Raw genomic sequence first — 72,089 nt, 5'->3', positions numbered from 1 at the left:
TATGATTTTTCCGTTATTATGCATGTTCTTCTACTTGTGCTCTGTTATCTCTTCTACTAGTTCCTACAGCATACTTTTACATGTCTATCCTATGTGTTCCTTCGCTATTTTCTTACTAAGCCTCTTGTTTGCCTTTACTGGACCTTTGTTTGACCCTCTTTGTTATGACTCTGAATTTTCCTATACTAGTCTCTCTCTTTTCACATGTCTGTATGCTTTATATATGATAAACTCTTCTTTCAAAAAGGTCTTTTGCCAACGTGTAATTGATTCCAATCTCCTTTACAAGGCTCGATTGATTTGTTACTGATTTTCCAATTGAACTTTTCCTCACCCTTTTTCTGACTAAGTTCATTCGAATAAATTGATGGTTGTTTGATTGATCTACTTGCCTTATTTTTCACAAATCATGTACCATGGGATTTTTGCCTTAAATAATCCCTATGTATTTACCTGTGTTATGTTACTTTGGAAAGGTTTTTAATTATTCTTCTTTCCTTAATTGTCTCATGCCCGTTTGAAATCAAATCACTTAACCTTAGGGAGACCTTCTATGATTGATTGCAAACTATTTTCTTGCCTTTTGCTTACTCGTTTTCTGCACTATAAAAACAAGACACTACACACAACTTTCACAAAAAACACACACTTCAGACTTCAATTGAACACTACACAAGCTCAATACTTTCTCTACCACTATTTTCTCTACTTCTAATACTGAGCACTTTGCTCTTCTTCTCTTTTACTGCCTGAAACATTCTTGAGTTCCTTTTGAACTCTCAAGTGTTTTTGCTGAAGACTTAAGTCTGCTCCTGCTGATTTCTGGTTGTCTTCTTACTCTGTTATTCTGATGTTTATTTACTTTGCAACTGGTATATCACTCTTAATTTAAATAATGCTCCTCCACTATGTGTTTACTTCTTAGTCTATTATGTTCTTCTTTACTATGTTTCTACAACTTTGTGGCTACTTTTCTTATGTGAATTCCCTCTCCTTTTTCCTCTTTGTATGAGAGTATGGTTCTAGCCATGACAGCACTCTGTTATTGATGCCCATGACTTTGAACTGGGTTCTTTGAACCCCTTAACTCAAACAAATTCCCACTTCCCCTTTCCCCTTATGTGTGCTTTTAGCCTAAGACCTTGGTCTGGCAGTGTCCTAATCACTGTCCAGACCTTGGTCTGACCTTCAATAGGTCTTGCTCTCATTTTTTTGGCTAAACAGGCTGGTCAGGGGGTGTGCCAGCCAGCCTTATGGCTGGGTATGACCACCAATATGTTATGACTTCCCCAACCCCTTTTCACACTTACACTCATTCTTAGCAATTAAGTTCTGCCCCCTCTTTCAAGCCATGCTTTGGGACCCTTGAGTTCCCACTGAACTTGGATGCCTGAGGGCTGGCTCTTCCACACTGCACTATTCTTTTAATGGTATCCTGGGTGTAAGCAATGCCGAGAATCCTTGAGATTCCTTGGAACTCTGAAACACTTTGGATAAGAGAAGGCTTTGGAAATCTGGATTCGGAATTGGTTAATCACATATTATTAGACATTAAGATTGAATTAGGTTCCTCGGACGCAGCTGTTGGTCTTTGATGTATTTTTATCTTTTTTTTTGGTCTGTAATAACTTGTACAAACTCGGGGAATCTAGTAAAAGGGTGTGGGAGGGATTTTACTTTCCTGCATCAAAGGGTAGAAACCACGCTTTAGGGTTTTAATTCTTTTTAATGTTTCTGATCCAATCCCATAGAAATCATGCCTATAGGAGACAATATTTAACTTTCTGCAATCTTGCATATAGATATCATGCCTATAGGAATGTGCATGTTCACGATATTAGGCAAATTTTTAGGGTTAATCAAATCAGCATCTATTTACAAGTTTGTTAACATGGTTTAAAACAAATGACTCGTAGAGATCATGTCTATAGGAAGTTTTTAAAATCAAACTTGCCTCACTCGTCTAAAAGCAGTAACGATTTCATTGACTAACGGACAAAAACCAGTGGTTCTCCGAACCATTGAGCCTCTTCTCAGATTAGTGCAACTCTTTCTAAAACCTAATCTTCTGGTAAACTTGCATGCTTTTTGAAACTTACTGCCTTTTCTGGTAGTTTGACGAACGATTTCCAACTCAGTTACATATCACTTTTCTGTATTTTATCATTTTTTATAAATTCTGCAGCTCGAACTCGTTTTCTCCTTAAACAATCCGCCTCTTTTGAAACTTGTTTAAAATTGCTCTTTCTCTGCTAATCTGCAATTCAATGGTCTGTCTTCTAGGAACTATTCTATGTCGTTTTGTTAAGTATGCGGCTTGCCTTTTCTTCAAAACTTTTCTGTCTATTTTCAAAAGAATCAGTAATCCCACCCGTGTTAATTAAGTGCCTTAATCTCTGACAATTGTATCCAAATTGCCTAATGCAGACTTTCTGTCTAAATATATGTGTTGAACCAGTTCGCTCGCCGCTTAATTTTTAACTTAAGACCAAATCAGTATATGTTAAGACATGCTAAACTAAGTGTTGTCTGATTTAAGGGGTTTATTTGAGCCTTGTTTGCTTGTTTACTCATCCCTTTATTTGATATTTGTTTTAAATGTCGAAACTAGAATTTTATCCTTTAAACTCCATAAAGGCCCCATCCCTTTCTTCCCTCTTAGGATTAGAAGTACTAATACCCCGACACTGATAGGTCGGGACGGGTATTAGCATGCAATAAGTAAATGAGACTAAACGCGCTTTAATACCTTAACGGGGTAGGAAAGGTAGAATATGGATATGATAACCGGTGCGCTAATATCACGTGCGACCCCTCTTTTGAGGAGTGATTGCTGGATATTGCATTGATGTGATCCATATTATCAATAAACCTAGAACCCCATTTCCCTTTACTTGTTAATTTTTTTTAGTTTTCTTTTAAGACTAATTTTCTAAACACTCTATTTCTTCAACTCTTAAGCTTGTTTGCTAAGCTATGTGAATCCCTTTGCCTGTTCTCTTACTTGTCTTCTTAAAGTTACAATTGTAGCATGGCCGGGAACCATACTAGTGGATCTTGAGGGGTTCCTAACACCTTCCCCTCGAGATAATTTCTAGCCCTTACCCTAATCTCTGGTCTCTTCATCTCAAACCCTTCTTAAATGTCCTAGTGCACTATAATCATTAGGTGGTGACTCTTCAAATTCCAAACCCAATTCTCGAAAGGGAATAGAGTTGTCCTCCCAATGTCGTATACCCGATTTCTGACCCCACGGTTAGAGGAAAAGGGGGCGTCGACAGTATGGCGACTCTGCTGGGGATTTTCTTTAGGCTTTTACCATTGCATGTTGCTTATGACTTTACTATCTCATTAATTGCTTTATTTACTGTCTTTTATTCTTTCACTACGAAACTGACTTGGCTCTTCATGTATTTTCTTTCCTTTAGTTGCTTTACTTTATTGCTTTATTTCAATGTTGTTGTACTACGTGCCACAATGGTGGCCACAAAGGAGATTGGTGGTGAAATGCAGTTGTCCAAGGTAAAGTGGAAGCAAAGAAGGCGGCTTACCAGTGGTTAGTAGGGATCACTGACGAGGAGGAGAAGAGAGAGAATAGTCAAAGGTATAAGGTAGCTAGGAAGGAGGCGAAGATGGCAGTGACGGAGGCTAAGACGACATCTTTTGCTCGTCTGTATGAGGAACTAAGGAACAAAGGTGGGGAGAAGAAGTTATTCTGACTCGCTAAGGCGAGAGAGAGGACAACTCGGGATCTGGACCAAGTGAGGTGCATAAAAGATGATGATGGCAAAGTTTTGATGGGAGTTGACCAGATTAAGAGGAGGTGGCGAACCTACTTTCATAAACTTCTAAGTGAAGAAAAGGATCAGGATATTATACTTGGGGAATTGAGGAATGCCGACAGTCACCATGAATTAAGTAATTGTAGGGACATTGAGATCGATGAAGTCATGGAGGCAATGCATAAGATGAGAAGGGGCAAAGCTACCGGGCTAGACGAAATTCTGGTTGAATTGTGGAGGTGTGTGGGTAGAGCAGTCTTGGAATGGCTTACTGCATTGTTTAGTGTTATATTCAAGACTAATAGGAAGCCTGAAGAGTGGAGGTGGAGTACAATGGTCCCGTTGTATAAGAACAAAGGTGATGTCCAGAGCTATAACAACTATAGGGGCATCAAATTACTAAGTCATACCATGAAAGTTTGGGAGAGAGTGGTAGAAATGAGAGTGCGAAGGACGATGTCTATTTCAGACAACCAGTTTGGGTTCATGCCGGGGCAATCTACCACAGAAGCTATCCACCTTATTAGGAGGATGGTGGAATAGTACAGGGATAGGAAGAAAGATCTCCACATGGTGTTTATTGATCTGGAGAAAGCGTACGATAGGGTTCCTAGGGAGGTCTTATGGAGCTGCTTAGAGGATAAAGGGGTCCCGGTTGACTATATTAGGGTGATTAAAGACATGTATGCTGGAGCTAAGACTCGGGTTAGGACAGTAGGAGGCGACTCTGAACACTTTCCAGTTATTACGGGGTTGCACCAAGGGTCTGCGCTCAGCCCATTCCTATTTGCCCTGGTGATGGATGCACTGACTCATCATATTCAAGGGGAGGTGCCATGGTGCATGCTATTTGCTGATGACATTATTCTAATTGACGAGACACGAGGCGGCGTCAACGAGAGGCTAGAGATTTGGAGACATGCTCTTGAGTCTAAAGGTTTCAAGTTGAGCAGGACGAAGACGGAATACCTCGAGTGCAAATTTGGAGTTGAGCCGACGGAAGCGGGAGTTGAAGTGAGGCTTGACTCTCAAGTCATTCCCAAGAGGGGTAGTTTCAAGTACCTTGGATCGGTTATTCAGGGGATCGGGGAGATTGACGAGGATGTCACACACCGTATAGGGGTGGGGTGGATGAAGTGGAGGTTAGCGTCGGGAGTCTTGTGTGACAAGAAAGTGCCACCGTTACTAAAAGGTAAGTTTTATAGAGCAGTGGTTAGGCCTGCCATGTTATATGGAACTGAATGTTGGCCGGTAAAGAACTCACACATCCAGAAGATGAAAGTAGCAGAGATGAGGATGTTGAGGTGGATGTGCGGGCATACAAGGATGGATAAGATTAGGAATGAAGATATTCGAGAGAAGGTGGGCGTGGCCCCCATGGAGGACAAGATGCGGGAAGTAAGACTCAGATGGTTCGGGCACATTCAGAGGAGGAGCACTGATGCACCGGTGAGGAGGTGTGAGCGACTGGCTGTAGTGGGCACGCGGAGAGGTAGAGGGCGACCTAAGAAGTATTGGGGAGAGGTGATCAGACAGGACATGGCGCGACTTAGGATTACTGAGGACATGGCCCTTGACAGGGAATTATGGAGGTCGAGCATTAAGGTTGTAGGTTAGGGGAAACTTATGAATATTTCTACAGCACAATAGAGTGAGACTAGCCAGTTAGGAGTTAGACTAAGAATGTCATTGGTAGTCTATTGATGCAGGGCTTTACCTGCTAGTTTTACTATACCAACCATCTATTTCGTATTTCGTATTCTGTATTTCATATCTCTTATATTGTTGTTATTTTATTATGCATTTTTATGGTACTAATATATTGGCTCCTGTTGCTTTTTTTGAGCCGAGGGTCTCCTGGAAACAGCCTCTCTACCCTTTGGGGTAGGGGTAAGGTCTGCGTACATATTACCCTCCCCAGACCCCACTTGTGGGATTATACTGGGTCGTTATTGTTGTATTGTTGTTCAATGTTGTTGTAATTACTACAATAATTGTAATTATTTATCTTATGAACGTGAAAATACATGTCAATTTGTTTCATTCTTGTAAACTACATCTTTAACATCATATTCCACTCGTGCCAAACAAACACCATAGCAACGCTTATAATGAGTGGTTGCGCTCTTCCAATATTATCACCCTTTAATTTCGGCAAAGGCGTATTTGCTGTAAAATCAGTCGATCAGCGGTGCAGTCGACGGTTCCGTGCCTTTCCCTCTTGAGTTGTTCGCTCAAGGGTACCGTCTAATACCCAATAGAAACCTTACTCTGTCTAACTGTGCATGCATCATGGTCAAACCTAGCCGAGTCAGTTATGTTGTCCACATAATGACTCATTAAGATAGCCTTGTCCAAAGTCCATCTGGTTTCCCTGAAACCCAAATAGACACCTACATGTTCTGTGCATTTATTTGGAGAACTAAATGCTTTTTATGCTAATTATTGGTTTAAATAGTCGAGTCTGGCGGGGTAAGGGTCTAACACTCTGTTTTGCAGAAAATGAGGCACGAAGTCCCCAGATTTGGCATGGTAACCAACATTCATCCAAGGCTGCTGAATTGGTGGGAAGATCTTCACTCCAGTAATCAGACACTTGTCCGCAAATACTTAGGGAATCTGCCTTCTCTTCTAGAAATCCAGCCTGACAACAAAATCATAGAGGCTGCAACTCTGTTCTGGGATAGTGACAGGTCCGTATTCCGCTTCGGGAACCTTGAAATGACTCCTTTGCTCGAAGAAATAGGAGGCTTAGCTGGTATTCCTTGGGAGACTCCGGATTTGCTTATGCTAGAGAATCGCAAGGGTAGGGGTTTCCTTAAGATAATGGGACTGAAGAAGAACCCAGACTTGACCTGTTTGAAAGACTCCTACATCCCATTCGACTATCAGTACGAGAGGTACAGCCATAGCAAGTCATACCGCACCTACTCAGATGAATTTGCCCTCACCTCACTGGGGCATATTCACAAAAGGGTCTTCGTATTCATGTTTTGTTTCCTGGGGATGATAGTGTTCCCTATGAAGAAGGCTAGGATCCACACCAGATTGGCCATGGTAACCAAGACTCTGATGGAAGGAATCGGCGGACAACCTTTCAGCATAGTGCCCATGATTGTTGCTGAGATATACCGGGCTCTGGACAACTGTCAGCGAAAGGCTAGTCATTTTGAGGGATGCAATTTATTACTTCAGCTCTGTCTCATGGAGCACCTCCAGAAAGGAGAATACCGACAAGAGATCTTATGCAGAGACTGCGATGATCACATTGCCTTCCACCAGCCAAGGCGTATGAATCATATGCCTAACACGTTCGCTCAGCCATAGGACGTTGGAAGATGGGTGGAGCTATTTGAGAATCTAAAAGAAGACCAGGTACAGTGGATGGTCGAATGGTTCCCTACGGAAGAATTCATTGTTCGATCCCGAGATGCACCATTTCTCATACTCATTGGTCTAAGAGAAACGTATCCTTATGTTCCCCTGCGAGCCATGAGGCAGGCTGGAAGAAATCAAATCATACCAAGGGTCGACAAAATGAGTCACTGTAGGGCTGATTTCCAGGACGATGATAGCCCTCACAAATGCCAAGCTCAACACATGTGGCATTGCAAGCTCGTTTTGGGGAAAGAATCTATTGAGCCCGACAGGTATCACGCTGGTTGCGTGCCGCATTATACGGGTTGGTTGGAAGATAATCACAATGGTATGGGTCAGCCCGGGTTCATTCACGGACACAGAATCATCGACGAGAAAGCTGAAGCACGGGTTAAGTACAATCAACTGCGCAAGAGGATTCGAGAGTGTGAAAGTGAGCATCGAGAAATACAAGAAGCCCATCAGAAGTTGATCGAGGAATGGAAGGATATGGCTGTCAGCGCCAACAAGCGACTAGGGTATTTGGAGCGGGGACGAGTGGAGCTAGAAGGAAAGTTCCTCAAGAGGATTTAAGATTGTCGAAACGCTGAAGGGAATGCAGGTGGACATTTGGACCAAGTTTATCTATTACTAGGACTGCGCGAGCTGGTGAAGCTGTTCGAGGGGGATAAAGATACCGAATCTGGGGAAGGTCCGTCGGGACCAAGTAGTTAGGAGTCTTTTATTTTGCTTCTAATGATGTAATAAGGCCGATGGCCACTAGTGACATTTTATTTTCCGTTATTTAGCGTCGCTTTGGAGTCATCTTATTTTTTATCAATAAAATGAGGCATTTAGCATTATAAGTTCTCCAAGTTAATTTGTCGTTAGGCCTACCTCAGGCACAACTAGGCACCCAAATTAGGACGCGATTTATATTCTTGCACAATGTGTTTAAATATTGCAACATTTTCTTCTCATAACCCGCACTAACTTGTTACCTTTTTTGTTTTTCTTTATTTTTATTCCCCTCCCCAAAGGTTAGTTCGTGCATTCTGGCACCATCATCATACAGTACGAGATCCAAGGGCCCTCCACCTCCTCCTCCTCCAAGTCCTATCCGGAACAAGAGCAAAGGTAGAATGGGAGATTCAAGCACCAGAAAGGAAATTCAAAGAATTGACATTCCTCAGGGTACCCCGGTTGCTAAGGAAACTGTTGCCCAACTTGAGCAGAAACTATTGAAGTTCCGAGAAGAACTGGATCAAGTTCAGAACTTGGCAAATTTGTCATTCTATCTCACCGCTCCTGATGTCAACTTTCCAAATGCTCAAAATCCCGCACCTCCAAAGAACACCCCACAACCACAGATGCAACCCACTCAACACTGCAACACATGCCACACTCCAAACAACACTCCACTGCTCATTTCTGAACCACTGAACACCACAAACAACCACCTCCACAACACTCCCATCTACGTAGATACCATACCCCACTATACTCAACCAATATAAAGTGCACCTGAGTCTGATGACAAGGACTCTCTTATCAGAAACTTGGCAGTAGAACTCAAGAAGCTGACCAGCCGGGTCCAGGGCATGGAAAGAAACAAAGGCATAGAGGGGCTGAATTATGAGGACCTCTGCATTCAGCCAGATGTTGAACTTCCTGAGGGATACAAACCTCCCAAGTCCGAAATGTTCGATGGCACGGGAGATCCCAGAGTCCATTTGAGGACATATTATGATAAGCTGGTCGGAGTCGGAAGGAATGAGAAAATCCGTATGAAACTCTTCATGAGAAGCCTGAAGGAGGATGCTTTATCCTAGTACATCAGTCAGGACCCCAAGAAATGGACGAGCTGGGTAGGTATGGCATCGGATTTCATAGATAGGTTCCGATTCAATACAGAGAATGCACCGGATGTATTCTACATCCAAAATCTGAAGAAGAAGCCTACCGAGACATTCCGCGAGTATGCTACCCGTTGGAGATCAGAGGCTACTAAGGTCAGGCCGACCTTAGAAGAGGAATAGATGAACAGATTCTTCGTCCGGGCTCAAGACCCATAATATTATGAGAGGTTGATGTTGATCGAGGGCCGAAAATTCTCCGATATCATCAATCTGGGAGAAAGAATTGAAGAAGGCATTAAGAATGGTATGGTTACTAATCTTGAAGCATCGCAAGCCACCAACAAGGCTTTACAGTCTGGTGGCACATCCAAGAAGAAGGATGTCAATGTCGTGATGGTCGCACAGGGAGCCAAATCACTACTAAAATACCACACCTACCCGTCGCCTCCACCTACACCCGCACCCTCTTACCAAAATCCACCACCCGTTTACCAATCATCTCCACCTCCCGCATATCAATCCACTTTACCTAGATACTCTCAACCTACACCTGTTTACCAAACCTATAATACCCAACCCTCTCACTACCAATCACCTCCCACTCGCCAAAATTTCCCTAGACCCAGACCAAATTTTGACCGCAGACCTCCCAAACAATATACAGCCATCGCTGAGCCAATTGATCAACTGTATGAGAAACTTAAAGCTGCTGGTTACGTCTCCCCTATCCCTGCCATAACTCTAGAAAATCCTTCCTAGTGGATCAACCCTAATAAGACTTGTGGGTACCATTCCGGCATGAAAGGTCACACCATTGATGAATGACGCTCGTTGAAGGACAAGATTCAAACTCTGATCGACAATAAGGTTATCATAGCAAAGGAGCCTACTTCTAATGTCCGTAACAACCCTCTGCCTAATCACAGAGGTGGGGACATTCACATGATCGAGATCGAAGATGACTGGGACCCCAAGGGATCGATAGGATTGATTGCTGAGGATGATGAGCCAAAGAAACCGATAGTCACACTTAACCCGATTGTTGTACAGAACCAGCCCTCCAGGGGCGATGAAGTGGACATGTCTATACCTCTTGAATTTGAAGCACCTTCTTCTGCGAAGGTGGCCGGGCCAATTGAGGTTGAGTTTGGGGTTCCAAAAGCACCTGTACCCTTTGAAGTTGTTGTGTTACCACCGAAAGTACCCATGCCTGTAGCAATGTCAGACGTAACACTGTTCCACTCAAATGCCATACCATGGGATTATACAGCTGAAGTAAGGAGGAAAGGAAAGACCAAGACGGGAGAAGCAATTGTTGCGCAGGGTATGACCAGAACAGGCAGGGTTTACACTCCAGAGCACCTAGCTGAGTCCAGTAAGCAAGCCTCGGGACGGACTACTGAAACTGGTCTCGATGATCTTTGGAGGAAAATACAAGCTAAGGAGTATTCGGTCGTGGAACAGTTGAACAAAACACCAGCACAGATCTCCATCCTAGCTCTCCTACAGATCTTTGACGCACACAAAAATGCCTTGATGAAGATATTGAGCAAAGCTTATGTGCCCAGCAACATAACTGGGGGCGAAATGGAAAATATGGTAGGACAAATACTGGAAAGCCACAAAATCACCTTCCACGAAGATGAACTGCCACCGGAAGGACTGAGTCACAACATGGCCCTACACATCACCGTGCAATGCGAGGATTATTTCATCACTAGAGTCTTGATCGATGGAGGCTCCAGCCTCAACATCTGTCCATTGATAACTCTCAGAACATTGGGAAAGAGCTTGCACGAGATCAAAGATGGGGCCATCAACGTCAAAGCCTTCGATGGGTTCCAAAGGTCCACTATCGGAGAGATCAGCCTATGCTTGCAAATGGGTCCAACCTGGTTCGACGTCGACTTTCAAGTGATAGATGTCCCAGCATCCTACAATTTGCTATTGGGATGATGGTGGATCCATGCCGCTGGAGCTGTAGCATCGACCCTACATCAGGCAGTGAAGTTCGAATGGAATCACCAAGAGGTGATCATTCATGGCGATGGTAGCAACCACATATATAGTCGCCAGACCATCCCGATGATTGGAGGCAGAAGGAGAATAGGCGGAGAAACATACCACCACATTGAAAGAATCAACGCTGTAGACAAAGATAAATGGTGGGATAACAAGATTGAAAGTATCCCGAATTGGTGTGGATACGAACCTGGAAAGGGACTCGGCAGAAACCTCCAGGGAATCGCCAAACCCATCAAGCTGAAGAAACATGGCACTACATTTGGTTTGGGGTATGAGTACACTTGGGAGGAGTTCAATCATTGGTCGCCACCATGGCGCGGTCCCTACCACCCACTGGATCACCCGATACCTCACCTGGAGCAGACTTTCCAGCTGGCAGATGCTATATATGGGTCGGAGGAAGATGAAGCATTGGCAGTCGTGAAGAATCTGTTCCTAGAGGATGATGATATGGATTGTAGTGTTATTTTCGAGGAGGAAGGGGAGGAAGGCCTTTCTATACAAGTTGTGAACCGAGGAGAGTGCCTCAGCAATTGGTCAATCAGAACCACCAGGGCCCGGAAAGCTTCGGGGTAGCAAGGCTAAACAAAAGCACCATGCATCACATTTTACTTTTACTAGCTGATTTTTTTTCTGCATTGTCTTTAATTCTGAAAAGAGCTATGATATTCAAAACAATTATGAATCTAACCGAAGCATTTCAGTTTATTATATATCTCACTCTTATTATTTCCCTATCATTCACTTTATTTTACACAGCATTACTATTACTTGCCCTGATGATGAACCAATGATTGTGACTTGTAACGAGACAACGCAACAAACGGATAAGGACTCCGAAGAGGATGATATACCAGAAGGGGTCGTTAGAGGAGTTGAGAATTTTGAAAATAGGCCTAAGTCTAATTTGGATGAAACTGAGGTCGTTAATCTGGGAGATACAGAGAATATCAAAGAAACGCGCATCAGTGTTCACTTGTCACCATCAGAAAAGAAAGAGTACACGGAGTTCCTAAAGGAATATGAAGACATATTTGCCTGGTCATATGATGATATGACTGGTCTCAGCACATCCATTGTAGCTCACAAACTGCCAACAGATCCAACATGCCCGCCGGTAAAGCAGAAGCTCAGGAAATTCAAACCCGACATGAGTTTGAAAATCAAAGAAGAGGTTACCAAGCAAGTCAAAGCCAAGGTTCTCAGGGTAGTAGAGTATCCGACATGGTTAGACAACATCGTGCCAGTGCCAAAAAAGGATGGGAAAGTTAGAGTTTGTGTTGACTAACGGGATCTTAATCGGGCCAGCCCCAAAGACGACTTCCCCTTGCCTAACATACACATTCTTATCGACAACTGCGCCAAGCATGAGTTGCAGTCTTTTGTTGATTGTTTCGCTGGGTATCATCAAATATGGATGGATGAGGAAGATGTAGAGAAAACGGCTTTCATCACGCCGTGGGGAATGTATTGTTACAAAATGATGTCATTCGGTTTGAAGAACGCTGGTGCCACCTACATGAGAGCCATGACTACCATCTTTCATGACATGATACACAAGGAGATCGAGGTATATATGGATGATGTCATCATCACATCCAAGAAAGCCAGGTATCACATGGCAGATCTAAGAAAGTTCTTCAACAAACTAAGGAGGTACAATCTGAAACTGAATCCTGCCAAGTGTGCATTCGGGGTTCCTGCTGGAAAATTATTGGGTTTCATCGTGAGTCGTCGAGGAATAGAATTGGATACATCAAAGGTCAAAGCTATCCAAGAATTACCGCCGCCAAAGAACAAGAAGGACGCGATGAGTTTTCTGGGAAGACTCAACTATATCAGCCGGTTCATAGCTCAATCCACGGTCATTTGTGAACCTATCTTCAAAATGTTGAAGAAGGACGCTGCTACCAAATGGATTGATGACTGTCAGAAAGCTTTTGACAGAATCAAGGAATACCTATCAACGCCGCCGGTCTTGGTTCCACCCGAGCCAGGAAGACCCCTATTGCTTTACCTTACGGTATCGGATAGAGCATTCGGTTGTATTTTAGGACAACATGATGAAACAGGGAGAAAGGAGCAAGACATCTACTATCTCAGTAAGAAGTTCACACCGTACGAGGCCCGGTATTCTCTTTTAGAACGCACTTATTGGGCTCTGACTTGGGTCGCGCAGAAGTTGAGGCATTACTTATGTGCTTACACTACTTATCTCATATCCAGAATGGACCCTCTGAAGTATATCTTCCAGAAGCCCATGCCCACTGGTAAGCTCGCCAAGTGGCAGATCCTACTAAGTGAATTCGACATTGTTTACGTAACCCAGAAAGCAATCAAAGGGCAAGCCTTGGCGGACCATCTTGCCGAGAATCCCATAGACGGAGAATACGAGCCCCTAAAAACGTATTTTCCCGATGAAGAGGTATCTTTCAGAATCCTATGATGGTTGGAGGTTGTTTTTCGACGGAGCTGCAAATTTCAAAGGAGTTGGCATAGGAGCAGTCCTGGTATCAGAAATCGGTCAGCATTACCCGGTATCCGCCAAGCTCAGGTTCCCATGCACCAACAACATGGCCGAATATGAAGCCTGCATTCTAGGGATTAAACTGGCCATTGATATGAACATTCAGGAGTTACTAGTAATCGGAGACTCGGACCTACTCATACATCAGGTTCGAGAAGAATGGGCAACCAAGAAATCCCAAGATACTCCCTTATCTGCATCACATACAGGAATTGAGAAAGAGGTTCAGAAAGACGGAATTCCAGCATGTTCCCAGGGTACAGAATGAGTTCGCCGATGCACTTGCCACTTTGTCATCTATGATTCAGCATCCAGATACAAATTTCATTGACCCCATCCAGGTCAATATTCATGACCAACCAGCTTATTGTGCTCATGTTGAGGAAGAAGCCGACGGGAAACCATGGTTCCACGACATCAAAGAGTATTTGACCACAGGAGAATATCCAGAGCTTGCCAATGCTACCCAGAAACGCATGCTTCGGAGACTATCCAATAATTTCTTTCACAGCGGAGGAATCCTGTATAGGAGGACTCCTGATTTGGGTTTACTAAGGTGTTTCAATGCAAGGGAAACAACCAAGTTATTGGAGGAAGTACATTCAGGGACCTGCGGACCGCACATGAATGGTTTTGTTTTAGCAAAGAAGATACTCCGAGCAGGATATTTCTGGATGACTATGGTAACAGACTGCATCCAGTATGTCCGAAAGTGCCATCACTGTCAGATACATGCAGATATGATAAAAGTGCCTCCAAACGAGCTTAATACAACAAGCTCACCATGGTTGTTCGCCGCTTGGGGAATGGATGTTATCGGTCCAATCGAGCCTACCGCGTCAAACGGGCACAAGTTCGTCTTGGTAGCAATTGATTATTTTACTAAATGGGTTGAAGCAGCATCATACAAAGCAGTTACCAAGAAGGTGGTAGCAGATTTCGTCCGTGACTGTATTGTTTGTCGGTTCGGAATTCCAGAGTCAATCATCACCGATAACGGTTCCAATTTTAATAGCGACCTGATGAAAACAATGTGTGAGACTTTCAAGATCAGACACAAGAACTCTACGGCTTATAGACCGCAGATGAATGGAGACGTAGAAGTGGCCAACAAAAACATCAAGAAGATACTAAGGAAGATGATCGAGATGCACAAACAATGGCATGAGAAGTTGTCATTCGCCTTATTAGGTTATCGTACCACAGTCCGCACATAAACCGGGGCAACTCCCTACATGCTGGTTTATGGTACAGAGGCGGTCATTCCCGCTGAGGTAGAAATTCCATCATTAAGGATCATACAAGAAGCCGAGTTAGATGACGCAGAATGGGTAAAAGGTCGCTACGAACAGTTAGCCCTCATAGATGGAAAGAGGATGAATGCAGTCTATCACGGTCAGTTATACCAAAACAGAATGTCCAGAGCCTTCAACAAGAGAGTTAAACCAAGGAAGTTTACACCAGGACAGCTGGTGTTGAAGATGATATTTCCACATCAAGACGAAGCCAAAGGGAAATTCTCTCCCAATTGGCAGGGTCCATACATGGTTCACCGAGTCCTAACCGGAGGAGCCCTTATTCTTGCAGAAATGGACGGAGAAGTCTGGCCGAAGCCGATCAACTCAGAAGCAGTAAAGAGATACTACATTTGATCGTATGCTTTTCTTTATGATGTAATTTGAACTACGCCTGACCTGATTCCCGTTTAAGAGGGGATACGTAGGCAGCCCTATGGGTTTGGTCACATTTTAATAAAAATTCCATTTTCCCCACTAGTGGAACTGGGGCAGAATTTTGAGGAGGATCCTCAAAATTCCGAAGTCAGTTTGTCGGTTTTCGCATCAACATCAAACCAGTAAACTGGGACCGAATTTTGAGGAGGACCCTCAAAATTCTGGAATCGATTCGCTTTCAGTTATTCAGCACAGCCGTCAGCAGCGCCGGCCCAGTGAACTGGGGCAGAATTTTGAGGAGGACCCTCAAAATTTCGGAGCAAGCAAGGTTGCCGTGTCTTGAACCACGTTGCAGTTGTTGGTTCATCCAAAATAAAATCATTTTTTTTTTCAAAATATATATACTTACATTACATTTACTGAATCATGCATAAACATCATTTGCATCACTGTCGTTTAGCAATGCTACCCCAATGATACATAACGTCAGGAGCCAAGGGATACGAACTAACCTTCCCCCTCTAGAGAACTCACGATTTTTCTTTGGATGCAGGAACTCAGATCGCAATGCAAAACGCATTCACTCTTCAAAGTCGAAACCCTCGAAAGAATCACTCAACTCACAAAGGTCTACTATCTACACCCAACATTCCATAGCAGTCATGATATCGCAACCGCCTATCAGCTAAGAAAATTACTACTATTTGCTCATTTACATTCCTGCACTGTATAAGGCTACTTTCTGTCTTTCGAGACTAAGCTCTGTCTCCATCTGCATTCTTGCATAAGGCTACTTATCTGCCTTTTAAGACTAAGCTCTATCTCTATCCGCATTTTGCATAAGGCTACTCTCTGCCTTTCGAGGTTAAGCTCTACCTCCATATTGCATAAGGCTATCTATCTGCCTTCCGAGACTAAGCTCTGTCTCCATCCGCATTTTGCATAAGGCTACTCTCTGCCTTCCGAGGTTAAGCTCTACCTCCATATTGCATAAGGCTTCTTTCTACCTTTCGAGACTAAGCTCTATCTCCATCTGCATTTTGTATAAGGTTACTCTCTGCCTTTCGAGGTTAAGCTCTACCTCCATATTGCATAAGGCTATCTATCTGCCTTCCGAGACTAAGCTCTGTCTCCATCCGCATTTTGCATAAGGCTACTCTCTGCCTTCCGAGGTTAAGCTCTACCTCCATATTGCATAAGGCTATCTATCTGCCTTTCGATACTAAGCTGTCTCCATCTGTATTTTTGCATAAGGCTATTCTCTGCCTTTCGATGTTAAGCTCTACCTCAATATTGCATAAGGCTATCTATCTGCCTTCCGAGACTAAGCTCTGTCTCCATCTATATTTTGCATAAGGCTATTCTCTGCCTTTCGAGGTTAAGCTCTACCTCCATATTGCATAAGGCTATCTATCTGCCTTTCGAGACTAAGCTCTGTCTCCATCCTGCATGGCTGAAATATCGCCACTTTATTTAAATTCTCGCTTCGGCTGAAATATCGCCACCTGCATTCAAATTCACGCCTTGGCTGAAAAATCGCCACTCTTTGCATTCATTAGGCTGAAAGATTGTCACCTTCTCATGGGCTGAAAAATCGCCAACTTATTCAAAGGCGTCATAGTTCGGAGGCACCATCTGCATAGCCCGAGAACACCATTTCATGGCCTGCGAATCTTTATTTTATGCTCTTCATGGCCCAGGACATCATAGTTTGAGGACGTCATCCTAACCGTCCAAAGACAGCATTCATGGTCCAACGGGAATTTGCATCATGTTTAAATTACGCACAATATGTGCATCGGCTCATCTACAGGTACACCGGCTAGCGAACGGTCGTCTCAGCAGAAGCAATCCCGCTCCGGTTTTCCTCAACCTATCTGATTCCAAATGCCTTTTCAAACTTAACCATTGTGTCCGTCTTTTCGAATCTCCATCGACACATTCCGTCAATGGTTCCCGAACTACATGTGGCCTGATTCCTGTAAGACCAGGGATATGTAGGCGGCTCAAAAACCAGATCTCGATTAAAATTCTTTTCAATTGCCGCTTCCGGTCAAAATTGGTCATCTTATCTTTACCCGACAACTCTTTCATCCTCCTCGGGTAAAGAGGGGCAGCTGTTGATACCCAATTTTTCCCAATATATTTTCAAAATGACATATATGTGCATATATAAGCACCCCAAAGAGTTTTGGCATTTTTTAACGATTTTAAACCAATTTATGGCCTATTTTTACACCATAAAATCCCATAATTATTCCCAAAGCTTGCCATTTTGGAGAATAATTTATTTCATTCTCATATTTACATCAAAATATAGTCGGCATGATTTTTGCATATTTTTACAAATTCATTTGGTATTTTTAAAACTAAATTGCATATAATTTCAATACTAGCCTCTTTAATATTTAATAGCATTTTATAATTACAAAATTGATCCCAATATTTTTGAATTAATATTTATATATTATTAGTTTACTCAATGCCTTCAATTTGGTTTTAAAACATCTTTTACTATTTTTATAAAATCAAAAGGGAAAACTGGCTATTGCAATCATGGCCTCAATTTCTTTCAATTATAGCATATCTTGACCCCCCAATTGACCTCAAATCAGGCCCCAAATCAGCGACCCAATTTGATTTTTTTACCCGTCTTGTCTTACCCGCCCGTTTGTATCTTCAGATCCTGGCCGTTGATCATTCTGATCAACAGCCCACATCCCTCCTTTCCTTTTTTATTTCAAACGACCTAACCCTATCTCTCATTTATCTTCAATCGCCGCCCTCAAACACTCCCTTTCTCTCAAACGCTCTCTAACACTCAAAACCCTAATCGCCTCCCTCGTCTTCTCCGACCAATTCTCGCCGGAGTCCATGGCTTCTCAGGCCATGGACGACCTATGCTCACCTCCCTTCACCCCCAAATCATGGTTGTTCGAGATTTCGAGGTTCGACCTCAACGAGTCCTGTTCAGATCCTCCGCCGATTTGTGTTCCTGTGGCTTCTCCGGCTCCGTTCCGACGTGTTCGAGCCTCAAGAGCCTAGATAAGGCTCAGATCTACTCCAGGCCAGATCCTTTCCAAGCCTTCTCGTTTCTAGGGTTTTTGAGAAACCCTAAAAGCTGTTCGAGGTTCTTTCTTTCTTTAGTTTTCTTAGATCTGTGATAGATATGATGTTATACTCGAAGTTTCAAAGCTTTTCCCCAAATTTCTCTTTTCAAAATTAGTCTGTTCAATTTAGGGGTTTTCAAAATCTTAAAAACGATTTCCGTTTCTTATTTTTTATTCTGTCTTTGTGTGAATCTGTTTGTTTATGCCATGTTTCATGAGTTCTCGCTTATGTTTTGTATCCTTTCCTCGCATGTCTTCTCTTATGTTCTTATGATTTTTCCGTTATTATGCATGTTCTTCTACTTGTGCTCTGTTATCTCTTCTACTAGTTCCTACAGCATACTTTTACATGTCTATCCTATGTGTTCCTTCGCTATTTTCTTACTAAGCCTCTTGTTTGCCTTTACTGGACCTTTGTTTGACCCTCTTTGTTATGACTCTGAATTTTCCTATACTAGTCTCTCTCTTTTCACATGTCTGTATGCTTTATATATGATAAACTCTTCTTTCAAAAAGGTCTTTTGCCAACGTGTAATTGATTCCAATCTCCTTTACAAGGCTCGATTGATTTGTTACTGATTTTCCAATTGAACTTTTCCTCACCCTTTTTCTGACTAAGTTCATTCGAATAAATTGCTGGCTATTTGATTGATCTACTTGCCTTATTTTTCACAAATCATGTATCATGGGACTTTTGCCTTAAATAATCCCTATGTATTTACCTGTGTTATGTTACTTTGGAAAGATTTTTAATTATTCTTCTTTCCTTAATTGTCTCATGCCCGTTTGAAATCAAATCCCTTAACCTTAGGGAGACCTTCTATGATTGATTGCAAATTATTTTCTTGCCTTTTGCTTACTCGTTTTCTGCACTATTAAAACAAGACACTACACACAATTTCACAAGATACACACACTTCAGACTTCAATTGAACACTACACAAGCTCAATACTTTCTCTACTGCTGTTTTCTCTACTTCTAATACTGAGCACTTTGCTCTTCTTCTCTTTACTGCCTGAAACATTCTTGAGTTCCTTTTGAACTCTCAAGTGTTTTTGCTGAAGACTTAAGTCTGCTCCTGCTGATTTCTGGCTGTCTGCTTACTCTGTTATTCTGCTGTTTATTTACTTTGCAACTGGTATGTCACTCTTAGTTTAAATAATGCTCCTCCACTATGTGTTTACTTCTTAGTCTGTTATGTTCTTCTTTACTATGTTTCTGCAACTTTGTGGCTACTTTTCTTATGTGAATTCCCTCTCCTTTTTCCTCTTTGTATGAGAGTATGGTTCTAGCCATGACAGCACTTTGTTATTGCTGCCCATGACTTTGAATTGGGTTCTTTGAACCCCTTAACTCAAACCAATTCCCACTTCCCCTTTCCCCTTATGTGTGCTTTGAGCCTAAGACCTTGGTCTGGCAGTGTCCTAATCACTGTCCAGACCTTGGTCTGACCTTCAATAGGTCTTGCTCTCATTTGTTTGGCTAAACAAGTTGGTTAGAGGGTGTTCCAGCCAGCCTTATGGCTGGGTATGACCACCAATCTGTTATGACTTCCCCAACCCCTTTTCACACTTACACTCATTCTTAGCAATTAAGTTTTGCCCCCCTCTTGCAAGCCATGCTTTGGGACCCTTGAGTTCCCACTGAACTTGGATGCCTGAGGGCTGGCTCTTCCATACTGCACTATTCTTTGAATGGTATCCTGGGTGTAAGCAATGCCGAGAATCCTTGAGATTCCTTGGAACTCTGAAACACTTTGGATAAGAGAAGGCTTTGGAAATCTGGATTCGGAATTGGTTAATCACATATTATTAGACAATAAGATTGAATTAGGTTCCTCGGACGCAGCTGTTGGTCTTTGATGTATTTTTATCTTTTCTTTTGGTCTGTAATAACTTGTACAAACTCGGGGAATCTAGTAAAAGGGTGCGGGAGGGATTTTACTTTCCTGCATCAAAGGGTAGAAACCACGCTTTAGGGTTTTAATTCTTTTTAATGTTTTTGATCCAATCCCATAGAAATCATGCCTATAGGAGACAATATTTAACTTTCTGCAATCTTGCATATAGAAATAATGCCTATAGGAATGTGCATGTTCACGATATTAGGCAAATTTTTAGGGTTAATCAAATCAGCATCTATTTACAAGTTTGTTAACATGGTTTAAAACAAATGACTCATAGAGATCATGTCTATAGGAAGTTTTTAAAATCAAACTTGTCTCACTCGTCTAAAAGCAGTAATGATTTCATTGACTAACGGACAAAAACCAGTGGTTCTTCGAACCATTGAGCCTCTTCTCAGATTAGTACAACTCTTTCTAAAACCTAATCTTCTGGTAAACTTGCATGCTTTCTGAAACTTACTGCCTTTTCTGGTAGTTTGATGAACGATTTCCAACTCAGTTACATATCACTTTTCTGTATTTTATCATTTTTTTATAAATTCTGCAGCTCGAACTCGTTTTCTCCTTAAACAATCCGCCTCTTTTGAAACTTGTTTAAAATTGCTCTTTCTCTGCTAATCTGCAATTCAATGGTCTGTCTTCTGGGAACTATTCTACGTCGTTTTGTTAAGTCTGCGGCTTGCCTTTTCTTCAAAACTTTTCTGTCTATTTTCAAAAGAATCAGTAATCCCACTCGTGTTAATTAAGTGCCTTAATCTCTGACAATTGTATCCGAATTGCCTAATGCAAACTTTCTGTCTAAATATATGTGTTGAATCAGTCCGCTCGCCGCTTAATTTTTAACTTAAGACCAAATCAGCATATGCTAAGACATGCTAAACTAAGTGTTGTCTGATTTAAGGGGTTTATTTGAGCCTTGTTTGCTTGTTTACTCATCCCTTTATTTGATATTTGTTTTGAATGTCGAAACTAGAATTTTATCCTTTAAACTCCATAAAGGCCCCATCCCTTTCTTCCCTCTTAGGATTAGAAGTCCTAATACCTCGGGACTGATAGGTCGGGACGGGTATTAGCATGCAAAAAGTAAACGAGACTAAACGCGCTTTAATACCTTAACGGGGTAGGAAGGGTAGAATATGGATATGATGGCTGGTGCGCTAATATCACGTGCGACCCCTCTTTTGAGGAGTGATTGCTGGATATTGCATTGATGTGATCCATATTATCAATAAACCTAGGACCCCCTTTCCCTTTACTTGTTAATTTTTTTTAGATCTCTTTTTCATGAATTTCTGCCTTCTCTACTTATCTTTGAAAATTTTCAACTTGGTCGCAATCTTATGTGCGAATCCTTATTTGAGCCTTGATTGTTTACTTGTAAAGTCACAATTGCAACATGGCCGGGAACCACACTAGTGGATCTTGAGGGGTGCCTAACACCTTCCCCTCGGGATAATTTCTAGCCCTTACCCTAATCTCTGGTCTCTTCATCTCAAACCCTTCTTAAAGTGTCCTAATGCACTATAATCATTAGGTGGCGACTCTTCAACTTCCAAACCCAATTCTCGAAAGGGAATAGAGTTGTCCTCCCAATGTCGTATACCCGATTTCTGACCCCACGGTTAGAGGAAAAGGGGGTGTCGATAGTTTGCTAATTGACAAAAATTTAAAAAGGAACCAAAGGTGGCTATTCTTGCAAAATAAGCCTTCCAGCGTCCTTTTGGGGACGTTTTGGCCATTTAGACAAGAACGACATTACCTAACTTATTTATGACAAAACAATAACATTTTTGTTCTTTTTTGGGGGTTATTTTTTTACAAAATGGAGTTGGATCCGGTGGGGGTTGCCTACGTATCCCACATCTGGTGAGAATCAAACTTGCGTAGTTCGGGCAGTTTTTGACATAATAAAAACAATACCAAAAAAATTTCTTGAAGAAAAAATTCCTTTTCTTTTTTTTTCAAAAATTTGGCAGAGTTTTAATACTTTTTGGATACCGGGTTTTTCAAAGACAGGTAATTATCTCTCTCAGCCCTCAAATTGATTTTTCTCTTTCCAACTTTTCTCCATTATTCATAAGCCGATCAACATGCAATCCGTAGAAAATGAATGCACAAGTAGCAAGTAGAATGCATCGGGATAGTCTTTTCATTTCGGGTACACCTATCCTAGACAGACCCAACCCCTATGTTGAGTCTCCAAAGTCAAATGCACGTGATGCAAACAAGCGTTCCTACTAGGGATCCGGCATGAGGATTCGTTATACTAGGTTTTAAAAACCTGGGTGTATTGTTCTAGACCTGGCTTACCCGAGCGGACAGCTCGAGCTGAGGGGGGGCAGCATACCGGGAATACAGAAGCTTCACCGGCTTTGCAACTTGTCCGAACCTCGTTCTAAAATTGGAATATGACTCTAACAAAAAAGAAGTTACACGAAGTGTAAACTTCCCATATGATTTAGAAGACTCAGAGAGAAGAGGGTTTCGTAGCAATTTATATACAGTCCAAACAATACCAAAGCGATAAAAAGCGGCAATTAGCACATTAGGCTCAACATGTAAAAATCAGATAAAAACAAGCCAACTATAATAGTTATTCTAAGCTCGAATTCTTGAACCCTAAACCAAAGTTCTGGGTTTGGATCCCCAACAGAGTCGCCAGAGCTGTCACACCTCCTTTTTACCACCCGAGAGGGGATATAAGGGAGTTTTTCCAATTAAAGTGACATTATTCGAAATGAGATTATTTAATTTATCAGAGTTGCCACTTGGAACAGTTTATTTGGTGTCCCAAGTCACCGGTTTATTTTAAAATTCCAAATCGAGAAAATTTGACTTTATTTTAAAGTCTGCGAACCAGAAATTCTAGATAAGGAACTCTGTTAACCCGGGAGAAGGTGTTAGGCATTCTCGGGTTTCGTGGTTCGAGCATGGTCGCTTAAACTATTAAAATTGGCCTAATTATCTGATTATTTACATGTTTAACCTATTGTGCATTTTTAGCTTTATAACCGCTTTTAATTAATTTACAACGCTTTTAGGAAGATTCAACGTTATTTAAAATACGTCTAAAAGCACGCTACATGAAATGCACCCGTGGTTCGCAACACGTTCTATTTAACATTGTTGAGAAATTGAAATTGGGTCATATGAAATGTACACCCGGATTTAGTAATGAAAAATCACAACTACGTCACGGGAACTGTACCCGTAGCTATGATGAATTATTTAAATAACGCGCCTAAAGCAACTACTAAGGTTCAAATTAATAACAACATTTACGAGGGCCATGAGAGTTTAATTGATGGCACGCCTCAATTTTACAAGGTTTGAATTAATTTTATGAGGGCCATGGGTTATTTAATGAAAATGGCACACCTCAAATTTTCTATAAGAGTTAATTCGTTTTATGAGGGCCATGGGTTATTAATGAAAAATGGCACGCCTCAAACTACTTTAACTAAAAGAAGTTTACATTTTAATTAAATAAGACTGAAAATACTTATATTTGGGTCCTAACTTGAAATTCGAACTAATGGTATCTTAACTATGGATAAACTTAGAGTGAGGAGATATACCTTTAATTGTTTGCTGGAAAAAAAAGGTCCTGGGCCAGCAAAGGCCCATTACGTGACTAATCCAGCTTTGCAAGCTGTTTTTGAACCCACAATTTGGCAATGTAGAAAAGAACCTCAATTTTCTTTGCCCATGCCGGAACTTCAGTCAATTTTACCCACATTGGGCTCATACCAGGCCGGCCTCAGTTAACGTCTAGGCATATCTACCTTTGTGTTCTAAACTTACCCAAACTGCACGAGAAATTGCAAGGAAAACGATTCACTTTAATCAGAAACAAAATAAACAAAAATATGCAATCTAAATTCGAAGATTCATTTTTACCAACCTGATTCTAATTTTAAAGAAAATTCATCAACTGATTTTCTAATGTAGAAAGAAAAGCATTCGCGATTTAGGATGGAACGGAGGCTTATAAGTCTGACTCAATGTTTTGGGCCTATGGACTAGGCCCAAATCATTTAAGGTTAGTCTTACACTTGAGCTGCAGATTCAACCCTTTTCTTTTATCAAATGAACAGCCTTTTAGTTCTAAGTGGGCTCAAAACCCAGTTCCTCTACACCACTATTATTTTTTAAAACATATGATTAAATTCCTAAATACAGTTAATTTGAATCCAAAACATGAAATTAAAACCTAACCGTTATTGCTTCAAATAAAATAACGAGCTTTCAAATTACATTAATACATATTAAATACATAAACTAAACTTCACTACAAGCTAATCTATTACAGGTTTAGGATAGTTGACATCCTGAAGAATACCTCCTCTTTTGGATATGGTTTGTCCATTAGAGCTTGGTCCTCTCTTATGTTAGAATGGTATAAACTCCAATTTTCATCTTTTGAACCTGCTGATTTGGCCAACTAGTGGCCAAATTTGCAGGTAGCATCTCAAAACCAAACAGACAAAGAAAGAAGATGAATGGATTTAAGTAAAGAGAATGCCATTAGATGAAATAAAGAAGGAAAAACATGACTAAAACTTCATAATCAGTATTAATAACCAAGAAATTTGACTATAAGCCAAAGCTACTTTTGCAAGATGAAGCCACAAAGGTACTCATGTATTGACTGAATTATTCATGCTAAGTTACTGATAATAGGTGAATTGGACTATAATTAGGCCCTAAAGAACCACCTTCTTGTATAGTTTTTATGGTAAAAAGTGATAACAAAATGCTCTGATTAGTGCTTTTCATGCTTTGCAGGCTATATACAATAAAAGAAGTCTATGGAGTACTTTTGAGATCAATTACGGAGAAAAAGAGGCCAATCTTACAATATCCGCTTAGTGCACCACACGAAGGCAGCAAAACCAGAACTGGAGATGGACTGTCGCGGTCCCGGCGTAACCGCGGTCGGACCGCGGCAAAAGGCTGTTGCCGATTCTAAGAGGCTAGTTGGCCACGGTCCTGGCATAGCCGTGGTAGGACCGCGATAGGAAGCGTAAAATTGAGGGACTAAAGTGCAAAACACGGGATTTTTAGCCCAAAACCCTATATTAAACAATAGAACTCGCCCAAGGGAGGCATGTAATGTTTTAGAAAGTACTTTGGCAAGAGAAACAAGTGTGAGAGATCACCCAAAACATCATATTTTCTTCTTCTCTTTATTTTTCTTGCAATTTTGATCATGAATATTTTCATAGTTTATGTTAATGGAAACGTAAAAGAAAGAACACAAGATTTAACGTGGTTCGGAGCAAAATAATCCTACGTCCACCAGAGAACAGTTACCTTTTTAATATTAACAAAGGAAGGGGAGAGTTCCCAATTACACTTAAGAGAATTTCTCTCTTAACTCTCTACTCACTACAATGTATTGTATTATTTTTGGGATGGTTTCTACAAATGAAGGAGTGCATCTATTTATAGAGGTAAAGACCTCCTCTTGATGTCATTGGTGACATCAAACTACCTCCTCTTGATGTCATGGGTGACATCAAAGGAGGAAGCTTCCTCCTAGCATCCACACCAACTCTTTCCACCAACTCTTCCAATTGGCATGCCATTGTTGACTAAACATAAACCAACACCTTCAATCTCTACCTTGGTTTGCATTTCGAGCGTGCGTGTGAACAACTCTGGCCAAAACTTCTAAGCTTACTGGGCAACCCCGTTGTAAGAAACAAGAAGAATCAAACCATTGTTGAACATACCACCTCCACCTAACAACTGTTCTCTTCGGAGTTGCATCAGTTGATGCACACCCCCGCCAAGTCCTTGCAGTGTGCAAACTTAGCGAGTGGGACTATCTTGGTCAACATATCTGCAGCATTATCGTCTGTGATAACCTTCACGGCCTTGATAGTTCCCTCTTCAACAATATCTCGAATAAAATGATATCTGACATCAATGTGTTTAGTGCGCTCATGAAATCTCTGATTTTTTATTAGATGAATAGCACTCTGACTATCACATCTAAAAGTTGATTCCAGCTGAACCAAACTCAATTCCACTACTAAACCTTTCAACCAGATAGCTTCCTTCACCGCCTCCGCTGCTGCCATGTATTCTGCTTCTGTCGTAGACAAAGCGGCAATCGACTACAGAGTCGACTTCCAACTAACGGCACTGCCAACAAGGGTAAAGATGTATCCAGTTGTGGACCTTCTTTTGTCAAGATCTCCTGCATAGTCAGAATCTACATAACCGAGAATTGAAATACCTCCACCATTTTTTCGAAAGATCAGACCAACACCAGAAGCTCCTTTGAGATATATCAATATCCACTTGACAACTTCCCAATGCCTCTTTCCTAGGCTGGACATGTATCTACTTACCACACTTACATATTGAGCAATATCTGGACGTGTGCATACCATAGCATATATAATGCTACCAACTGCACTGGCATAAGGAATCTTTGACATATGCTCCACCTCATCCTCGGACTGAGGCATTTGTAACTCTGAAAGTTTAAAATGAGGAGCTAATGGTGTACTTACAGGCTTGCACGTATGCATATTGAATCTCTTGAGAACCCTTTCAATATACCTCTTCTGAGAAAGATGTACAACACCGTCTTCTCTTGAAATCTCCATACCAAGGATTTTCTTTGCAGCTCCTAAATCCTTCATGTCAAATTCCTTACTCAACAGTTTCTTCAAAGCATTTATCTCTGTAATGTTGTTAGCAGCAATAAGCATATCATCAACATACAACAGTAAATAAATCATTGAGTTACCAGACATCTTCTTGTGATACACACAACTATCAAATGCACTCCTTGAGAATTCATGTGTAGTCATGAATGCATCAAACCTCTTGTACCACTGTCTAGGGGATTGCTTCAAACCATACAAAGACTTCTTTAGTTGGCATACGTGATCTTCTTTTCCCTCAGCTAGGAAACCTTCAGGTTGATCCATATAGATTGTCTCTTCTAGATCACCGTGTAAGAAAGCAGTTTTGACATCAAGCTGTTGAAGCTCCAAGTCAAATTGTGCAACCAATGCTAGTAGCACGCGAATTGAGCTATGCTTCACGACCGGAGAGAAAATCTCATTGTAGTCAATTCCCTCCTTTTGGCTGAAACCTTTTGCAACCAATCTCGCCTTGAACCTAGCATCTTCCACTTCAGGAATTCCCTCTTTCTTTCGGTAGACCCACTTGCATCCAACTGTCCTCTTCCCCTTTTGTCTTTTCACTAAGACCCATGTCTGATTCTTGTGAAGAGACTCCATCTCTTCAGTCATGGCTAACCGCCATTGTACAACATCCTTGCAAGAAGTTGCTTCAATATACGAGGAGGGCTCCAGATCCTTAATCTCTTCTTGTGCAGCTACGAACGCATATGCAATCAAGTTTTCTTGATCTATAAGGCGTTCCGGTTCTCGTATTTTCCTCTTCTCCCTCCCCTTTGCAATTGTGTTTGGTTCATTGACAATAAGTTCTTCAAGGTATACATCTTCTGACTCATCTTTAACCTGAGTCTCTTGATCCTTTTCCTTGGCAAGCTCTACCAGAAGCTCCACCTGCTCGTCGTTCTTGTTTTCTGAAAACTCCACAAAAACTTTACGGGGATCAAGTATAGAGGATTCATCGAAGGTGACATCTCTACTAACTATAAATTTGAGTAAAGACAAACACCAAAGTTTGTACCCTTTTACTCCATCCACATACCCTACGAATATGGCCTTCTTAGCCCTTGGTTCAAGCTTTCCTTCATTAACGTGATAATAAGCTGGACACCCAAATACTCGTAAGTATGAATAGTTAGAGGGTTCACCTGACCATACCTCATTCGGAGTCTTAAAGTCAATTGCCGATGCTGGAGATCGATTGACAATATGAGCAGCAGTGTGAACTGCTTCAGCCCAAAATACTTTGGACATTTTGGCTTGTAGGAGCATACAACGAGCCTTTTCAAGAAGAGTTCTGTTCATTCTCTCGGCAACTCCATTCTGCTGTGGGGTATGCCTGACAGTCCTATGTCTTGAGATCCCATGAACCTTGCAGAATTCATTAAACTCTTCATTGCAAAACTCCAAGCCATTGTCTGTGCGAAGATACTTGATTTTCCGCTCCATTTGATTTTCAACCAAAATCTTCCACTCTTTAAATGCTTCAAAAGCATCACTTTTTGCCTTCAAAAAATACACCCAAACCTTTCGTGAGAAATCATCAATAAAAATGAGAAGATACCTCTTTCCGCCCTTCGATGGAAGTTTAGAAGGACCCCATAAATCTGAATGGATGTAGTCTAGCACTCCTCTTGTCTTGTGTTTGCCAGTGCTGAAGCTGACCTTCTTCTGCTTCCCTAGAACGCAGTGCTCACAGAAGTCAAGCGTGCTGATCTTCTCACCTTCCAAAAGTTTACGATTGCTCAACATCTCCAGTCCACGTGCGCTCATATGACCCAGTCTCATGTGCCATAGTCTTGCCTTGTCATCATTAGATAACTGCACTGTAGATGCATTTGCAGAGCCAACAATGGTGCTTCCGGCCAATGTGTAAAGGCCATTCTCCAGCTTGCCTTTCAGCATGACTAAAGAACCTTTAGTCACCTTTATAGTTCCTGCTTCGCTCATGTACCTGTAGCCTTGTTCATCCAGAGTACTCAGGGAGATCAAATTCTTCTTCAGATCAGGAACATGACGGACTTGTGTAATAGTCCTCACGACTCCATCATGGCAGCGAACCCGAACTGAGCCAATGCCAACTATTGCACAAGTTGCATTATTGCCCATTACTACGGTTCCTCCACTTTTCTCATAGCTGCTAAACCAGTCTTTTCGGAACGTCATATGCAGAGTGCAAGCAGAGTCTAACACCCATTTGTTTCCATAACTACTATTATTATTACACGATGTTGTTAGTACATAATCATTATCAAAATCATGTACCAGTTCAATTGTGGATGCACTCGCCTTTTCCTTGGACTTTGACATTGGGCAGTCTCGTTCAAAGTGCCCCTTCTTGCCACAACCCCAACACTCTATATTCTTCTTGTTCACACGAGACTTTGATCTGTGCTTTGATTTGCTCTTTCCCTATTGGCTAGTCCGGCCTTTCACAAAGAGCCCACTTGCCTGGTCATCTTTATCTCCTTCAATGTGCCTCCGCACATCACTAGAGTTAAGTGCCTACCGCACTTGCTCAAGCTTAATAGGCTCCTTGCTATACATCATTGAATTCTCAATATCAAGATATCCTGAAGTCAATAAAAATAGCAAAGCACATGCAAACGTCTCATCCTCCTTTTTAATTCCTGCAATCTGTAAGTCCATGACAAGTTTATTGAACGCATCTAAATGATCTTGTAACGAAGTACTTGACCCCATCTTAAATGTGTGAAGACACCGTTGTAACAACATCCTTGTTGTCATTGATCGGTCTTGGTATAGCCCTTCTAGTTTTTCCCATAATTGTTTGGTCGTCTCTTCGGTACCCGTACTCACTTCACAAAGCATGTTAGGTGCAAGGGATAGTTGGATTGCACTCAATACATCCCTTTCAATCTTCTCCTTGTCGGGAGTTGATATATCCTTAGGATACTTTCCGTCAATAGCATGGATTGAACCTTCCTCCGCAGTAACGCCATCATCTGGATCTTCCAGATATTGAAGTTGTTGCGTCCACTGAATCTATCAATTTCAAACTTCATGGAACTCATCTTTGCTTGTTCTTCCTCCTTGGATCGTTAAAGAATCATGTTGCTCTGATACCAATTGTTAGCGGAAACGTAAAAGAAAGAACACAAGATTTAACGTGGTTCGGATCAAAATAATCCTACGTCCACCAGAGAACAGTTGCCTTTTTAATATTAACAAAGGAAGGGGAGAGTTCCCAATTACACTTAAGAGAATTTCTCTCTTAACTCTCTACTCACTACAATGTGTTGTATTATTTTTGGGATGGTTTCTACAAATGAAGGAGTGCATCTATTTATAGAGGTAAAGACCTCCTCTTGATGTCATTGGTGACATCAAACTACCTCCTCTTGATGTCATGGGTGACATCAAAGGAGGAAGCTTCCTCCTAGCATCCATACCAACTCTTTCCACCAACTCTTCCAATTGGCATGCCATTGTTGACTAAACATAAACCAACACCTTCATTTTATTTACCCATTGTCATGAGTAGCTAAATACTTTGTCTAGGGTTTTGATGGAACCTATTTAAGGATGAACTTCTTGATTATGTTAATATAGTTTGCTAGTTTAATCCCTATTTGTTCAACTACGTGTTTGTTGTAGTTAATTGATAAGATCCTCAATTAGTTGTGCCTATTTAGTATGCATAACTCGGGAGAGAGTGCATATTTAGATAATTGTTGAACAACATCACTCCCAAAGTATAAGAGGGATCTATAACTGCGGGTTTAAAGGCGTGATTAGGGATAACGAAGTCTTGGGTGTAATCTAAAGTGAACTGTAATAAACAAAGTCAGCTAGCGTATCTCGGGAGAGTGCGTCTAGTAAATTATCGTAATTACTCGGGGGAGATTCACGGTAAAAAAAGTGTTCATGATTGATAGAGATGTGTTGGTAAATCTATATGAAACATAAACAGAAGGGATTCCGTCAATAGGGGAAATCACTACCTTAGAACCTTCTCATTATTGTTCACAACTTAAGCTTATTTAATTTACAACTGTTTATTCACTTTCAATCTTAGTTATTAAATATACCATCAACTGTTATTCACAACGTTTGGGGAAGTTGATTCTAAAGAATTTAGTAAGGCCAACGAAAGTAATTAATAGGTTAATTCTCTGTGGATTCGACTCTGGGCATAAATACTCAGGTTATATTTGCAACATCCGCATTGTCCTTTTATAAGGCATAGTTGGGTGTGATCAAATTTTGGCACCGTTGCCGGGGATTTAACGGTGTTATCAATTACAATTGAAAGAAGTGCATGCCTAGAAACTCATCGAGATCTGGTGAAGTATTTGAAGCATTATCAGATCCCGAGAAAGTTTTCAAGGCCTTGAATCGGGCTAATCGGAAAAACAAACAACAACCAACAACTGTACAATTCGAAACCGTCATGGGGGATCACGAGGAAAACCCAGCGGTACCAATAGTTCCAGAGGCTGCTCTCTATGACCGGGCACAACCCACAGCTAAAAATCTGTCCACAGCCATTGTAGTTCCGCAGATACAGGCTGAGTCATTCCAAATTACGAATAACATGCTGCACTTGTTGCAGAACAAGGGACTATTTTCGGGGTCGCAAGTCGAAGATCCTCAGTAGCACTTGAAGAACTTCCTCTCTATCTGCAAAACCCAAAGGCAGCCCAACGTAACTCCTGAAGCAATCAAGCTGTTATTGTTTCCATTCTCAGTGACTATAAGCCAAAGCTACTTTTGCAAGATGAAGCCACAAAGGTACTCATGTATTGACTGAATTATTCATGCTAAGTTACTAAAAGAAAACTCATATAATAACAGTCAACCAGATGACACCACAGGTTTTACACATGATTTGCAAATCAGGCTGTATATCATTTCAACAAAGAATCTTTACATGGAGAAAGATGAAACCAAGTACCTTGAATAACACAGCAGCAAAAACTCAGCAAATTCAAAACTGGTTGAAACCTTAAATGATAATGGAGCAGCAGCAGAGGAGAAGCAACAACAAAAAACCCCGGATTTTCAAACCCACAACCAACAACTTGAAACCAGAAACAACCAACTAAATGATCCAAGAAACTCCCTATTTCAAACCATTCCCAACTTGTAAAGAATCAGAAAAAAAAATGAGGAGTTTTGGAGTTTTCAAGATTTCTAAAAAATATGATGTGTTTTAATAGATTGCAGAATATTAAAGCTGAATCTGTGTGAAAAATTCTCCTCCTTTTTCAGAGTGAATGAGCCTATCTATAGGCTGCCTTGGGGAGGGTATCTTTTAGGCATATTCCTTATCCTAGGGAATAATAATACTGTCCTTTTTAACAACCCTTGGTACAACTGTCCTATATTTCAACATCTTTTTTTATAATAGCTAGGACAGTTGTACATTTCTAGAAACTTCTGATTTTCAGCTTAAGTAGAAACCTCTTTTTACCGTTTAGGTTACTACTTATTTCAGCTTTTATCCTAAGTTTCTAAATTGAATTAAGTCCTTGAAGTTTCAAATGTTTTTCAGATTAGGACAAACAAAACAAAACCTAGACAAAATGAGAAATTCGAATCAAAAGACCCAAACAAACAGAAATTCCCAGTTAAATAAGCCTAAGAATGGAGTCTAAATCTAATACACTTAATCAATAAATAAAATGAATTAAACTACAAAGAAGAACTAGAATTCAGACTATCAGTTTTTAAATTTAAACCATTAGGGCAACAATCGACCTAGATATCTTGTTGATTCAAAATAAAACTGATAACCAAATGACCTCATAGAAGCAAATCAGTGTAAGCATCAACAAACCCTAAACTAAAAATTATGCAATTTGAGTACTAAATGCAAACATTCTTTAATCAAGAATATCTAAACAACTAAGCATTTTCTGGAAAAAAAAAAGAAAAGGAACAAAAATCTAGAGTTAAACATAAACATGGGACTAATGAACATGAGGAAAGCAAAACAGAGCAACAATTCACAAAAACCTAAATAAGCCTAAACTTAAACAAATTGAACATGCTTTAATTACTTTTAATAAAACAGATACCAGAAATCAACTAACAGTCACAAGAGGAAGAAGAGAAGAAATCTAAACATGCGTCTAAATAAGAAAACCTGAACATGCAAAGAAAGGAAACAACAAATAAAAACAAAAGTGAAAAGAATTACCTAAACTTCGTTTATTCTTTTAGAAAACCAGGCCAGCTCAAATTTGACCAAACTTCTTCAAAGCAATCGTGAACCCGAACTAACATTAATCGACTGTTCTCACAAAGAACAATCGACTAATGAAGGTTTGGGGTTCAAACAACCGAACAGAAACCAAAATCAGAAAAGGGAGAAATAGCTAGGGTTTAAGGAATCTTAGATTCAAGATTCGAAAGAATGAACGAGGCCTTTTGGGAAATTGAGAGTGGGGTAGTGGTGAGGGGAGGTTGAGGACTGTGAGGTGTGAATTTGGGGCTTTTTGGGAGAATTAGGGTTTTTGACTTGAACCTTAGATCCGAGATTCGAGCCATTCGGTGGGGGTTTGGAAAAAAATGATTGGGGTTTAGGATAAGAAGGGGACGAGGATTCTATGGTGTTAATTTGGGGAGCTTTGGGACGGTTAGGTTTTTGGTCCGGACTTTAGATTTAAGATTCGAAAAGCTCGAGCATGATTCGAAGGGAGAGGGTTGGAGATATGAATTGAGGAGGTAAAGGGGGTTTCAGGGTATTATTTTGGGGAAGATTGGACCACCGGAACTACCGTGAGGCAATTTCTGGCGGTGGTTTGCGGTGGAGGCGGCGTGGGGATACGAGGTGGCTAGGGTTTATTAATTGAGAGCAAAAAGATGAAGTGAGGAAAGGGGTCTGATGGGGGGTCCGATCTTCGGGCAGTCTTATACTAAGCGAACTGTGAGTTCTGAGCCGTTGGATGATTAAAAGTCAACGGCTGTGATCGAGTGTTACCAAAACGGGGTCGTTTGGCTTCAGGTGGGTCTGGACTGGGTGGATTAATTGTTTGGGCTTCGGTTGTGCTCGTGAATTGGGCTAGCTTGTTCTAGACTTGGTTGTGAAATAAACCCAATAACACTCTTTTTTCAAATCTCTCTTTATTTTCCTTTTCCATTCTTTTTCTTTTCTTTTTTTCAATTAAAAATCCTAAATTATCTAAAAATGTGAAATTAAAATATTTAACTAATTATAAACATCATTTATTTCTAAATTAAAAGAGAAAATATCAGTAAATTAAAAATTAAAGACAAAAAATGTAAAAATAAGCTCTTTTTTGTGATTTTTAAATTTCTATAAAACAAATAATTACTGATTGATTCTAAAAATGTAAAACAAATCCTAAATGCAAATGCATGATATTTTTGGTATTTTTTCATGATTTAAATAAATTAAACATGCACAGAAAAATGCAAATAATTAAGAAAATTCTACAAAAATTCCTAAAATGGCAAATGATTAACCAAAGATCTATTTTCTTGGGATTTTATAGGAGTATTTCGTATGGGGCAAAAATCACATGCTCTCACATATAATATAGATCGTCTCCTTCCTTCCCCCAAAACAGAATCGTAATATCTCCCCCCCCCCCTCCTCCATTTTTAATCAAAAAAGAAATTGAGTGGAGCACACTCGTACAACAAAAAATAAATATTCTCGGTCTCACGTGCTAGCTAAGGCGTTATCTCCGACATTGTTGCTTGTTTCGGCTCCAAATCACAAAATTTTCAACTTTCTAAAAACCTTATATCGAGGTATTCTGACTTAGTTTTGTTAAAACTTGTATAAAAAAACATATTAGTTGTTTTTTATGTGCTCTATGTTATTTTGTGATTGTTTTGCGATTTAACTAATTTGTTATTTTTTATCCAGACTATAGTATTATTGTGATAAAAAAATTCGTAAAATAGAGAAATTGTTATTAGTTGTTTAAAAAAATGTTAATTAGTTACTTTTTACTGTGGTATATGTATTTTCGTGATTATTTTGTGATTAAATTAATTTTTTGTTTTTATCCGATTTAGATTATATATTTGCTAAAAGACTAGTAAACTAAAAAAAATTGTACCTTAGTTCCCTGTAGTGGTATCTTGTGGCCTAATGTAGTGCTCGTATTTGTAATGTAGTGACCTTTTAACGTAGTAAAACGTAGTGGCTTTTAGCGTAGTATCCTTGTAGTTATAGAAATTAATCATTTAAGTATCTCTTATTCCCAAAAATACGTCAAAAAGCTAATAATTCAAACACAAACTATCTCCAATTATAGTCAACAAACGTAAGAACATAAGAATGCATGATTCATTGGTGCTACTGGGCTTCAAATATTGTGTCCGGAACCAAATGAATATTTAATAATTAAATCTTGTATAGTTATGAAAATTAATTATTTAATTTTAGTATAGTAAAAAATAAGTCAGTAACAAATAAACAAACATATAAAATAATAAAACTAACATATCAAATAATAAAACTAACATATGCAATCATAAACTAACATATACAATAACAAACCTGTTGAGTGATAAATCGGGAAAATTTTCTCATCATGAACATAAGAATTCAGGATACATTGGTTCTACTAGGCCTCAAATATTGTGTCCGAAACCAAAATATGAATATTTAATAATTAAATATTGTATAGTTACGAAAATTAATTATTTAATTTTATTATAGTGCAAAATAGGTGAATAACTAACAAACATATAAAATAATAAAACTAACATATAAAATAATAAAACTAACATATTAAAGTAACATCTAAAATATAAAATTATAATATTGAAAATGTATCAACCTAATTAACAATATAGTAAAAATATCGAAAAAAAATTTAATATTAAAGGTATGTATTGCAATATATTTAAGCAATGGAAAAGAAAAATAATGTAATTAATTTTATTCAATTTACAGTAGTCGTCATGGAGGTTCCACCTTTGCATCCCGGACCTACCTCCCTAAAGCTACTATTGCTACAGGCCGAGCATAGGTATTCCTACATATGGGAGAAGCAGTTATTGGCCCAGACTTTCCGTGCTATGAGAGTAAACGATATGTGGGACTTTCACCCACCAGCTCTATCCCCATATACTCAGACGCCTGCAGGATACAAGTTTCTATAGGATTATTGAGATCGGGCGGCTGCAGCTGGATTGGGTGTTGATCACGGATTTGATAGAGCGGTGGCGACCATAGATGCACATATTCCATTTGTCCATTGGCGAGGCCACTATCACGCTGCAGGACGTGAAGGTTCGGTATGGGTTGCCGGTTTATGGACTTCATGTTGCTTTGCCGCATGCCATGAGAGATTATACGGGAGATCAGTATTTGGAGACATTGCAGCGGCTCACCGATTTCCAACCAGAGGATGAGGGTGCATTGGTTGGGGCTAGTCGTCTTGCGTTGATGCTCGTCTGACTACATCTTGAGGCCATGCATGCTGACATTACTCATGATACACCGGATCTTAATATTAACCGGTACATGAAGTTGTTGTTGTTGCTGCTTATGTTTGGAGGCGTATTGTTCCCGAACACTTCGGGAAACCTAGTCAGCTTGAGATTTCTTCATCATCTCGAGCAGCTAGATGATTTACATCAGTACAATTGGGGTACTGTTGTTCTTGGTTACTTGTACAGACAGATGTGCCAGGCATGCATGGGCACCCAGCGAGACGTTGTAGGATTTATGCTATTTCTGCAGGTGAAAACATAGTCAAATACTCTCTTCATTATAACATACATCATAAAAATATACCTTAAATTTTACGTCCAAATTGTATATTAGGTTTGGGCCTGGGAGCGGTTCCTACAGTTTCAGCCACCTCTACCACCCATAGCTCAGGATGCACCACCTCCACCATTTCTCCCTTTAGCTAGGAGGTGGGTTGATAGGCGGGGATACGGATGTGAGTACGAGGCTCGATATAATCTCCCCTATTACAGGGATTTATTGGATTTGCTGGAGGCCGCGCAGGTAATTCTATACTTAAGTTTTACTTGGCCTGAATTTATATGTGTTGCATATACTAACAGTTCCTATTTTTACGTAATAGTTCATTTGGAGGCCAGACAGCGACGAGCTAATAGCTGGTTTGCCCGATTATTGCTCGACCGGGCGACTTATCTGGAGCTCTTCTGTCCCGTTGATGTGTCTCGATATTGTCGAGCATCATGCCACCGAGCAAGTCCTTCGACAGTTTGGTCGACCGCAGCTTGTACCTCTACCGTTTCGTAATTAATATTTTACAAGTTGTGGAGGTTATTGGCCTACATCTGTTCCACTAGTTGGGACTGCAGATGCAGCAGCATGCCGGCAAGAGAGCGACCGCTTTGCATGAGTATGGCCGACAGGTTATAGATTTGGCTGTGTGAACATTGCAGCGAGCCCGGGATGATGAGCGCTTAGGACACGATGCTGATTATATGGCGCAAGAGCAATACCATCGTGGGCCAGCAGTGCAGTATGAACTTGGTCAACATGGCAGGGGTGTGCCACGAGGTAGGGGTGTCCCACGAGGTAGTGGGGGTCAGTGAGGAGGTGGTCCCCAACAAGGGGGCGTTGAGGCACCTATTGAGGATGTTGGAGTTGATCAGCCGAGTGACCACCCTGATCCTAGTGATATCCTGTCATATAGCCTGGGGCTTACTCCAGGGACTTCGCAGGTGACCCCGTCAGCTCCATTGTCAATCACGGGAATGGCATTTACCTCTCATGATTGGGATGCGTATTTTTCTGACCCTCCAGAGGCATCGACGATTGTTGATGCTCGTCTGGTACAAGTGTGGATAGTGGGCGCCGACTTAGTTATGGCTCACCACCGTGGGATGTTGAGGATCTTCCACAGGATTTGGTTTGTTTGTATTACTATTACTTATATTTGTGTTTATCTCATTGATTAGTCATAAATATCTAAAGCATATTTTTTTAAGCAATCATCCTCGCCCGTCGCGGAGGCCACTAGGTGCGACACTGACATGCCTGAGACGGATTATTATATTCAGGAGTCCGTTGAGACCATGGTAAGACATTTTAATTTTTTTAGCTAACATGTGCATTACTAATATATATTTCATATACTAAAATATCTCATTAATCTGTAGGTTACTGCTGCACCGACGGCCACTTCTACCGAGCATGTCAGCCTTACTAACGATCATGTTGCAGCTCATCCTCCGATAAAGAGGCGACGTGATGAGGATGATCCTAATAGTATAGTCGGGCGGGATGGAATGCACCTGAGGCCAGCGGCTTCTTTAAAGCATAAAGGTTGTGGGATACATTGTTTTTTTTTGTTTTTATGTACATATGACAATCAGTAAATAATAGCAACTTTATCTATGGTTTAGCATTATATGCGCATTATGTTTTTATTTCTCGGTTTCTTTGTTATTTTAATAGTAAAACTGCGCAAAACAAATGTAGCAACTTAACATAATTTAAATTCGATACAACTAATGAAAATACATGACACAGAAAATATAAAGATAAAATACCACACTCAACACATACATGTGTTTGTTTAGTCACTACCACCCATTATTCTCTGCTCCAACCACTTAATTTCTCTTCCATTTTATTTTTTTCTTCTTCCGCCTCTTTTAGTTTCTCCTGCAATGCTGCAATTTGTTGTTGCATTTCAGAGATCTGGCGTTGGTATTCAGCGTTCATATTCCAAACATAGTGCAAAATTGATTTGTAGTATTTCTGGTTAATGGGTTCATCATACCGTTCCTCAAACATACAATGATTTCCGTTATTACCTCCAAACCTGTATAGACGCATCCAGTATCTGCGCCCAACATTACCATTAGACCAACATGCCTTCATAATCAAATGTTTGCCACAATAGCAACTTGGTTGGTCATTGCGTCCAGACATTTGTTAATGCAAGAAATATGAAATATCAAAAAAATTGTTTTAAAGGTTGTTTTTTAAAATGGGTTTATATTAGATTGTTGTACTGAAGTATTAATGTTAAATATTAAAAAGATTTAACAGCAATGGAAACATAATTTTATTTCATACATTCTGCAAGATAAACAAGTACATACACTTATTACAACCACATTACGGAAACAAAACACTACGTGTATCCTTGATTGTTGGACACATTAGATGAACTTCCACCAGAAGATGGATTACCGCCGCTGCCCAAACCAGCTGAAGGACATTTATGACGGTTGTCTCCTATTTGCGAGCATATGCCACAATTACGCGCATAAACGGTATCACCAACATCCATTTGGTTCCGTACACACATTCTTTTTTGCACTTTTAGCTTACGTAAATACTCCTTGTTATACATCATTTTAAATGGTTCTGATGGCCAATAATGCTCGGCACCCACTGGCTGCAGCTGTCCACTATAGGTGTTTAAGTACGCAGCAACACTATATTTCTTATCAACATAGCTGGTTATCGTGAAACATGTATGGTGAAAGCACTTCATGGCATGTGAGCACGGCATATGGTAGATGGACCATTTCCCACAAGAATACAACCTTCTGTCTTCATTTATGGTGTGTGTATTATTCCTCCAATTTTGATGGATAGCAGTGCAAACTTCAAAAATATTTTGCTCGTTACAATATTGTAAATATGAATGCCAATGTGCTCGCCTCCTGTATTTCTCAAATCTTTTTATTGGTATTGGCATAAATTCAACACTCTTATCCATCAATGACGATGCACCCCTAGCCCTTTCAACAAACCTCTCTACCATCTGTTTAAATGACATCATGGCAGTGACAGGCAATCCACGTGCAAACTTCAATAACCCGTTGAAAGACTCTTGACACATTTGTAGTTAGGGTTCCCCATTGTTTGCCACTATCCGCATGCAATGTCCACTTGTCAAGCTCATGTCGCATCAACCAATGATAGGCTATTTCGGCTTCCTGCCTGATCGATTCCATGCGCCTCCTGAATTTGCACTCCTGGTGATCAGTTGCAGCCAACCATATTAAATCATGCAAGTCCTTGTTGGGATGTGCCTTCTAGAAATTGGCCTTCAGGTGACTCACATAGTAAAGGTGGTATGAGTACGGTTCCTTCCATTCAGGCAAATGTTGTACAGAACTTAAAATACGCCATGCCGATCAGATAATAGACAAATACCTGAATGTTGTCTGACAACGTGCTCTTTCAAGTGGTTCAAAAATAGCGTCCACACCTCTTGACTTTCATTGGCACAAATAGCAAAAGCTAGGGGAAATATACATTTATTACCATTTACTGCAACCGCGATCAACAACTTAATATCATACTTTTCATAGACATGAGTGTCGTCTATGAATATTACTGCCCGACAATGCACAAAACCATTAATTGCTGCTTTGAAGGCCTAGAACACATATCTGAATATATGTTCTAGTATTTCAGGACTCCGCTCAAGCTTCCATTGAACAACAGCCTGGGGGTTAAAGTGTTGCAATGTGGCCATGTACCTGGGTAGAGATGCAAATGACTTATCCCAGTCACCGTAAACAATTTCTAATGCACGTTTGCGCCCGAAAAATGCCTTTCTTTTGGTAACGGTACACCCATATTCCTGGTGGATAGATGTAATACACTCTTTGATCTTGTACCTTATGAAGTCTTCAATGTGTGGAATCAAGACAAGAAAAATCAAGTCAACATCCAAGTTAAAGTGATTCCCACTGAATGTGTCTATTTCACAATTGTGGGTGCCAATGTATTTACCCACAACCCATATATTTTTTTTCTTCTTCCTCGCACGCAGTATCCAATTACAACACGCAAACCATCTACGGCAAACAACCTTGTATACATTCGAAGATGACTCCCATACCATCATCTCACAACACTCTTTTACACTGTATATTTTTACTGCCCTGATTAGGCGTGCTTTATCAGGAAAAAGCATGACATTTGACAGCTCCGTTGGTCTAGATTCATCCCATATTGTTGTCCGAATTTTGTCAATATCCCTTGTGAGGGCATCCACATCCGGCATACTTGGCAAATGATCAAGGTAGGGAATATGCCTTGAATGAAACGGCATGTGAGACTCGCACACTCTTGGTCTAACGGGAGGTAGAGCATGCTCCCTCGTCAAATCAAGTTCAACATCCTCTTCCTCTTCATCATCACCCTCGTTAAGGAAGGGTGTGTCATCTCTAGATTCATCTGCATTGTTGTCATAATCACTATTCCTTCCTGACTCTGTGCATCTGCCAGATCTCGATTAAATACGTCGTCTTCGGGCAATTGAGTGAGGACATGACCATCAAGTTGCTCGTTTTCACTGCACAACCAAAAAAATAATGAATTACTGAAATTGGTCCATAATACATAAACTTTATATATTCACTTACATATCATAATGTGTTGATATCCCATGACTCCCCGATGGACCACCATGATCCAACATACCAAAACTAGGCATATTCCAACTGGTCATTGGTTTATAACTTGTAAAATTCATATCTGGTCGGTACCCCCTGTGAAATATATGAGTGTTAATACAAATACAATACACAAAAATATACATCGTAACACAAAGGAAAATTGAAGTTTACCCCTCGGCTTGTGGATTATGTATATTAGGGGAGAAATTATTTCCTCGCTCCTCATTCGCCCGTGGAAATAAGTTTAGATCCGGCCAAACTCTTTCATCCGGAACCTGTTCGGCTAAACTGGTCCAAAATAACCACCAAATGATTGAGGGATTTTCCTACTTTGCGCAACCTCATTATTGCGAATGTCTTCAGCCTTGACGTACATTTCCAACAGTTTTATCACAATAAATTCCCAGTATTCATCTGGAGTCCTCAAAAAATCTCTCAGAGTTTCATCGTCTTCGATGTTAAACTCAGCATAACAAGCAACCCCTTGCGGAGTCACTGAATACGGATATCTTCCAATTATTTTATGATTCACCGAACGTTTTCTCACACTCATTTTTTACATAACAACGATACAAATGTATCGTACTCCATTGTAAGTGGCAACTTAACATGAGACTGTGGAGATAAACTATAGCTTACTGAGTTATTCGCCACCACAACCTCACCCCCCCCCCCGGTCAATATAATGAAACCCTAATTCTTCGCTCTTCAGACATTATGACAAAATGCAAAACAACTTAACAAAGAAAAATTTCACAAGACTTGAGAATATTTCTGAATGGATTTTTACAAAATCCTTAATGTCCTTAAATAAGGCAAAAACCAGTCCGAGGGGAATTATTTGAGGTTTAGCGTCTTAGCTTAAGACGCTATATCCAGTTGAATTATTGTTATGTCAGTTAAGCCCAGAAGACTTATTTGTGGACCCACATAATATATATATTGTCTTAGTGAAAAATGCTCTCTCTCTCTCTCTCTCTCTCTCTCTCTCTATATATATATATATATATATATATATATATATATATAGCATCTTTTTAAAAGAAGCTATACTTAACTGGCCAACGGCCGTTAAGGTATAGCGTCTTTCAAAAAGACGCTATATATATTTTGGTCATTATGTTTCTCTTCTACATGTTTTTGTTCTTTGAATCCAAAAGAACCATATTTTGGTTCCGGACTCGTCGTTTTGCATGTATCGTTAGGCAGACGTTATTTGCTACATACTCTAAAACGGTCACCTCAACGTTTTACTACCTTTGGAAATTCCAACGCCGTTGTGCTTTTTACGTTGAAGACTTGAAGTGGTCTGTTCACGTAGCAATCAGTCATTCAGTGTCAGACCGCCCCAGGAAGAAGAAAAAAAGATGCAAGTGGCAATGATTTCTCAGCAATGAAATTAGAGATCAGTCCTAAAACTTTCTTAATGTGGTCAATTGAGTATCTGACTGAAAACAAAATCATTCTCTTAGTAATCGAAAGTGTGCCATTGACCCTTCATAGAGAGAAAATAAAGCAATGGAGACTTCCACTCCTCAGTTTTCTTTATCAAAATATATTTATCCACATCCAAAATGCCGCTGACATGATAGGATATTTTTTATGCTTTCTTGTGGACTTTGCTTGAAGCTTGGGAAATCTTTCGATTTGAGCAGAAACAACTTCTCGATTCCATACAAGGATTCCATACAGAAAGGGGTAGGAAGTACAAGCTCTTAATCGGCTGCCCTTACAGAAATACAAGCTCTTAATATCCACCTTTCTTTGAACTAAGTTTCTTATACAATTTCGAAAGCTGAGTGCTCTCTTGGACACCATTACTTTATATTCCCCAACAAGTAGTAGCACTAAACAGCAACTTCTTTTCACTCTCTTCTGAATCAACTTTAAGATCTACATAATAGTCCATCATCCTGAATCACAGAATTAAGAGACAAGCTGAAACTAACATAACTAGGTATATAACAACGCAAAAGCATTAATGCAGAGCCATACAACACCAATGGCGGACTCCCCAGTTTACTGAATTTCTTATAACTGGTAGAAAGCAAGCTCACAACCACAGGAGCAATGCTGTAAGGGCAACTGCTATACATTCATCAACACCACAGTGAACCTAAAGTGACCTAGTTGCAGGAAAAAAACAGACAGCCAATTACTAATGTTCCAATCAACTCTTAACAAATCAGTCTATATACGACTTGAGCAATAAACCCATCAGGGACTTTCAGTAACTTCATGGACTGAAACCACCAATGAGACCGAACTTTATTCTGCCTACCACAGTACCACCACACCAATAAATGGCGAGTGAGCATTAACCCATTCACAATGGAAGCAACAAGCAGAACCAAGAGAGAGACTCTTATCAGAAAAGTCATTGCACACTAGCCCCTTCTACAGGGTTTCAAGGTTCATAATCTGTAACCTGATTTACAAAAACTAAGTTGATCATAGTTGTCCATACGTTTGTAGCGTAAGATCAGATTCTCTAAGATCTAACATCTTGGACCTACACCTACTGCTAAAGATCAGTGCATCCCATGCAGCACAACTTCTGTATATACAAAGAACATAAAATAATACACACATGCTCAGTTTTGCTCCTTATATGGAGTCCATATCAATTTGCTGACATCGACATCCAAGCCACCCCGCCCAGCAGCTTTCAGATGACGATCCAAGACTTTTGGATCTGCACAGATAACATGCTGTCCCTTACGATATTGGATCAACTCTAAGCCCTGAAGGGTGGACAAAATATCTTCTGCCTTGATGGCTGTCATGTCACTAAGTTCCTACCAGAGGCAAAGCAGAACAGTCAAAGCCATAATAGATTGATATCCATCATCACAGAGATCAATGGAGGCCTAGATAGACCAACCTTCTTCTGCAAGTTAAATGGAAGTCCAAAAAGGCAAATATAAATGTAAAACAGAAGAAAAAAAAATTGATTTTCTGAAACAAACCTTGATAGATATATTGCCCTTGTGCTTTTTCAGTATATCCAGAAGCACACGCGTCCAGTAACCCCTATAGCTTAACATTCCTAAATCGGAAAGGGGTCTTTCTGGTGTCCCCACTTTACCTTCTTTCTTTGAAAGTTCATATGCTGCACAAGGTTTACTCATTAGCTCATTTATTCGAAGGACAGGTAAGGATAAAAATAATGGAAGGAGTTTTCTAATATGAAGATCAATTAGAATTTTGGTTAATAATTTGCATCACATAGACCCTGGCTCTCACAAAAACGATAAATTCATACTTAATAGATAAGTGAACCAGAGAAAATTATGAATATCTCCTCAAAGCAAAAGCACAAAGTCACTACGGGAATGGACAGTCCACAAAATCATTACCTTATGTACAACACTCTTGTGCTTGAAAGCGCACACAAAAAATAACGGTCAATCACTCAATGTCGTTGTTTAGCTGTGAGATACTCCAAGAAAAACAATGAGGAAGGGGGCCAAGGTGGGGGCTATAGTTATTCTTGTGGTCATTGTTTAGTGCAAGTTCACACACCCCCACATATAAATACGCGTGTATAACTTTCAAAACAAATAAATAAATAATATGTGTACACACACACAGTGTGTGTGAGAGAGAGAGGAGGAGGGGGAGAATATACACTCTTTTTTATGAGTAATATACACACATTATATTAAAGGTAAAAGTCATTGTATGGCTCTTTTTATCTGATCGGTAAATACGCCAAATAGAAAGGTCCCCTGTAGGCTACAACTTATACAAGTGAATGTTTCTCTAACCTCATTCTGAAAGATACTAAAAAAACTTGCTGAAACTGGTGAAAACGAGTTGTGAAGTTCAAGAGCTTACAGAATGCAATTAGGAATTTCCCGTAGCCTTTTCTCTGATAAGGAGGAAGTGTCAGAATGCAGGCTAAGTTATAAGATTCTTCTGAATGCTTTTCCTGCAGCATGAAGAAAGTAATCATTAACATAGCTCTTTGGGGAACCCAATAACATAGGAGATTGACCAAATATCAAGTCTAGGTCAAATATCAAACTCATTTCTGTTCCTCATACCAAAGTTTTTTCCCCTTGAATAAGGATAATAAGGGGTCGTTTGGTACAATGGTAGGATAAACAAGGATATCCCATGGGATTAGCTATCCCACCTTCTATATGGGATAGCTAATCCCACCATTTGTGTAAAACTTATCCAGGAATTAGCTAATACCTATAACCAAACATAGGATAAATACAATCCCAAATTTTATCCCGGGATTATTATCCTTATTCCTTGTACCAAACGACCCCCTAAAGGTATAATGAGGACAAGGTACAAACTGACTGGACAGATCAAGAACACCGGCCTAGAATGTCTAAAGTTTGGCTAGAAAAAATTGGTAGTTGAGCAAATATATATCACTTACTAGAGCTTAGTGTGTTTGAGCAGGTTTTGGAAGAAAACTATTTTTTGGGGAGAAGTAGCACTTGGGTATTTGTTTCCAACAGGCCCATAAGAAACCCTATTTGGCAAAGTATATGTTGGCGGGCACGACCAAAACATGAAAAGTCAAATTAGGATTGTAGATTTTAGGCTGCAAAATATTCGAGGAATTAGATGGTGAGCTTCAAATGTGATTTAAAGCCACTTCATCAAAAAAAAAAGTGATTAAAACCTTGCAAACATGTTTCAAAAGGCCTCGCAAGGTTGATGTACACCAGCAAACGTTCCAAATCCAAAACATGTATATGCTTTAGTTTGATCCAACCTCTATTCTTCAATGTCCTAGAGTTCTTGAATTTTTTTTTCTTTGCTAACCGAGAAATCCCGCATGGCCAGTAGCACACTATTCGAAATCTGGGTATTAGGCTTGCCCCTCTAAAGTTCTTGAATATTGAGAACATCAAATAAGATCTATCTACAGATTCTCTCTTTCCAGGACTCCATATCCAGATTTTAGATCTATCTAAAGTTCTTGAATATCCAGATTTTTGCAATGCAACTTAAAAGCAATACTAGTTAACTACTAATTGTTCTCTCCCTTTTTTAACTTTTTAAAAATAGATAAAATCTTAAGAAATATGATAAGGTCTTTTTTAAGCAACAAAAATATTTTGTTTCATGGGCCATTTAGAGCAGCCCGGTTCACTAAGCTCCCGCTATGCGGGGGTTCCGGGGAAGAGGTTGTTTCCACGACTTGAACCCAGGCCACATGACAGCAACTTTACCCGTTAGAGCAACCCTCTAAAAAGTAGAAAATGTGGTCAAAGTTTAAACACACTTCGATAGCATATTTTGCTTCAGCTACATCAAGATGCAACATTTTTTAACATTCAGATACAAAATTGACTGCCTCGATAACATGGTTTGGAAATGCTCTGGCAAGAAGCTTACAAGTGCTTCCCAAATGCTTGTCAGATCATAAGTTACTCCAAACATATATGCAGGTAGGATCTCACTCTGTCAAACTGCCCTTGCTACTATCCTAGTTAACAATTTCAACCCTACTAGGAAATGGCAGTGAGTGCTAACAAATCAAAGTAACTTTTCGTAGTTGCAGAATGATGTGAGAATTCTACAGATTCACAAGAGCTGCATAATCTCCCTAAGTTGAAGACTCGTAGCAACTGAAGGTAAAACTTCCCCACTACTACATAATGATGACTACGCAAACTCACAATCCCTAAATATGCAACACAGTGAGAGAACGGAAGAAACCCATAAACTTTTTCACAAAAAATACCGATATAGATATGGCAGCGGCAGTTTTACCTTTGAAAAATAACCAACCATATGGCAACCTCGATCATCACATTCACAGAGCACGTAAAAGAGGAACAGGTCAACATCATAATATAGAGTTTTATGATCAAGAAACAATTTGGCCAAGTAGCATAGATTTTGCCCATAAACCTTGTTCTTTTTGCCATCAACCTGAAGCAAATGTCCAACAAACGAGAACATTATAAGATACCGTAAGCATATCTCTGTAAGGCTTTCCTCTAAGTCCGTCAAGGACAAACAAAAGAAAGAAAACTGGTACTAAGATCAACTAACACACCTCAAACATTGACAGTGTACCACTTCTATAGATCTCATCGCCTGGGGGATGCTTAAGATCACATTTTCTCTACATAAAGAATGAGAATAAGTCAGAAAAAAGGAATACCGATGTATCAAAAGGTAAAAGGCGTGGATATTTGATATCTACTGCTCTGAAAAAACTTTTTTTTCCTACTTCCAATTGATTTAATCCCAAAATTAGGTCTAACTTCCCTAAAGGGAAACCGTTTCTCTGCATTCTTCAATATCATTCCAAATATTTTATTATCAAGCGAAAAGGTCCAAATTGCCCCTGAACGGTGAGAAATGGAGCAATTTTGCCCTCCGTTAATAGTTGGGGTCAAATATACCCCTACTGTTACCAAATGGACTTAAAATTCTTATTGACTAAGAGTCAACTATTAAAAAAATAATTACTCTCATCGAATCAGAATTTACCACGTGTCCAAGCTTACAATTAAACCAACATTAAAAATTCTCTCTTCCTCCTCATCTTCTCACACCATCACTCCTCTCTACAAGCGACAATGGTCGGAAATTTTCACGGCAATTTTGAGCTCATATTAGAACTATAATCTATACCTCAATTGGTTATTTTAGCGAACTAGCTCACAATTCTCCCTGATTCTTAGACAGCATTTTCTATTTATTGTGGATGTGTAAATCATCAGTTCTTTGTTGGAAAAGTAATGTGATTTTAGGACATCATTAATGAATCCTTGTAGACAAGGAAAGCTAATGACTTTCTTATCTATCCAAGACACCAATTGGTTTTCTTATGCTGCTTCTGACAGTGTTAGTTTCCCCTACTATGAAAGCTTTCTCCATTATCACAAGTCCCACGCATAAATTACATATCAAATAAATCTTTATCGAAATCTCTGAAGAAATATACTTTGATCCTTATAGCTTAGTAGTCACTCGAATAATCATCTTCATCTCATATCTCACGGTTGTTGCATCTTGTAATGTGGCATTCTTTTCTTTCTTGAATCTACAACTTCATGTTCATTCTCATGTGAATTTCATGATCCTTAAACCTCATTATTTGTTTATTGATTTTTAATGGAGGTTTAATTGTGGGTTCAGGAGGGATAGGATAAAGATGGGGAGGCCACCTGCGAAATTTCCCGCAAAAGTTCCGGTGATTGTTGCTGCAGAGTGGTGGTGTGAGAAGATGAGGAGGAAGAGAGGGTTTATAATGTTTAGGGTTGGTTTAATTTTAAGCTTGGACACGTGGTAAATTCTGATTCGATGAGAGAGTAATTATTTTTGAATAGTTGATTGTTAGTCAATAAGGGTATATCTGAGCCCATTTGGTAACAGTAAGGGTACATTTAACCCCAACTATTAACGAAGGACAAAATTGCTCAATTTCTCATAGTTTAGGGGCAATATCTTGGACCTTTTCCATATTATCAAAAAAGGTATGCAAGTCCACACGTTTATTCTTTAAAATGTTCAAAAAATTTCAAGAATCTAGCTTTAACTCCACGTTACACCCACTTCTGCTAGGAACTGGATAGGTAAGAAGAAAACACAATTCTTACTCTTACCTTAGTACTCGTAGTCAAACTAAGTGGGACAGGAAAATTACGACAAATGGAGAGAGATAAGAATAGCACTTTCAGAAAACCTTTTGGGTGCTTAATTTGAAGGTGTAAGACGCCCAGAAGGTAGTAGGATAATGAACAACAACGACAACAGCATGCTTCAGGTGAAAGGGGTAACAACATGCCGAAAGGAAAAACGGAAGTTCTCACCCTTAAAAGAACAACCATCCCGTCATTTTTTTATAACAACCATCCTATCAATTGATCTTCTTTTAGTTAGGCGAACATCATGTAGCATAGCATGGTGGGGGGAAACTAGACCTTTTGATAGGGAATTATACACAACTGAGGTTAACTCCCCAACAATTGTAGTGTTCAACTCCCATGTAGATAAGGCGCAACCAAAATGTTAAAACTTTATTGAACAACTGTATACTTCTAACTAATCTAGTTGTATCTGTAGGTTGGCAATCCAAGATGGGAATCAAACAAATACAAGGAATCTCCCCAAAGTAATAGATATTTGCCACTAACTACTTGAGAAAATTAATTAAATTGAGATGACATCCTAGATTTGCTCAAAAGCTTCAACAAAGAAAGGCATAATAGCCATACAGATCCAGGAACGAAGAGATACTGGCTACTTCCTACTTAAGTAAAGGACTAATATATACCACATAGACCTAAAAATTGAGCATAGTAATTAGGCCTGCAAAAACAATTTTAGCATTTTAAGTTGTAAGCACAGAAGTTAATTATTGTAGCCATACTGAATCAGTGCCAAATGTGAAATATCTCAATGTAAATTTCGCCTCTCCTTTCCATAACAAGAAAAGCAAGAAAAATTTGGGAAAAGGCTCACCATGTGCCTCTGAAGCTGTTCTTTGCGCTTCATAAAATTGAGACAGAACTCGCAAAAGAACAGCTTCGAACAGTCATTGTATTCTGGAGGAAATGGGGAGAAGTACCACGTTTCAATCTCATATCTTCCAAGTTCTATTGTTGCAATGTTCTTAACTTTCGTGAACTCTTCATGCTCCCGCAAACTGGCAGCATCAAGCTCCTCATGACCCTACAAATGAAACAAATATTTTTGGCAAGATCAATAAATCACCCCCACAACAAGTACTCCTCCGTCCCAAACAGTTGGGGTCCGCTAAATGAATCTTCACTTCCCATTTAAGCTCAACTCATGTCATCACACACTCACACACACACGTGTGTGTATATATATATATATATATATATATATATATACAACGATAACGATGATAATAATAATAATAATAATAATAATAATAATAATAATAATAATAATATAATAGTAATATAATAATAATAATAATAGAAATAGAAATAGAAGTTCTGTAACAAGTCTAAAACCTATTCCCAATTAGTACATATCACCTATATGGGTCTTTTCTTCCATTGTGCCATATCTTTAGATAAATCATCCGGAACTAAGAAATGTTTTACTTTGATATGTCAAATAACAAAGAAAAATAATTAAAACGAAACTAGAGAATCTATAGGAGGATCTTAAGAAACAAATTTCAAAAAGAGAGAGAACAAAAACCCAGAAACATCAATAAAGAAAAAAATAATAATAAGTAAATAGCTAAAAGAGCCCAATATAGTTCTGGCGGTTAAGCTCGCTAAACTACTACCTCCACTCCATCAAAAGATATTGTCCCCTGATACTACTATATTTAAACTTACTTAGAGTTCACGTTTCTCATCACAAAGGGTGTGTTTAAATGAGCATGGAAAATACTAAGGCAAGGGAGAGCAGGAAAAGTCAATAGCTATATTGCGCGGACTCTCCAAAATGTAGTCGCACCCGTGTCGGATCCTTCAAAAATGCACTACTTTTGGAGGATCCGACACGTATCCGGCCACATTTTCGGAGAGTCCGAGCAACATAGGTCAATAGTAACTCCAATTAAGGTAAGAAAAGAAAAAAGTAGCCAAGGTGGTTTTTCATCAGTTAGTCCTCTGAAATCAATCCACTCCAAGATTAAACAGCTCCCTAGTTCATATTAAGGAAGAGAACTCATACTTCGAAGCAAAAAGCAAAAAGCGCAGAAAAGCACCAAAGTTTGTTGGGACTTTCAGCGCAAAGAGGAATTAAAGGGCGGGATTTAGCAAAAAAGCGCTAATGAAGAAAAAATAAAATAACTTAATGCAAGATATGTGATTACAAACACAAAACAAATTGTCTTTTCAAGGATGGTACGGTTAACACAAACAACAACAATTATTTAGACAAAAGAACAGAAAAAACTATTATTAAACCATTTGCATGGATTTCCTAATCAAACTGTATGCATGAACTAGAAATCATCTCATTCAAGTTCAAAAACTTATAAATTTCTGACTTAGATGAAAGATATAGCTTTAAATTTTTAGTGGCTAGCTTTCTTATACTGCATTTATTTCTACATTTATAAATTGTTATTCCTAATCCTAGAAAATTCAGTCATAATATTTTCTTAGCAATTAATGTATTGCTTTATCAACTATTTTTACAATTTAGTGCTGCGCTCTTAGAGAGCGATGATGGGTGAAGAGGAGCATGCCTTAGCACCTTGACGCCTACAATAAAGCACCAACTAAACGAGGTGCCTGGGGTCGTGGGCTTGACCAAGCTTCAGTGCTTAGCCGAGCAAAAAACGGCAAGACTTTACAATTTATGAAATTCAAGACATTTACTAGAGCACAGCGTGACAAAGAACTCCTTTGCTATCTTTGTCTCTATTGAAACTCTCACCATCCCACCCGGACCTAACGCAAAATCACAAATATTTCACATGCACAGTTCATTGGCACTCTTTCAGAAACTTTCAAGAGAATCTGGCTGGGATAGCTTTAAGCACTTCGGATAACAGGCAACTAGAACTAGAAATGCTGGGTACATCAAATAAAGGAACTAATTTTGACTGAATAAAAGAAGGATGATGCCAACATAATATTGTAAACCATGAAAACATCAAAGAGAAAAATAATATCCACAGTTAGGGTGTAGTTAAAAGTATAACCCTCTAAAAGGATATAAAGAATACAAAAAGTACCTCGACATGAGTCTCGTCTATCTTACGTTTCTGGTGGCGTGTCATTTTCAAACTTGTCACCTGAAAACTTCAGTTGTGAGACCTTAAAGCACCAGACAAAGGTACTGGATAGTTTATTTTTTTAAAAGCAAAAAACATGAAGGGCAAGGTCATTATAATCAAAACAAAGAAAACCAAATGCAGCAAGTATTGTAGGTGGAACTTGAATCTGACATCTACAGGTTGTACTCCTAAACCTCACCCGCCCAGCCATCCACTTGGGACACAAAAAGAAAACCTTCCAAAAGGGATGAGAAGGAGAAAGTTGTAAATTCTTCTGAAGAAGAAAAAGCCTATCTATGAGACAACAGAGACCATTGGTCACGTTGCATGCAGTAGAGTGATCATAGCTCTCAACCTATTATCCTCAATCCCCACCCAAAAAGAGAGACAGAATCTTAATTTTCTCTCGGATCTACATAAGGGTTTCTCCTTTGTCTTAGCATGAAAAATCCCACCTCCCAATAGGAGAGGTGCAACAAGTCTCATAAGTACCCCAAATGGAAAATTACAAGCAGATAAATATAGCAAGTATTACCTTGTCCTCGACCTTCTCATCCACAACAGTCTCTACTGAATTAAGATCAAGCTGTTCAAGTTTAACCCACTCATCAAGTCTCCGATTGACTGTCCAAGATCAGAAAACAAAATAAAGGCGTAAAAGATGCAATTATTTTCATCGGTTCAGCAAGTATTATTAGAAGATGAAAATTTTATTTCACTAAAGTAAAATAGTAATGAAAGACATTCTTTGTAATTAGTAAGATCAACATAATTGAAACTGTGGGCAATGAAATAGTTCATGCTTGCTGATATAGAGAAAAAGAAAGTGCAGGAAAGTTAACAGTTGCACATTTTCTGTGCTTTTGTTAAGCAAGAAAATTGTGGAAAGAGACTCTCCAAATTAAGCGATGGAGGAAGGGTGGAATTATGAAGGGATGTGGTTTCTTGAAACTTTAAAACTTTCCTTTCCTTTCAAATGAATACATAATACAAAACGAATTTCATTTTCTTTTGTTTTATCACTATTTTCCCAAGAAAAATATGTTCTAGCAACTTTGTTGACATCCGAATGAAGCCTAAAGGCTCAACCGACAATGAATCACGAATTTCCCCCAAACCCATTACTAATCACTGAAATAATTTAGGTAAGAATATTCATTGCCTTAGCTGCTCAAAATTAACACAAAATTAAGAGGAAAAACGAGTAGCTTGAAAATTACTTACATTATAAGTTGTAAAGAGTTCTTTCGGCTCAACCAACTATGTAACAAGAATGCCAATTATAAACCCGTAAATTGTGGTAATAACTTAGGACAGACAACTGATAATACTCCATCCTAAATGAACTATGGATTTCCGTACGCTGGTCAAAGCATTTAATTTTCAAATCAATTTTTTAAAGTGAATCTTCCAGTACGAGGGTCAATCATTTATTTTCAAGTCAATTTTGTAAATAGAATTCTCCATCTTTCAATTTACATAATATGAAATCGTACTATCAACCACATTTCTTAAAGTTTTAAGAAATACGTAGAAAATAGTTGAACAGTTCACCGTCGAAGGAACTACAGTTAGCCATAAATGGCAATTATTCAACTAATATAAGAAAACTAGGAAAAAGATATCCAAACCCTAGCTGCTCCAAATCATCGCAAATAGAATTAGAAGGAAAACGTAAGATTGGCTTTAAAACTTTAACTCACATTCGGTGTTTTGTTACCACCTGTACATTGTATTCAAATAATTTAAGGGGGGAAAAAGCTCCAAACCCTAGCTGCTCCAAATTGATGCAAATAAAGTAAGAAGAAAACCATAAATTTGAAAATGTTCACTCACATTCAGTGTAATGAACATAGTATTCGTAGTCATTAGCACCGCCACAGGGCAATTTACGGCGTTCAATGACCTTAACGGGATGATACTTGCCGTCTCTCCAGCGGCACATGACACGTGTCCCCACCTCCAGCGGCAGGACACCACTTCCTTTCCTCTTCCTAAACGGCTCGTTTTCTGCCGTAGCTCCGGTGGATTCCACCGCCGGCGGATGGACGGAACCGTTCCCGGCGTGATGCCCATTGGCGGTGCTGTTTGGGGTTGGGATTGGGTCTGAACCGCTCTCTGCCCTCGTTGACGTGTCTATCGATCCCATTTCCGTTTTTCCCTCCGTTGAAGTTTTTTTCCTTTTTCACACAAAATGGTGCTGTTTATATGTGGTCCGTCTACTATGCACGTGGCGAGCACGTGAGATGGGGTGCCACAATTGTCTCCGGTCTTTTTTTCCTTTCTTTCTTCTCGTTTTGTTTTCCTTTGCTCACTTTTTTGTTCTTTTCTTTGGAGATTTGCATATGTACTTAGTTTTGGGGTCATTATTTGAGTTATACCCATATTTAGGGATGGCAAACGGCGGGTTGGGTCAGATATAAGCGGGTCAAAACAGGTAATTTAAAAACGAATAATTATCCGATTTGACCCGTATTTGAGACGGATAAAAAACGGGTTATCCGACGGATAATATGGATATGTGTTTACCCTCAAAATCGGATAACAATTAAATTTATAAGTGATTTTAAGGATATGTCGATTAATCTGACACGAATCTATGAATTGAATTGTAATTAAAGCGAACAATGATAAAATAAATTCAAACCGTGCGACTTGAACAGTTATAGCCTTGAAAAAACGAGTTTCACTTGACTGGATGCAATTCAAACAATATCAGGTACAGAAGAACAGTAGCTTACAGAAAGAGAATAATGTTATATTGCTTTGGGATGCGTGTAACAATTTGTTTTACAAAATAATCAGACCCCCTTTATATAGTAGGGAAGTCCTACTTTAGGTACAATTCTATAAAAGGTAAAAAAATCTCATGATTTGCTAATTAGCTGGCGTCTCATTGATATGTGCCGAGATTTCCGCCGTGATACCCAACCGGTTACGGATATTTTGCCTTCCGTTATTAGGTTTGGCAATGCTTCCTCGAGCTCATTCGGGATCATGGTTGATTATGGGGTCACGGACTCAATGTTCTCGAGGACGAACACTCTGACCTCGTATATTGGTTTGATGGACCCGGGGTCGATCTTCAACTCATCGCGTTTCAATCTCGATCTGTCGTGTAATAGACGAGCCTGATTTGGACTGTAGACAGATAGTCCCCTCGTTTTTCGGAGAGTAAACGACGAGAAACGATATGAGCCCCCGATTTTCGCCTCGATACTCTGCTTCAGAAATGACAAAATGAACGAAACGTCTCCTCAGTCACGTCTTACGGGCATTAAATTCTCGTCAGTTGCTGGTCGGCCACTCCTGGTTTTGAACCGTCGTTTTGAAAACTATAAATACATCATTCTTCATCCATTCAAGTCTTCTCTACTCTTGTTCTTAAAAACTTTTTGCATTTCATAGTACTTGTGCCTAGATTTCTTGAGCTCTTTGTAAAAACTCTTGCTTGTCTTCACTCCAAATCTTCAAGTGTATCCTTTTCACTTCCTCTCCTTCATCTTTTACCTTTCGTTTGAAAAGAAAATGGCGAAAACTTCTAAGATAGTTCCTCAAAATGCAACTGCTTCTTATTCACGGCCTGTCGGCGAGGAACCAATGATGGAGCCTCCTCTTGATGCATTTATTCCTAGCGGGTGCTCGGTGGCTGCCGACTTCAAAGTTGAAAAACCTTCACCTATTCCGGGCTGAGGCGAGAAAGTATCGAGGTATATTTGCTCGATCACCGAAGAGACCCTCCCTACAGTCATAAAGGACTACAACTATGCCAGAAAAGACGTGGTGATTCCCGGGCCCAAAGAAGATATCACTACCCACGTTAAGGGATACTTAAGTGTTTACACTTACCCCTTAACGATGGGCCCATTAGACCCGGTGATCATTCAATTCAGTAAAAGGTACAAGGTGTGCCTTGGTCAGATCCACCCCTCGTTCTAGAGATAGTTGTTCTTCTCCGATTCTTCGTGAGCAATAATGATAGATGCCCATTCACCGTTGACCATCTAATGCGCCTATACAGCCCCCGATTCTTCTAGGCGGGCTAATTAAACTTGCACATCGGGCCTCTAAAGCCCCGTTCTCGAGCATCGATAAAGATCGAGACCGAGGTTGGCTAGGCCGATTTGTCTGGGTGAGGAGCTCGAACCTGATCCCGGCCAAAGATATGTTGTTCCCCGACGAGTGGAACACAAAACGTAAGTAAAGTTCCATTTTTCCCAGAATTTTATTTTTACTCTCTTTTTCTCCTATCTTATCGATGTTCGGTGTTGATGCAACTGTTGCTCAAGTTCAGGATGTGGTTCCTCGACTCAAGGAATAGGTTAAGGACATTGTCTCACAAAAACGTATTGCGAGCGCACATGGTGCGAACTTTTGAAGGGCCGGTGGGAGGCCCGTTCTCATAGTGAGATAACTTTCTTGAGTGATCAACACTTGGATCCCCTTTGTGCTGTTGAGTTCTTACTTTTTTTTTCTTTGCAGGTCTTTCCATGGATGTCGCCATGAGGCCTCCATCTAGTGACGAGGACAGTTTCGCCGATTCCCCTGCTCCGAGGCAGGAGAAGAAGAGGAGAAGGGCTTCAAGTCCTTTGAACTCAGAGAAGAAAAAATCGAAAATGAGGCTGGTGCGAAAATTCAAGGAAAGTATCAGCGCCCGAGAGCTCCCATCAGACTCAATCCACCGGCTAAGGGATGAGTCAAAATAAGAATAAGAAACTTCCCAACTTGTGGCCCACTTGAGAGGTAGCTCCGAACTACCTCAAACCAGGGGGCCGATGAGGAGGCAACGGTCGAGGCCTCCGAACCATAGAGGGGTGAGGCCGATTTGTCCCAAGTTGGGGAGGCTGATAAAGAGGCTACAGCTGATGCTCCTCGAGAAGAGGATAATGCCCCGAAGGATGCACTTGGAGTGATAGATCTCCCTGAGTCGCCCTCATTTACCGACTCCATGATACACGATGCCCAGAGGCTAAAAGGATGCCCAAATGAGGGCCCCCGAGGGGTGGTAGCCTCCTTCCACAACTTTTTTGAAGGTTTAGACTCTACCACCCCGGAAGACACCGCAGGATTGAGTGACTTTTCGGTACCAAGGAAAAGTTTGTCTTCAGGAACCAGCGGGCCTTCTTCGAGCCCGAAACTAGTAAACCGGTTCCCAGCTCCGAGTGCAGATCCCGATCGGAAGCGGTTGATTATTATGTCTATTCCGGAGGATGCCCGGGTCCGCTCTGTCCCCGTGGAGGTTGCAAGTTATCTTCAGTGCTTGGTGATCGAAGAAGATCAAGCAAAGATGAATGAGGTGGAGGCGCCATGCATGTTCAATGAGGCCCAACAGGCGTTAAACCGGGTAATTTCAAATGCCTCTTGACGACTTTTATCATGTACTTAGATTAAGTCATAAAAATTGTTAACTCTTTCCTTTACGTTTTAGGCCTATATGCTCTACCACGAGACTTTTCTCCGATATTGAGAAGAGTTTACCCAATATGAGGCCGAGACCCGAGGGCTCATTGAGAAAAGAGATGCTTGCAAACTTCTCAGTGAGTAACATGAAGGGGAGGTCATGAAATTCCAAGCTGAGTTAGAGGCGACTCAGAAGGAGAATTCCAACCTGGTCGAGCAGGTAAGGAGAATATTTGAGGTTAGTGATGATGAGTCAGATACGGTGGCTAATGGTCCAAACCCGCAGGTCCAACAGAAGATTAACCAGATCGGACAGCTCTTGGCAGAGGTAGATGCGGTAAAGGCCAAGGGCGAAGAATGAAAAAAGAACATGGATCGTCTGGCCTCAAAAAAGGAGACCGCCTGGGCCCAACTGCTTCGACTGAGGTCCAGCTCCGAGCTGTAAATGAGAAGCCCTTGGTGTAGGCTAAGAAGATCAAAAAGCTCCAGTCCTAGTTGAATTCGACCGTCTCTGATCAAGAAAATTTGGCCACAAAGCTTGAAGCAGTCAAGTTGGAGGCCAAAGTAATTAAAGTTGATACAGATGAGATAGTGGCTATTTATAAGGCCATTGCCGAGGCGGCTCAGGTTCGAGCGAAAGACATCATCGAGCACTAAGTGGCAATCTTGAAGAGAGGACCTTGAGGAAATTCATGCTCGGGGTTTCGACTTATCAACTAAGATTGAGAGTGCCAAAGAGCTCAAAGTCGATGCCAAAAAATTGGCCTATTCCAAATATGACAAGGAGCTCGAAGATTTGGGCGAGTCCGAGGATGGCGAAGATCACGAGGGTGACGAGGCGGTCCCTGGTGAAGACTAGACCACTTAGGCTCTTTGTAAATGTTTCTTGTTTTTTACTTTTTGGTTTACCTTTTGGTTGAGGTTGTTTGGCCTCTGTAAAGAATTTGTGTCGAGGCCGTTTCGGCCCTTGTAAGAAATTTTTGATATGTATGTAAAGCCTTTTTTTCACTTCAGCATTTTCTAAGTTTTTTTTTTCCTTTGTCATTTATATTTGCAAATATTAGAATGCCTTAGCATGAAATAGTTAGGTTATGCTAGGGGTTTCGAACAAGTCTTGCCTTCAACATTATTATTTTTTAAGGCATCATGGGGTTCGGCATAACCGGAAAAAATTCCCCAAAGTACTTATACTTTCTTAGATCATAGATTGTCGAGGGTAGCTTTTAGAATCGGTTAAGAAATTTTAAGGCCTTTTTGTTACGGATCTCGAACGTCTCCGAGCCATTTTAATTTGGCCGTAGCCTTTTTAGTTCGGGTGTCACCCAGTAGGCTGGTTACCACGAATTATTAGAGCTTGCCTAGGATAACAGTCCCCGAATGGGGATGGCCGTGGCCTTTAAGATTTGGGTGTTGCTTGATAGGTCTGATACCCCCGAGCTCTGATAGCCCGGACCATCCGAGTTTGTTTTCCGACGGTAGTCCCAAGTTAGACTGATTGTTCTAACTAGAATTAAGATGACCATTGGGCTCAATACCTTTTTGGGATCGGATGTAGGAAATTCCTTGAGAAATGCAAGAAAAAATTTAAAAAATGCGAAATATTTATCCGCAAGGAATAAACTTCATTTTATTCTTGTGTAGAATATTTATACACGCGAACACGCTTTGTGCCAGGGCTCGAGCAATCTATGTGAGTATGGTTCATTTGACCGTTTGGCCCTTACAATAAGTCCTATCTATCGAGACCCTTCAATCACGAAGTTTCTTCCTTTGCTATAATCGATATCCGAGGGCAATGTCCCTCATTATTCGAGGTTGATCGTAGAGAAAGCCTCAAATACTGTTGATGCAATCTTTGACACCGAGTCATAATCGGCCTTCTATTATAAGTTAGCACGATCTACTGTTGCCTCGTTAAAACCTTGTCGGAAAATCCATTTGGGACAAAACCAGTTCAAGGGAAAAAGAGTGCAACGGGTGCTTTCAAACCTAAAAATCTATACCGTTTCTTGTTGGTTACCTGCAAGTGTTAGTTCAAAAATAAGCAAAAAGGAAATGAATGGGGTCGTACCTTAGCAGGAGTATCACTTCAAGTGAGTTATGTTCCATTATTCGGTAGTTGCTTGCCCTTCATTGTTCCGAGTTTGTAGGACCCCTTTCCGGTGATCTCAATAATTTGGTATGGTCCTTCCTAGTTCAGCCCCAACTTCCCTTCGTTCGGGTTTCGAGTGCTTAGTGTGACCTTCCTTGGTACTAAGTCCCTAATATTGAAATGCTAGAGTTTGGCCCTTCGATTGTAGTATCTTTCGATCCGCTACTTTTAGGCGGCTAGCCGAATAAGGGTGGCTCTGTGACTTTCATCCAATAGCTCTAGGCTCGTGCTCATGGCCTCATCGTTCGATTCCTTGGTAGCATATCAGAATCTGATACTTGGTTCACCGACCTCGATTGGTATTAGAGCTTCGACGCCGTAAACCAACAAGAATGGGGTAGCCCCGGTACTAGACTTCGAGGTCGTACGGTATGCCCATAGGACTTTGGGCAGGATTTCCTTCCATTTTCCTTTGGCTTCAGTTAACCTCTTTTTGGGGTTTTAGAGTATGGTTTTGTTGGTCGATTCTGATTGTTTGTTCCCTCTAGGGTGATAGGATGTTGACAGTTTTGATCTTATGGTCTTCGAGAAATTTGGCCATTTTGTTGCCGATAAATTGTTTCTCATTGTCGCACACGATTTCGGACGGCATTTCGAACCGACATATAATGTGGTCCCAAATAAAGTCGATGACTTCCTTCTTCTTGACCTTCTCGTATGCCTAGGCTTCAACCCACTTAGAAATATAGCCAACCATAAATAATATGAATTGAGCCTTACTGGGAGCCTATGGAAGGGGGCCAATGATATACATTCTGCACTTCATGAACGGCCATGGTGACAAAACCAAATGCAGTAGCTCTCTGAGTTGATGTATCATCGGAGCATGTCTTTGACATTCATCACATTTTCGTACAAACTCCTTTGCGTCTTTTTCTATATCTATCCAGTAGTAACCGACTTTGATTACATTTTGAACCAATGATTCAGCGCCTGAATAATTTCTGCTGGTGCCCTCATGAACTTCCCTCAAAACGTACTCGGTATCTCCTATCCCTAAACATATTGCTAGTGGGGCATCGAATGTTCTTCTGAACAAGGTTCCATCTTCGGACAAGCTAAATCGGGTTGCCTTTGTACGTAGGGTCCATGATTCTTTTAGATCTGAGGGCAGTTTCCCAGTCTTCAAATATTCTACATATTTGTTTTTCCAATCCCAAGTCAAGCTTGTAGAGTTTATTTCGACGTGACCTTCTTCCACTACCGATCTCATGAGTTGTACGACTGCCCCCGAGTTGAGCTCGTTATCCTCGACCGATGACCCTAAGTTTATAAGGGCAACAACCTCGCTATTTTGATCCTGAGGTACGTGTTGCAAGGTCCACTCCTTGAATCGGTGTAATGTTACCTACAACTTATCTTGGTACCTTCGCATTCATTCTTCTTTGACCTCGAATGTCCCATTAACTTGGTTCACCACAAGGAAGCAGTCACACTTAGCTTCGATCCCCCCCCCCCCCAATCCTTTGGCTAATTCGATACCTGCAATCATGGCCTCATATTCGGCCTCGTTGTTAGTCAATTTCATAGTTTTAATAGATTGTCTAACTACATTGCATGTAGTTGGATTCAATACGATGCCAAGTCCAAACCCTTTTACGTTTGAGGTTCCATCCATAAAGAGGGTCCAAATTCCCGAAGACGTCCCCGAGTTTACCAACAACTATTTTTCGACTTCGGGTATTAGAGTCGGCGTAAAGTTAGCCACGAAATCTACTAAAATTTGAGACTTGATGGCTGTCCAGGGTCGATACTCAATATCGTACCCGCTGATTTCCACGGACCATTTTTCCAATCGTCTCGAGAGTTCGGGTTTTTGCATTATATTTCGCAATGGGTAAGTTGTCACAACACATATGCGATGGCACTGGAAATATAGTTTCAATTTCCTAGAGGCACTTAGCAAAGCGAGCGCCAAATTTTCTAGGTGAGGGTACCTAGTTCCGGCCTCACCTAGAGTTTTGCTAACATAATAAATTGGAAATTACGTACCTTGTTCTTCCCGGACCAGGACTCCACTTACTGTTATCTCCGATACAACTAAGTACATGCATAGTTGTTCATCTGTCTTCGGTGTGTGAAGCAGCGATAGGCTCGATAGATACTGCTTGAGTTCTTCCAAGGCCCATTGGCACTCCGGGGTCCACGAAAAGTTCTTCTTCTTCTTTAGTAGCGAGAAGAATCGGTAACTCTTATCTGAGGATCTCGAGATGAATTGCCACAGGGCGGCTATTCGTCCGGTTAATCTTTGCACGACCTTCAAGTTGTCCACGATCGTGATATATTCGATGTCTTTGATCTTGTCGGGGTTGATCTCGATTCCTCAATTGGATACCATGAACCTGACAAATTTACCTGATCTGACTCCGAACGCACATTTTTCCGGGTTCAACTTCAGATTGTACTTCTTCAACATGCTGAATGTTTCCTGCAAATGCTTTAAATGGTCCTCTTCTTGCAGGTATTGAACCAATATATCATCAATGTAAACTTCCATTGATTTCCCTATTTATTCTTCGAACATCAATTTACTAAGCGTTGATAAGTGGCACCAGTGTTTTTATTCAGAATGCCATTATGTTATAGCAATACGTGATGAATAGGTTTTTTCCTGATCATCTGGGTTCATCCGTATTTGGTTGTACCTGGAATAGGCGTTGAGAAAATTGAGGATCTTGTGGTCGGTTGTGGCATCGATCATGCAATCGATGTTAGGCAAAGGGAAAGAGTCCTTGGGATACACCTTATTCAAATCCTTATAGTCTACACACATTCTTAATTTGTACCCCCTTTTAGGGACTACTACATTTGTTAACCAATCCGGGTATTTTACCTCTCAAATGAACCCTATTTTAAGGAGTTTAGATACCTCGTCCTTGATGAAAGCATGTTTGATTTCGGACTGGGGTCTCATTTTCTACTTGACTAGCTGGAATTTTGAATCCAAGCTCAGCTTGTGAGTGATTATCTCCGGTGGGATCTCTGTCATATCGAGACGGGACCAAGTAAAACAATTCATGTTAGCTATAAGAAATTGAATGAGTTTTTTCCTGAGCTCGGGGGTTAACCCCGTGCCCAGGTATACCTTCCGATCGGGTAGACATTCAATCAATGTGATTTGTTCCAACTCCTTGACCATTGATTTGGTGGCGTCAAAATCGTAAGGGACTATAAAAGATCTGGGAACCCCGTAATCATCATCTTTGTCAGTCCCCTATTTATCTGATTGGGTCGTGGACGATGTCGATAATGCTATTTAGCCTCTTGCTTTGTATCCAAACTCGGTTCCTTTGATGTCTCCAGTGTTGATACCGGGATCACTTCTTTGATTGCAAACATTTCCTTTACGGCTGGTTGCTCCCCGTAGATTGTTTTTATCCCTCCTAGCATCGAGAATTTTAACACTTGGTAAAGAGTCGAGGGTATTGCCCTCATGTTGTGGATCCATAGCCTCCCGAATAGAGCATTGTACCTCATGTCTCCTTCGATCATATAAAACTTAGTTTCGTAGATGGTCGCGGTGGTATTCACTGGTAATTTTATCTCTCCCTTAGGGGTTTCATATGCCATGCTGAATCTGTTTAGAACCCGGGCCGCAGGCACGATTTGATTTTGTAGTTCGAGTTGTTCTACGACCCTCGATTGGATGATGTTGGTCAAGCTACCTAGATTGATTAACACACGCTTAACTCGAGAATTATTTATGAGTATAGATATTACCAATGCATCATTGTGGGGCTGCATGATCCCTTCCACGTCCTCATCGTTGAAAGAGAAAGTTCCTTCTGGTATGTAGTCTCGAGTCCTTTTTTCCCTTGTGATGGATACTTTGGCGCATTTTAGCATTGACCCTTGAGGAACATCGACCCCACCGATAATCATGTTAATGATATGTTGAGGCTCCTCTTGCTCGATTTGTTTATTAGAATCCCTATTCCTGAAATGATTCTTGGCTCGGTCACTCAAGAATTCTCGAAGATGCCAGTAGTTGAATAGCCGGACCACTTCCTCTCTCAATTGTTGGCAATCCTCCGTTCTATGGTCGTGAGTACCATGGTATTCGCATATCTGGTTAGGATCCCTTTGAGCAGGATTAGATTGTAGGGGTCGAGGCCATTTGGTGTCTTTGATGCACCCGATAGCTGATACAATAGCAGTAGAGTCGATGTTAAAGTTATATTCCGATAAACTCGGTGCTTCCTTAGGTCCGGTAGGCCTGCCAAAACCGTTCTTGCTTGCTCTGAACTCGGTCACTTCTCCTTTTATTTCACATAGAATTTCATCCAGATCCATTGCTTCTTTGATCTCCATTGTAAGGCTGATACTGATACTTGTTCAACCTTAGTTCACGGTCAATATCTCTCTTGACTCTGTCGACGAGTCTAATAAGATAAACGGACCCAAAAGGAGCCCCTGGTTGATCATTTTCGACTTTGATTTTCGATTGATATCGGTTATGCACATCAGCCTAAGTAACAACCGGATACTCAATCAGATTTTGCTTCAACTATTGTGAAGCCACCGAACTTCGAACTTTGAGTCCTTGGGTAAAATCTTGAACGTCCCAATCATCAACGACCAGTGGTAGGTCCATTCATTCCATTTGAAACCAGAACACGAACTCTTTGAGCATCTCATTACCCTTTTGCCTTACTTTGAAGAGGTGTTACTTACTGGTCTCAACCTTGATAGCCCAGCGTGTGCTTTCATGAAAGAGTCTACAAGCATAACAAATGAGCCAATTGAATTAGGAAGTAAATTGTGATACTATATCATATCTCCCTTCGACAGGGTCTCTCCTAATTCCTTCAGTAAGATAGACTCGATCTCATCATCCTCCAATTTTTTTCCTTTGATGGGGCATGTGTATGAAGTGACATGTTCGTTTGGGTCGGTCGTCCCATTGTACTAAGGAATCTCGGGCATGCAAAATTTTTTAGGGATCGGTTTCGGGGCCGCACTCGTAGGGAAAGGTTTTTGCACGATCTTCTTAGAATCTAAGCCTTTCAGTATCGGTGGTGCTCTTGGGATTTGGTCGACCCTGGAATTGTAGGTTTCAACCTTCTTGTCATTTGCCTCGATTTTATTCTCCCCTAATTCTATCCGTTTTGTCAGCTCCTAGAGAATTTTTATGATCTCAGGGTTAGTCCCTGACTCATCTCCATTCGATCTCTTCGCGACCGGTTCTTCTCTATGGGTGATTTCCCGGGATGGATCAGGTTCAGTTCTGCTCGGTGTGTGGCTTTGATTTTGTAACAAAGTTATGTGAGCACGTGATTTTTGCTTCACGAAAACTACTCCCAAAGAAATCGAAAAATAAAATAAATTGCTTTTGGGTACAATTTTGAGAACTTTGCGTGACATTTTGGATAATTATTTTTGTCTGTGAATATTTAGTTTGTTTTAATTAATTAAAAATATAAAAAATATATGTTGCATGCACATTTAAGATTTAATTGTGCACTTAGGAATTAATTGAACCATGTTTTGTTTTTAAGAGAAAGAAAATCACAAAATAACGTATTTTTTGCATTTTTAGCATTTCATGTCCAAGTTATGTGATTTTATTTGATTGTGTGTGTTAATTGTTATTAAAAAGTTAGTAGTACTTTTGTAAATTAATCTAGTCCTATAATCTAGTTTAGGATTTTTGGAATTTTTAGTTTTATTAGTTAAGAAAAGAAAGACAAAATAAAGGAGTGTTAAGTCATATTTGGGCCAAATCAATTTAAAGTCCAAACAATTTTTCTTCCCCTTTGAAATTGAAACCCGGGTACCCAGCCCATACCCCATCCCCGACCTGGTCTGCCCCACAGCCCAAACAACCACCCCCCTTTCTTCCATTTTTCATTTCCAACCCCAAAAACCCTAAACACCCGTCTCCTCTCCTTTCTTCTTCTTCTTCGATACATCTATGGCAACCAAAACCTGAGGACAAAAATATGACACCCTAAGCAGCCATTAGCAACAGACCTCACCAACGACCACACCTCCATTCTCTAACCATCGCCGGTGGCAAGCAGCACCCAAAAACTGCAAGGTCTGGACGGGAACAGGCCGGCGCTGCCTCCGTCGAACGTCGAAATTCGGCGACGGTAACATCACCACGAGGTTACGCCATTTTCATGCACCAAAACAGCGCCGGATTCTCCTCCAACCTCTGTTGCAACCAGCTGTAAAACCAGCTCCAAGAACATGAAAACAATAGTTCAAACCAGTTATTTTCAAGCATCGAACCAGCTGCAACACCAGACCTCACGTCGACCAGCAGCTCCTTCAAACGACCACCTCCTTCTCCAGCGGCAACCACCAAACCAGCGACGCAACCAACCTTCCTCACTTCATCGTTCACCTCCAGCCAAACCAGTCCGTCGACCACGCTGTCGATACACCCAGCGACTGATGACGATAGTATCATGTTTGACATGAAGTCGTTGCAGCAAAGTGATTTAACAACGATGATGCTGACGAGGACTATAGGGAGGGTGTGTTGTTTGAGCTACGACTGTATGCCGGAGGATGAATCGACTGACAACATGCCTGGACAATTTGCTGAACCAGAAGAAGTCGCACCTGAGACGGAAGTTGTTGATAATTTGAAGGACGCAGTGTAGCTGAAAGAATTGGGAAATCTTACTTCCTAAAGAACTGGGAAATCCATTTTTGGCCATAATAAAGGTCCATTTCTTTTTTTCTTCTTCATCTTGTCTTTGGTTAAACTGATATCAATGAGCTGCGTGTTTTCATGATCGAACGTAGTGAGCAGCAGTACAAGTTCATGAATCTGTCGTTCTTCTTGCTTGTTTTAATTATCTTGCCTCGTTCTAGTTTCTGTCTTTTCTTGGTTATGTTATGTTGTTTCTTTTCTTGTCGTTGTTCATCATTTCTTGCATATGAAATCAGTTTGTTTTCATTTAGTATGTTGACAGTGTTTATTTGTTTTATTTAGGTTTAATCTAGAAGTGTGTTAGTTTAATCACTGAATCTTTATTTTGATGATATTTGGTCTGAATTAAGTTTCAAGCTTAAATTGTGATTTAAGTTTGATGAATCTTAATGTCATTGATTGGGGGTTAGTTTCATGTGTTTAAATTAGTCAATTATTAGGATTTCTCAATTAAGATTGGTTATAGCTGCTATAGTTTGGTTAATTGATTAGGAGGATTGGATATAGCTGATGGGGTAGAATGGTAATTTCAATAGTTTCAGGGGCATTTTTGGGATTTTAAGTCTTAAAAAATGATTAATTTGAGTGTTTTGTCCACTAAGCACTAATAATATTAAAATAATACATTGTTTAATACATAGTGGGGGACAAGACATGTGATAGTGTGAACTAATACATTTGTTTAATGTAGTGGGGGACAAGACATTTGCTAGTGGGGAACAAGGCAGAGTGAGGAACAAGGCATGCAAGTGTGGGAAACAAGAGGGAATGGTGGGCTGAAAATAAGGAAAAGTTTTCCTTAGTGGGTTTTAAGTGGAAAAATTCAGATTTTTAGTGGGAAAAGGGGGTCGGGCAATAAGTTGAAAAGAGAGGGCAGATCTGTATAAGAGGGCAGAATGAGGTCTGTAGAAAGGGGATTGAATTTTGAGAGCTGGAAAAGTTGGAAAAGAATAGCCATTGTTTTTCATTGCCTGGTTTTGGATCTGAAATAGCTAGAACTTTCTTCCTTTTACTTCTGCTTTATACTTGGGGAAGTTTATAGCTGCTGGTTATTTGTTGTTGCACTGCTGTTGCAACTTCTATTTATTACTACTGCTGCTGTTGATCCTCTTCTTCTTCTTCTTGTATTGTCAATACTAGGTACATGCTTCGAACACCCTTGATGTAGTTCCTTGAAGTTCACAAAATGGAAATATTCACAGATTTATGTTCATTTGTAGGTCGCCTGTTGTTTACAATTGGATGAATTGTTAGTTAATTATACCTAGTCGATATTGGTTATGTGTTTTGTATTATGTGAACAGTGGAGACATACGGATTGTAATTAAGAGCTAACTGAACTGCTATGCTCATGTTGACATGCTGTTAGTTTACAAATTTGAACTGCTATGCTCATGTTGACATGCTGTTAGTTTACAAATTTGAGCTGTTAGGTTGTCAGTATGCTTTACCTAAACATGATTTGAGCTAGAGTTTGTGGTTATAACTGCTGCACCGGTATTTTAGGAGTGAGCTTACTTAAAGGATGATTTTGTGATTGTTGGCACTAGAACGTATTCAGCCATTGGTTAACGTATCTGTATGTGTGCTGTTAGGTGAAAAAACATTCCCAGTGTAATAAGTTGTACCTTTAGACTTAGTCTGAGGGTGTAATATATTCTCTAATGTAAGCCAAATAGGAAAACTATCCACTTTAGTTAAAATTCTTTCTCCTTTTGCCAGATTGTCCCATATAAATTGATAAACTCATTTCACAGAACAAAGAATCAGTCCTAGGCCTCAATCTCATGAAGGCCGAGCCCAAATCGAAACAAATCAGTTAGGCCCATATCGAAAAAGGGGGCCTAAGTCTGGCCATCTCGCATGAGCTAGGTTTGGGCCCATAATTTTCGGCTAGTTATCCATAATCGCAGTCACATTTTATTATTCTGTAAAAGCATTTTAAATCCTGTTATAAGTAAACTCGCAATCATGTAATTAATTAGGACTGTCTACCGTTTTCAATTGATAGAGACGAACACGACAAGAAACGTAGTTGCTATAGGATATCCTTTTAAAATAAGAACGAGATGAGCCTCGATGAAAATAAACAAAACACGCAGATGCGGGGCCCTTGTTAAATGTAAATCATTGAAGCATTTAGTTTCCCGGACGGGTTGTTTAGCAAATCTCACAACCTTCCTAAAATGACAACACGTTAGTCTCTTTAGGATACGCTTTAATAAACTTTACCTTCTTAAACTCGGGTGCACATTTATGTGACCCAAATCCAAATCTCGACGGATTCGAAATGCCTCTCTAATCACGGGTACATTGACTGTGACGTGGTTCGAGATGCATGTCCATGACGTTGCAAATTCATTAGAAATAAAGAACGAGGTGAGCCTCGCCAAATAAAAATACAAATTGCGGGGCCCTCAATAAATATTGCTTTAAAAATTGTTTAGGCTTCGGGATGGACCGTTTAGTAAAATTCCACGGTCCTACCCAAAATAAATACGCTAGTCGCTTTAGGCGCGCCTTTAATAATTTAATTTCCTTAAACTCGGGTGCACATTGATGTGACCCAAATCCAAATCTCAACGGAGTCAAAGTGTGTCGACGACCACGGGTACATTGATTGTAACGCGGTTCGAGATACATTTTCACAACGTTGCAATTCTTGATAAAAACAGTAAATGATAAAAGCGGTTAAAAGTTAAATTTTGCACATAAGTTCACACTTGTATAAAATCAGATAATCAAGCCGAATATAACAGTTGAGCGACCGTGCTAGAACCACGGAACTCGGGAATGCCTAACACCTTCTCCCGGGTTAACAGAATTCCTTATCCGGATTTCTGGTGCGCAGACTGTTAAACAGAGTCATTCTTTTCATCGATTCGGGATTAAAATCGGTGACTTGGGACACCATAAATCTCCCAAGTGGCAACTCTAAAATAAATAAATAAATCCCGTTTCGATTGTCCTTTGATTGGAAAAACTCCTTTATATACTCCCTTAGCGGGGGGGTGTAGGTAAAAAGGAGGTGTGACAAGTTATCGTCGCCGGTTGAGCCTGTAACATTTCGAATATCATCCGTAGATTTATCCCGTCTCCCCTATTGTTTTGAGTATTTTGCATCGTTGATCGGGCTCTACCACGGATGCTATTTTCGGGATCGGTAGGCAGGTTCATGTCTATAGCCACATGCGATTTAGTGTCCAACGGGTCCGCGACTGAAATTTCGATGGGATCAGCGGGTGGTACCTCGTTACCGGGCGCTATGTTATTATTTTCGTCGTGGTGACCAGACTCATTGTCAGTAGGTAGGGGTGCCAATTGTGAGTTTAACATTTTGAGCTTTAACCCGAAATTAGAGACACTTTAAAGAACAAGTGTAAAATAGTGTGTGTTATGGAATTTTGTATAAAATAACCACTATTATCCTTAGCCCCACTGTGGGCGCCAAATTGTTTACCCTCAAAATCGGATAACAATTAAATATGTAAGTGGTTTTCAGGATACATGGATTAATCTGACACACATCAATGAATTGAATTGTAATTAAAGCGAATAATGATAAAATAAATTCAAACCGTGCGACTTGAATAGTTATTGCCTTGAAAAAACGAGTCTCACTTGAACTGGATGCAATTCAAACGATATCAGGTACAAAAGAACAGTAGCTCACAGAAAGAGAATAATGTTATATTGCTTTGGGATGAGTGTAATGATAACTAGGGATTCTAGCCTATTTTATGCTCCTTTTTGCTTAGATTTTGGATTAAAAGTGTGTACAAGTATTCCCGAAAGCTAATTTATTGTGCTTGATTGCAATGTTTGGTCAAAAAGAGACAAGGAAGTCATAACCAGCTCAAAAAAGGAGTGAAACCTGCACAAGTTCAAAGGTGGGTCAAAAGAGCGCTGACAACGAAGAAACAAACGCGGACGCAAAGGGTCCACCGCTGAGGCAGTCTTGATTTCGCTTTCAGCGGTGGCATAGTTCAGAGAGTGCATTTTGGGCTTAAAATGTCACCGCTGCCCGCGGTGAAATTGCGCGGCAGCAGTAGCTTTAGCGCGACCACGGTGAAATTACCGCCCTCAACGGGAACCAGATTCAGAGAACCAAAAATGGAGCTAAAAAATGAAGACCGCGGTTCGCGGTAGTTATAGCGCTGCAGCGGTCCATTTTTCGCTGTCAGCGGAACCTTCGTAGGGGCATTTTTTATCAAAACATTTAGCTGCATATAAATAGTTCTTTTTGAGATTTTTAGGTCATCTGTTGTTTAGAGAGCATGTGAACGGCCTCCTTTTACCTTTTTGAGTAATTTTAGAACATCTTTAGCAATTAAACTTAGATTTTAATCTTGTAATTACTTTTTATGGCTTATATTTCATCTCTATTTTTGATTTCTACTTTGATTATGAGTAGTTAAACCTATTAGCTAGGGGTGTGGCTCAACCCTAGTATGGGTATTTAATGGATCTTCAGTTTTAGGGTTTAAATTTTTATGGGTGAATGATATTTGGCTTGATTTATGCTTTAAATGTTGAATTGGTGGTTGCAAACACTTATTTGTACCTTTTGGACTTAGGTTCTTCTTGAGAAAGAGATACTAAGTCTAGTAAATTCAAGCCAACAAGGAATTGGGGTGCATTCAAGAGATTGATAGCCCCAATTAAAGGGTTAAACCTAGAGATAGTAATACTCGACTTGAGACATATTTTCTTGCATTGTTTGACACCCAATTGGGCTTGATAAAGTCAATTAGGGCAAAGTCACTCAAACTACCGAGAGGTATAGAGTGAATAGTTTCGTGCAATGGCTATATCATGATCCCAATTATAACAAGTTTGCCCTAAGTTTTAGATCCCGTTAGATACCCACCTAGGTGCAAGTCACTTCCCTAGTGCCTTTAGACCAATTAAGAAAACCCTACAAAAATATCATACTTAGCTTATTTTCCTGCATCATTAGTATTGAAGTAGAATAGTAAACAAACAAAGAATGATTGGAAGTGTAATTAAGAACATCGCACATTGCTAGATTAGATAGGAACCCAATTCCAAACATATCTTAGCTCTCTATGGATTCGATCTCGACCTTTCGGGTAAAAGCTGCATCGATCGCTCTTGCCACTCTATAGTGGTGTAGGGTTGGACACGATCACTTTTTGGTGTCGTTGCCGGGGAGCTAAGCGGTTTGGTTATCTATCTGACTAGTTTTTGTGTCTTGTTTTTCTTTTCTTTTGTGTTACTAACTTGTGTGTGTCATCAATTCAGGTACAAAATGGCAAACAGTGATCCTCTTGGAAATGTTCTCCCGGGGGAGGAGGTAGATGATAATGGTGAAGATGAGGTGCCTCTAATACCTCAAGGTCAACAAAAGGGCCGCCAGGCCAATGACAAGGCTCCAGACCATCCCCCTCCTCCTCCAAGAGTCACTCCTCAGGTGATTCCAAATAAAGGATACGCAAGTGCAATTGTCCCACTCCGGATCCGGGCGAGCAATTTTCAAATTACAAATGTGATATTGACTTTATTGGATCAAGGAGGGTATTTCACAGGCGCTCCCCATCAGAATGCATATAAACATATTAAAGGCTTTGTGGATACCTGTTGGGGAAGCAAACAGACCAATGTGTTGGATGATGCATTGAGATTGAGATTGTTCCCTTTTTCACTTAGAGGGAAAGCTTTGGACTGGCTCGAAAGGCTTTCCAACCATTCCATCACTACATGGGATGAGTTGGCGGACAAGTTTATAGCTAACTTTTTCTTGCCAAGGCATATGGTGACTTTTAGAGATGAGATTTTGGCCTTCAAACAGGAACCTAATGAACCACTTCATGAGATCTGGGAGAGATATCAGACAATGGTGAAAGAATGTCCGAACAATGACATGACCAAAACAATGATC

General features: G+C 40.2%; 2 protein-coding genes across 2 annotated transcripts; both read right to left on the bottom strand.

The window, feature by feature from the left end:
* Nucleotides 1–40,239: 40,239 nt before the first annotated feature.
* Nucleotides 40,240–41,819, bottom strand: LOC138889965 (uncharacterized). Its single transcript, XM_070173313.1, has 2 exons — nucleotides 41,597–41,819; nucleotides 40,240–41,045 (listed from the first exon to the last, which is right to left on the bottom strand). Exons 1-2 carry the CDS (start codon nucleotides 41,817–41,819, stop codon nucleotides 40,240–40,242), a joined length of 1,029 nt encoding a protein of 342 aa, XP_070029414.1.
* A 1,812-nt stretch (nucleotides 41,820–43,631) lies between these two features.
* Nucleotides 43,632–54,149, bottom strand: LOC104213468 (histone acetyltransferase of the MYST family 1-like). The gene is made up of 9 exons (XM_009762978.2): nucleotides 53,805–54,149; nucleotides 52,504–52,592; nucleotides 51,927–51,986; nucleotides 49,718–49,927; nucleotides 47,301–47,369; nucleotides 47,012–47,173; nucleotides 45,107–45,200; nucleotides 44,236–44,378; nucleotides 43,632–44,064 (listed from the first exon to the last, which is right to left on the bottom strand). Exons 1-9 carry the CDS (start codon nucleotides 54,115–54,117, stop codon nucleotides 43,861–43,863), a joined length of 1,344 nt encoding a protein of 447 aa, XP_009761280.1. The 5' UTR covers nucleotides 54,118–54,149; the 3' UTR covers nucleotides 43,632–43,860.
* Nucleotides 54,150–72,089: the final 17,940 nt, after the last annotated feature.

The sequence above is a fragment of the Nicotiana sylvestris genome, chromosome 4, assembly GCF_000393655.2.
Source record: "Nicotiana sylvestris chromosome 4, ASM39365v2, whole genome shotgun sequence".
In the NCBI taxonomy this organism is placed as follows: Eukaryota; Viridiplantae; Streptophyta; class Magnoliopsida; order Solanales; family Solanaceae; genus Nicotiana; species Nicotiana sylvestris.
This window is presented reverse-complemented; position numbering and strand designations above follow the sequence as displayed.

Bases quoted from the DNA above. Each gene is read 5' to 3' on its own strand.
- LOC104213468 (XM_009762978.2), bottom strand. From the start codon at position 54,117: ATGGGATCGATAGACACGTCAACGAGGGCAGAGAGCGGTTCAGACCCA. The intron at 47,370-49,717 runs GTGAGCCTTTTC...TTCTTTATGTAG, and splicing joins AACAGCTTCAGAGGCACATG to AGAAAATGTGATCTTAAGCA. The intron at 44,379-45,106 runs GTAAGCTCTTGA...AACCTTGTGCAG, and splicing joins GAAATTCCTAATTGCATTCT to CATATGAACTTTCAAAGAAA.
- LOC138889965 (XM_070173313.1), bottom strand. From the start codon at position 41,819: ATGAGTGTGAGAAAACGTTCGGTGAATCATAAAATAATTGGAAGATAT. The intron at 41,046-41,596 runs GTAGGAAAATCC...ACAACAATGCAG, and splicing joins CAATAATGAGGTTGCGCAAA to ATGAATCTAGAGATGACACA.